This window comes from Capricornis sumatraensis, chromosome 9 (genome assembly GCF_032405125.1).
Source record: "Capricornis sumatraensis isolate serow.1 chromosome 9, serow.2, whole genome shotgun sequence".
Taxonomy (NCBI): domain Eukaryota; kingdom Metazoa; phylum Chordata; class Mammalia; order Artiodactyla; family Bovidae; genus Capricornis; species Capricornis sumatraensis.
The window spans coordinates 105,104,025-105,176,113 of record NC_091077.1 but is presented as its reverse complement, the minus strand read 5'-3'; positions in this window follow the sequence as shown (position 1 = coordinate 105,176,113).

Here is a 72,089-nt window from a genome sequence, read left to right as displayed (position 1 = left end):
GTGAACGGTAGCCCACCAGGCTCCTCTGTCCATGGGGATTCACCAGGCAAGCATACTGGAGTGAGTTGTCATGCTCTCCTCCAGAATAAATCAAGAATACTTCAATTAAAAAAAAATACTGCATTTACGCATCTGTTGAAAATTTACTACAAAATTGTATTTGTACACCCCAAGAGAGAAGGAATATGAAATAGCAATTTATGGGAGACCAAACCAAACAGCTTGAAATTAAAAGAAAAAATGGTAAACTCACTAGTATCCAGGGAAATTTGATAATGTGATAAGGCTAATATTCATTACTTGAAGAAAAATAAAAGACCAATAACTGCCTTTGATGTAATGATATGAGTAGAGAGTTACTGACGGAAATGTGAAATGTTTTATCATTTTGCGCAGCAGTTAAAACACTACTCAAATCTACTTCTGTCCTTCCTATCTATCTGATTTTGACAATCCTGCTCCTGGGGTTCCATGCCATTGAGGTGGGAAAAATATGTGTTTGGATGCATCCAGAAGGAAGTGAACTATCTATGAATTAATCTTCACAAAACACTGGATACATGCTAAGTCATGGTGGAGCACGCCATAGAATGAAACAGGGCCACATGAGCTGATCTGAAATGATCTCATGATGTGTTTTCCCAAAGAGAAAGCAAGATGGAGAAAATTATGTAAACCATATCCCTTTTCTGAAGGAAACCATGATCAACCTCATCTATGTTTGTTACACGTATATGGGGCTTCCCAGGCGGTGCTAGCGGTAAGGAGCCAGCAGGAGAAAGTTTGCCATTGCAGGGGACGCACGGCATGCGGGCTCGATCTCCGAGTCAGGAAGAACCGCTGGAAGAGGGCATGACAACCCACTCCAGTATTCTCGCCTGGAGAATCCCTGGTCAGAGGAGGCTGGTGGGCTACAGTCCATGGGGTTGCAAAGAGCTGGACACGACAGAAGCAACTTAGCATGAATGAATATGCACATGTATATTCCTACATGATTGTATGATATGAAAACAGCATGAAAGTGTGCATAAGAAGTAGTTAATATCCTACAACTTATAGGGAAGGAAAACAAGGAGGAAATAAGCGGGGGGGAGAAAAGGAGAAAAACACAATAAGAAAAGCATAACACATATAATTCTACTTCTGTGTTGATGTGAAGCCATATATATCGACATTTATGGAATCTTAAAGAAAATTAATAAAAACAAAGAGGAGAAACTGGGAAAGATGTCTGTACTGTGAGTGCCATAAAAAAGGGTGAAATGTTTTGAGCATTTTATTTTTATCTTAAAGGCTCTGTGTCACATATAGGCTGTTATTTACTTTTGGTCACAATGTTGGCAGAAATACCTTTAAAATATTACATCTACTTCTATAAAGGAAATTAGCATGTTCTGGGGCTTTGTTAAAACTCCATGTTTGGAATTCATACTGTAGGAATAGACTTGAAGAATGCTTGCCATCCAGACCCATTAAAAATGGGAAATGGTAGGTTGAAGGATATTTCTCAAAAATTCAAAAACTGGTGGATACAACAAAAAAGAATCTAACCCACAGGCAAAGAGAAAACACTAGTGGTTACCAGCAGGCACGGGAGAAGGGCTGAGAGAGGTAAAATAGGGTTGGGCGAGCAAAAGGCACAAACTATTGGATGGAAGAGATTCAAGGGTGTATTGGAAAACATGAGGAAACAGCCAGTGTTTATAATTGCAAATGTAGAGTAATCTTTAAAAATTGTATTTTATAAAAACAGTATTTAAAAAAATATCTTGGCCCAAAGTATTTATTTATTTTTACTTGTTTGGCATGTGGGATCTTAAATTGAAAAAAATGAAAAAAAAACAAAAACATTTTCTTGGATTCTTTTATTCGAGAAATGGTCAAGAACACAATGTTGCTGTTCTTAGTTACCTTCATTCGGCAAGCAAGCAGGCACATAGAATGCTTCTTTACAAGAGTTGAAAGGAGTCAGAAGGTTATTAAGCCTCTTAAGAATGGAAGGAAATAAGCTTTTCAGAAGAACCAGATGGAATTTTAATCTGAAACCACATTGGCAGCTGGGCTCCCAAGGGCATGGAAGTTTGTCTCTCCAATTTGAAATATGTTCCTGTTTCTCTTAGCTCTGATTATTTGTCTGTTAAAAAAATGTAGTATTATTTCCTTACCAACATCAGTAGGACTTGAATCCCTTGTCTGTGTCTGTTGGTGTCTTACCTTTGTGTCATCATTGCATAGGCTATTTTAGTAAACTGCCTTCGTTTGTCTATTCAGCAAGTGTCTTTTGAATGCCCACCACGGGCCAGCCACTGTGCTAGGTACACTGCATGTGTAAAGCTGCACTAGGGAAGCTTTACTGTTACTTCAGCATATCTCCTCTCTGGAAAAACTTCAAGACGTCCTTGCCTACCTTTGTGATATTAACGGCTTCCTATAAAGAGTTCCTACAATAGCTGTGCTAGAGAAACTGCTGCTCATTGAACGGTGCTGGAGTGCCTTATACTGCACACTGTACAACAATAAATACTATAGAAAGGTTCTAGTGCATTTGATGATATCTGGCCAGCTTACCCATAATAACTCTGACTTCATTGTGGAAGAAGGGCCTTCTATGCAAGGCATAAAATCCAATTGATTTTTATGAAATAAGATGCTATGAAGAAGAAATGCATTAAGTGTACCGTATCACAATAATTCCACTTTGTAAGCTAAATGGCTTTGGGAACATTGTTGAAAATGCTGTCACTATTCTGAGCATACATAAAAGAGCAAGATAAGGCCAATAATTTAAAAGTCAATGCTATTCCTATTCAAAGATTTCTTTCCTCAATTAATAAAGCATTTTCTTCTCTGTGTCAGTTAAAAATAAAATCCAAAATAGCTTTATATGATATGATCAGACAAAGAGCAATATGTAAGTTATGTTGATTCTACAAAGTTTCTTTATTGAATTCTGGGCTTGCTGCTATCAAACTTCAATTTAAGACACCTTATAGAATCTATTATGTGTATTTTAAATGATACATTTATGCTTGGGCGGCATTTATCAAATTGTTTTAAAGTTAGTTTCTCTCAAGAAGCCTGGTTAGTGAAATTTTGTAAACATTTCTAAGATAATGGGATATGAATGGGATATGAATGCAGAAAAGCAAGCCTTCTGATTTCTGGGACAGAAATGTAGCTCTTCTATCAGACAGTAAACTGCAGTGAGTTTGGTTGAGTAGATAAGTGCCTGCAGCACTGATTCTTAATCTTATTTCCGCCCTATACACTTGAAGAATATAGCAAGCTCCAGTAAATAATAGAGACACGGTGAGAGCGATACTGTGGATGGAGAAGTAGACAGAAAATGAGAAACCACCCACCAGCCCACATGAAAGAGACGATGCGTAAATGCTCTTCTGGCAGACATATCTGAGTGTAGCTAAAACTATGGGGACAATTCTTGAACCCAGCAGACCGACCGGCGCACTAAGCGCAGGCGGCTGCGACTGACCGGTGCACTGAAGCGCGGCGGAGAGGAGCTACTCCATGTCCGAGGCAGGGGCAGAAGCTGGGAGGACCCCATGTCTGAAGGGCAGCTGCCAAGAGGAGTTACCCCACGTCTGAAGACAGGGGCAGCGGCCGAGAGTGCCAGGCTGCGACGGTGCAGGAATGGCCGAGAGGAGCTACCCCGCATCCGAGGTTCGGGGGGACGGCCGAGAGGAGCCATCTTGCATTCGAGGCCAGGGGCAGTGGCCAAGAGGAGCAACTCCGCGCCTGGGAGGCGGCCAAGAGGAGCCACACCACGACCAAGTAGCAGTGGCTGTGCAGGCATAGGAGAGCCTAGAGGAGCTATCCCACATTGAAGGTCAGGAAGGGAGGCAGTGAGGAGATGCCCCTCATCCAAGGTAAGGAGCAGCGGCTGCGCTTTGCTGGAGCAGCTGTGAAGAGATTCCCCATGCCCAAGGTAAGAGAAACCCAAGTAAGATGGTAGGTGTTGCAAGAGGGCATCAGAGGGCAGCCACACTGAAACCATACTCACAGAAAACTAGTCAATCTAATCACGCTAGGACCACAGCCTTGTCTAACTCAATGAAACCAAGCCATGCCCACAGGGCAACCCAAGATGGGCGGGTCATGGTGGAGAGGTCAGACAGAATGTGGTCCACTGGAGAAGGGAATGGCAAACCACTTCAGTATCCTTGCCTTGAGAACCCCATGAACAGTATGAAAAGGCAAAATGATGGGATATTGAAAGAGGAACTCCCCAGGTCAGTAGGTGCCCAACACGCTACTGGAGATCAGTGGAGAAATAACTCCAGAAAGAGTGAAGAGATGGACCCAAAGCAAAAACAATACCCAGCTGTGGATGTGACTGGTGATAGAAGCAAGGTCCAATGCTGTAAAGAGCAATGTTGCATAGGAACCTGGCATGTCAGGTCCATGAATCAAGGCAAATTGGAAGTGGTCAAACAAGAGACGGCAAGGGTGAACATCGACATTCTAGGAATCAGCAAACTAAAATGGACTGGAATGGGTGGATTTAACTCAGATGACCATTATATCTACTACTGCGGGCAGGAATCCCTCAGAAGAAATGGAGTAGCCATCATGGTCAACAAAAGAGTTTGAAATGCAGTACTTGGATGCAATCTCAAAAATGACAGAATGATCTCTGTTCGTCTCCAAATCAAACCATTCAATATCATGGTAATCCAAGTCTATGCCCCAACCAGCAATGCTGAAGAAGCTGAAGTAGAACAGTTCTATGAAGACCTACAGGACCGTTTAGAACTAACACCCAAAAAAGATATCCTTTTCAGTACAGGGGACTGGAATGCAAAAGTAGGAAGTCAAGAAACACCTGGAGTAACAGGCAAATTTGGCCTTGGAATGCAGAATGAAGCAGGGCAATGACTAATAGAGTTTTGCCAAGCAAATGCACTGGTCATAGCAAACACCCTCTTCCAACAACACAAGAGAAGACTCTACACATGGACATCACCAGATGGTCAACACCGAAATCAGATTGATTATATTCTTTGCCGCCAAAGATGTAGAAGCTCTATACAGTCAGCAAAAACAAGACCAAGAGCTGACTGTGGCTCAGATCATGAACTCCTTATTACCAAATTCAGACTCAAACTGAAGAAAGTAGGGAAAACCACTAGGCCATTCAGGTATGACTTAAATCAAATTCCTTACGATTATACACTGGAAGTGAGATATAGACTTAAGGGCCTAGATCTGATAGACAGAGTGCCTGATGAACTATGGAATGAGGTTCATGACATTGTACAGGAGACAGGGATCAAGACCATCCCCAAGGAAAAGAAATGCAAAAAAGCAAAATGGCTGTCTGGGAAGGACTTACAAATAGCTATGAAAAGAAGAGAAGCAAAAAGCAAAGGAGAAAAGGAAAGATATAAGCATCTGAATGCAGAGTTCCAAAGAATAGCAAGAAGAGATAAGAAAGCCTTCTTCAGTGATCAATACAAAGAAATAGAGGAAAACAACAGAATGGGAAAGACTAGAGATCTCTTCAAGAAAATTAGAGATACCAAGGGAACCTTTCATGCAAAGATGGGCTCAATAAAGGACAGAAATGGTCTGGACCTAACAGAAGCAGAAGATATTAAGAGGTGGCAAGAATACATGGAAGAACTGTACAAAAAAGATCTTCATGACCCGGATAATCACAATGGTGTGATCAATCACATAAAGGCAGACATCCTGGAATGTGAAGTCAAGTGGGCCTTAGAAAGCATCACTACGAACAAAGCTAGTGGAGGTGATTGAATTCCAGTTGAGCTGTTTCAAATCCTGAAAGATGATGCTGTGAAAGTGCTGCACTCAATATGCCAGCACATTTGGAAAACTCAGCAGTGGCCACAGGACTGGAAAAGGTCAGTTTTCATTCCAGTCCCAAAGAACGGCAATGCCAGAGAATGCTCAAACTACCACACAATTGCACTCATCTCACATGCTAGTAAAGTCATGCTCAAAATTCTCCAAGCCAGACTTCAGTAATAGATGAATCGTGAACTTCCTGATGTTCCAGCTGGTTTTAGAAAAGGCAGAGGAACCAGAGATCAAATTGCCAACATCCGTTGGATCATGGAAAAAGCAAGAGGGTTCCAGAAAAACATCTATTTCTGCCTTATTGACTATGCCAAAGCCTTTGACTGTGTGGATCACAATAAACTGTGGAAAATCCTGAAAGACATGGGAATACCAGACCACGTAACCTGCCTCTTGAGAAATCTGTATGCAGGTCAGGAAGCAACAGTTAGAACCGGACATGGAACAACAGAATGGTTCCAAAAGGAAAAGGAGTATGTCAAGGCTGTATATTGTCACCCTGCTTATTTAACTTCTATGCAGAGTACATCATAGGAAACGCTGGACTGGAAGAAGCACAAGCTGGAATCAAGATTGCCGGGAGAAATATCAATAACCTCAGATATGCAGATGACACCACCCTTATGGCAGAAAGTGAAGAGGAACTCAAAAGCCTCTTGATGAAAGTGAAAGAGGAGAGTGAAAAAGTTGGCTTAAAGCTCTACATTCAGAAAACGAAGATCATGGCATCTGGTCCCATCACTTCATGTGAAATAGATGGGGAAACAGTGGAAACAGCGTCAGACTTTATTTTTGGGGGCTCCAAAATCACTGCAGATGGTGACTGCAGCCATGAAATTAAAAGACGCTTACTCCTTGCAAGGTAAGTTATGACCCACCTAGATAGCATATTGAAAAGCAGAGACATTACTTTGCTGATGGACTAAGGTCCGTCTAGTCAAGGCTATGGTTTTTCCTGTGGTCATGTATGGATGTGAGAGTTGGACTGTGAAGAAGGCTGAGCACCGAAGAATTGATGCTTTTGAACTGTGGTGTTGAAGAAGACTCTTAAGCGTCCCTTGGACTACAAGGAGATCCAACCAGTCCATTCTGAAGGAGATCAGCCCTGGGATTTCTTTGGAAGGAATGATGCTAAAGCTGAAGCTCCAGTACTTTGGCCACCTCATGGGAAGAGTTGACTCATTGGAAAAGACCTTGATACTGGGAGGGATTGGGGGCAGGAGGAGAAGGGGACGACCGAGGATGAGATGGCTGGATGGCATCACCGACTCGATGGACAGGAGTTTGGGTGAACTCCAGGAGTTGGTGCTGGACAGGGAGGCCTGGCGTGCTGCGATTCATGGGGTCGCAAAACGTTGGACACGACTGAGCGACTGAACTGAACTGAACTGAATACGAATTACTGATGGCTAGCATTGAGGGGCAGTCATGTGGCTGGCTATAGGTTAGAGGTTAAAAAAGAGTAACAATTAATGATAATTAAAAAGGAAACCTCTATGTGCTTTCTTCTACTTATGCAAAATTCTTTGTTTCCTCTCCTACCTACCTACCTATTACCTAACATGTACAAAGTCCTACAAGAAAGCTGAGTCACCAGAATGTTAGTGATGGTTATCACAGAATGACCCAAATACCGTATATATTTCACTTGTTTTCACTTTTATGTATTGTTTGACCTCTTTACGTTGTTTGCATTATCTGGACTTTTTTTAAGCACTTCAGTTTTTACATTTACTTGATTTATTTATTTCTTTTTAAATTTCTTTTTTAATTGGAGGAAAATTGCTTTATAGAAATGAAAATTTTATAAAAACTTTTTAATTATAAAAATAAAAATGGCTTTATAATGCTGTGTTGGTTTCTGCCACACAACAGTGCAAACCAGCCATTCATACATGGAGTGCCTCCCTCACAGGCTGCCTCCCTTCCAGGTCGGCACGGAGGGCCAGGCTGGTTTCCCTGCATTAAACGGCAGCTTCTCCGCAGCTCTCTGTTTTATACACGATAGCTCACATACGTCGCCGATCCTTTCTCCGTTTGTCCCGTTCTCTCCTTCCTCCACTGTGCCCACAAGTCCATTCTAGATGACTGCATTTCCATTCCTTCCCTGCAAATAGGTTCACCAAAACCATTTTTCTCGATTCCATATATATGCATGAATATACGGTATTTGTTTTTCTCCTTTCTGAATTACTTCACTCTACATAACAGGGTCTAGGTTCATCCACTTTACTAGGACTGAACCAAGGGAAAGTATTGTAAGTATTCATTCTGAAAATTAAACGCTTAGCTTCTTGGCTTTTAGAGATAATAAAAATGTCCAAACTGCTGGCAAATCAAACACCAGTCAAAGAACTAAATCAATCAATTAACTAGCTAATTTAAAAGAAACAAGCATGCTCATCTGTAAGAAATATTTGTTTTGAAAACGTGTTTTTCCCATCTTATGTTGGTCTATTTTTTTCTTTGAGGGTCAATTTTTTTTTTTTTTTTAATGTTAAAGAGGCAGAAGTAACTGAAAAGAATAGCTTAAGCTATTTCTTAAAAACTGTTCTCAACACAGTAGGAAGGGTCAGGTCAACTATTTTTATAATTCTCCTTCCCTAGATTTGAAGCTGAGGGAAGAAATTTGCCCTCTCCCCTTAAAAATCTCTTGAGGAAACCCCTGTAAGCCATCTTGTAACATATGCATGCCTGCTAAGTCACTGCCACTGTGTCCGACTCTTTGTAACCTATGGACTGTGGCCCACCAGGCTCCTCTGTCCAGGGAATTCTCTGGGCAAGAATATTGCAGTGGGTTGCCATTTCCTTCTCCTGAATGAATAGTAATAAATGAGTTAATACACACTGAACACTTCCATCAGTACCCCATGCATATCCTGGTTGCTTAGTCGTGTCTGACTCTTTGTGACCCCATGGACTGTAGCCCGTCAGGCTCCTCTGTCCATGGGATTTTCCAGGCAAGAGTACTTGAGTGGGGTGCCATTTCCTTCTTACTGTAGCGTATAGTCCCATTTTATTCAATCTTTCTTCACTGATGAACATTCAGTTTTCTTCTAGTAAGGGACAGTTTTCTCTTTAGCTTTGCTGGACTGAATTTCATGGATGGAGGAGGCTGGCAGGGTAAAGTCCATGGGTTCACAGAGTCAGACATGACTGAGCGCACACACACAGGCACACACACATAGAAGAAATGAGTATCTTAGTTAAGATGATGAGATTGTTTGAAGGCTCTGACTCAGACCCACCACCCAATTCAGGCCCCTTCAAGCAATATGAAGACAGCACCACAGCAGGTACACAGAATTCCCTGGATACTGAAATCAAACAGGATGCATTGCAAATCCCTGTGCAACCTCTCATGAGCTGTGAAGCTTGGCAAGTCTAAGTAAGTAAACCAAAATGAAGTCTTGGTAAACAAACTCTTTCTAGAGATTTTGCTTCTTCAGCTATCAAGTGGGCACAGCAACTCTTACTTTCAGAGATGTAGAAAGCCTCAAGGACCTATATCTACAAGCATGCAGCCCAGTGCCTGGATGGTACTTCATAATCACTCGATAAATAATAACCACTACTGTGGTTACTGTTATATATATCTGTATATTTTCAGAATGTGTTCATGTCACAAAAAATGATTGCTTCTTTGTGTACGTGTATAAGCATTATTTGTATCAAAGGGAGAAGTATCCTTATTTTTATTTTTTAGCTACTTAAGTTCCAGCCATCATAATATATAAATACAATAATGTATTTTCCATGAACTGGGGAAAGTGGAAAAAGCAGAACGGATTCAGGAATATGAAATAATTTTATTTAAATGTCTTTTCTATCTTTATGCTGTGGAATCTTAGCTGAATCTTGCTTTCCCTTTTAACAAGAATCCATCATGATGCTCTTGAACACTAAATCCTTAATCATCACTTGCATAGCCAAGAAAATGCTTGTTCTTGCCAAATGCACTGTTTACTGAAAAAATGCCAACATTTACCACTGAAAAGACAACATACTTGAAGAAGTAAAATGAAACACTGAATTAATCTTGTGTATGTTAAATAAGTTTCTGGAAGCCATTTAATTTGTGTGGGAGACCTGGGTTCGATTCCTGGGTTGGGAAGATCCCCCCTAGAGAAGGGAAAGGCTGCCCACTATGGTATCAGACACAACTGAGTGACTTTCGTTTCACTTTTGAACCTTAGAATTCTTAAATTCAGACACTGCCTAAGAGGAATTGTCTTCACCACTAAGCTACATTTGTTTAACACTTCCATTATTTTTTTCCTGTAGAAATAATCACTAAAACAAACAACAGTTTAAGGTGGTTCTCAAATTTCTTGAAAAGTATCAGCAAAAACAAATTCTTACGTAAGAAGAAATGTCTCAATTAAAGTACTTAAGATAACATAATTTTTCTTTAAATGAATTCCCATTTATTTAGATGAAAATAAAGCACAAGAAAAGAACTAAGAGAGACAAATATCACTGACAGTCTCATTAAGCAAACACGTTTTCTCCTGTTCTCGTTTTTCCCAAGGTTAATTTTTTTGTCTTCATAGTTGTAATCCTACTGCCTGTTGTTTGTAACCTGTGTGAAAAAATTTTATGAAGTAGTTAATTAAAACAGACATAGCATTAACTCAGAGACTTCATATTTCCTCTACCCTTTGTGAGCCAATATCCTGTTTTCTGTTAGGGTTCAGAAAACAGTGAGTTTAAAAAATCATATAGTCAGATGGGAAAATAATTTACCCATAGTATATAATCTAATTTGACCCTTTCTCTGTAAATTTGGCAACCTCTCATGAAATTGTGAATAGGATGTTGAATTTGATTAATAACCATATTCAGGATCACATATTTTATGTAGGAAATTTCCCATCATCAAGCTTTTAGAGAAGATTAAAGAACTACTGTGTTAAATCTGTTTATTCTGTGGCAAGGAGAAAGGTTACAAGTGGGAAAAATGTCCAGGTTAGTTCTCTCTGGTTGTGGCTGCCTTTCATTAACCGTCCTGTAATGAAACATTTGGCTATTGTCACGGTAGGCATTAATTGCCAGGAAATACATATTTAAATAGCTCATTTTTTAGAGCACTTTAGTGATCACAGGATTTTAAACAGTATCTACTTTAGATTAAGATGTCAGAAGTATCAAAACTTGTGAAGTGTGATATGAAATAGTCCATCTGCTAGACGGGAATAATCTCAATAGAAGGCCATTACATAATCATCACTGTTTTCCTCACACTTGAGTGATAGTTCTTAATATTCAATTAAGAAGCCTGGTCACAAGGCTCAGATGCTGATCCAAATCTCAAAGAAAGCTTAATTTGTTTGACCCTTATTACCTGCTTTTATTTTATTTGAATTTTTGACTAACCCAGTTCCTGCTACAACCACGGAATTTAATCTACATTTATTATTATTATTATATCATCATCAACTATTGAGAGATGGACAGGTATCATAAAAGTTAAGTTTGTTTAGGACATTGATTTTTTTTAAAGGGAAATAAGTTCAGAGAACCTTTGACCTACATTACATCTTTTTTATTTGCTAACATAAACAGGAACTATCCATAAATGCAAGGGATTAAGAGACACAGGAGACTAGATTATATATTTTAAACTGTGGAGACCTGATCGAATGCTTCAGTGTAAAACTGCATTAGCTTTTTGACATTGTCCTTAAAAGACATCTGAGTTATATGGCTTTGTTTTTCAACTCTTTAGGCACTTAGCAGTGCAGGTTTTGAGGTTCTGAGTGAAGCACTCTTAAATTTTACCAAGAAGAGGATATTTACACTATTTTCCTCATTTTCACTCTGTAGTTCCCTTCATAAAGCTCTTCCCAAAAAAAAGAGTGTCTGCTGAGAGCACTGCTCAGCTATTCTGCATCAATCCTTACATTGGAGCATTTCCTGAGACATTTACCAACCGTGGTTTTCACTGGATCAGTGTGGTCCTACATAGTGAATTCTACACAGAGTTTTTTTCCCAAATCTATTTATACACTGCCAGTAGTTTGAGGTGCACTACATTTGCCAAGCTTAGATAAAGAGATAGCATATCCATTACTGCTCAAGTACTTTTCTTTGCCTCATCTGCTATCCACCTCGTCTTTTAACATGGAAAAGAATATTCCTCACATTAGTACTGATTTACATTTATTCACTTAGCGGATACACGTAAAGAAAATATGATGATCGGTTATGAGAATTTTGGATCAAACAAAAGAAGAAAGTGTACTCTTTCAAATTATTTTACTCAGAGTATTATATGGAGCTAATTTCTTTTTCTCTTTCTTGCCTTGTTTCATCTCCCTCTCTTATTTCTCTTTTAATATTAGATATTTTATATAAATCAAAGTGCCATTTTAAAGTGTTGGTACATGGTTGCAAAATTTTCAGTTTCATTTAAACATATCATTTTGAAGTTTCAACACCACCTTCTAAACACTGAAATATATTTTTCCTCAAGTGAAAGAAATTTTCTCTAGGCACAATAAAAGGTCTATTTTTATAATATTTTCCATTTTACTTTTGATTTTTCAGTTACTTTTTGCTATTAAAATCATCCCTTGGTGAGGTTCTTTATGCCAAAATTTTCATGCAGGCTTTACACTTGTGATCACATCATGGAATGCTTCTCTAGATCCTCCTCAGCCTTTTTCCCTGTGTCTAAAGTCCTCGTGGGGGTTGAAATAGCTGGAAGCAGAAAAGTGTTTGGGCACCTTCTGTTTGCCAAGCACTAAGCACCAGGAAGAATAAAGAAAAGGCACGGCTACATGACTTCTAAATTTAATCCACAGATACGAACTGCCAAAAGTAGCACCATTGGACTACTGAAAGTACTAATCCTCTTTTGATGGGCAAATTTATTGATAATATTTAATATAAACCCTGGGAAGACCAAAAGAACCCTTTCAGTAATTGGGTAGACTAAAGTTTTATGTGATCAGAGACCATGCTTCTGTTAAACAGACCAAAGCCACAAGGTCCAGTGAGTTCTCCAGCCTCTTATGCATCGTCCTAAGGTGAGATGGGGGCTCTCGGCCTCTCCTTTAATACAGTGCGATTCTACTACATGCCGAGCTCCACAACTGCGTCTTCTCTTAGGCGAGGTATGGTGTTCACATTTAAAGCTTTGTGTATGCTGTTCCTCCAACTTTTTCCCATTATTTCCACATGCCCTTTCAGTGGTTTCTATCCTACATTGGAACATATCAGTCAACACTTGATGATTTTTATAGTAGCTGCTTTGTGGATCTAGTTTTCTCTTTCTGAAATGATTCAGTTTCAAAGAGAAAGTAAAAGATTCAATTTTGTTAATTGAGGTTTGAGATATAGTGAAGTGGACAGACATACAAGGAGCTAAATTAATACAGTATACACATCTTTCTCAATATCTCCCAGGATTTCTCTCTTCACTTTTGTATTGTTGTTAAGAGAAAACCTGTAAGACTCTTCATTTTTACCATTATATTGACATTTTTTATTCTTCCTAGATATCTATTTCAGGTAAAATATTCAGCTTTGTAGTATATTCCGTGGAAATGAAGCTGTTAGCTTGGCTCTGACAATGCTGTCAAAAATATAGCACAGTGTTCAGAATCATCTGTTTTTCTCATCTTTCAAAAGGGAATGACAATATAAACATGATCCCTAAAAAAAAAAAAAAGGACCTCATAAAATTAAAAAAAAAAAGTCTAAGTAATGACATCATCACAATTTGCATTTAATTTTGACACCTACCTCCTAACTGTGATGGCTGATTTCAAAATGATTTTAAAAACATTCTGGGGTGATTATTTAGAATATCAATATGGCTATGTTTGCAGGTGGTCTCAGGTATCAGACGGTTTACAGATGTTTTAGTAGAGTATTCAAAATTCTAAGTACAATTTAGAAATCCCGAGGAGAATATTTAGGTGCTATTTGACAATTTACCAAAGAAAGAGCAAATCTTACTTAAAATAGCTGCCCACCATCATGTTTCAATATTGTGAACAAAAGAGCTAAACACAAGTTATTTTGCAAAATGTTCTCTGTATATGTTTTATAAATTATTCTTTGTATTTCAGTAGAACTATCAAACAAGGAAAATTTATCAGAAACTATGTATCTCTGTGTATACATATGGATATTATGTATTTCTTTACAGAAAAAGAAATATTTTTTTGATTTTTTCCCATGTGATATAGTGAGATGAGCATCTCTTTGCACATAGTTTTGCCATATAAGAAATCCAGAAGATAGTATAACCTTGGTATGCTAACACTGATTAAAAGAAAAAGAGTGATAGAGGAAAGAAAAAGGATATATACACCTCATTAATCATTAACGCAGACTAGATAAATGGTATTTAACTGTTATCTCCTTTAATGCTGAAAAAAAAATATTGAATTTCTGTTTAGTGATATCTGGCCTGTTTTAGAGACATCAGCATGGCTAACAAATTCCCTTTTAGTCAGTGCTTAAAGAAGATGGCTGTGTTTAGTCAAGGGAAAAGAAGGAATGCCCCTAATTTGACACTTTCTATATAGGTTATTCTTAAAAATGTTGCAGCTGTTCTTAGTTTTCCATAGAACAATGGAGATACTCCTACAGTTACTTCCCACAGGAAATTATTCCCCAGAGATCGCACTTGAGGAGAATAAGTGAAACTCCTCAGCTAAAGTTCATGTAGCTGCTTTCAAGTAAGACATGAGCTGTGTGAACCAGGGAAACAGATTAACATTCAATCTTAAAATCTATATTTAAAATGCAAATAGTGTAATAAAGTGCTTATTCAAAATTGAATGCTTTTGGAGAGAAATAATATATACTCAATATATAGGAGTTAAGTTTCCGATTTTCTTTTAAAAAGTCACAGAGCCAACTTTTACAGGCAATTGCCAATTTAAAAGCTGTGCTTTCTGGCGTGATTAGATTTATCTTCTGAAATGCAAATTCTAAGAAAAGACTCTTCTGCTTAAAAGGAGCTAACCTTAAAACTTTGTGAATTTTAGAATGACATATGTTTAAAATGTCATGAGATTGATGGATGTTTTGTATTGCTGGAGAATAGCTGTACACCTTTTGTGATTAAAAATAGTTGGCAGCTTCAGTCTGAGCTTTGGTGACTCTGCCGTTGAGTAGGATTGGGATGAGGTGCTAACAGGTGAGATGAGAGGCTCAAGGGGGTGTTGGTGGACCAGATGGGAAATGCCCCACATGGCCGACATGGGAAGTATGGGAAGTGACCCGACACACAGGAAACACAGTGAAGTTTGCCTTTGTCTTCCTGATCCTGCTTGAGTGAATACAGATACCTGTTCAGAAAACTGAGGTTGCTTCTCGAGCCATGAGCTCCCAAGGCATACCAGAGTCTTGGTGGCAGAAACGGTACGTTATCGGCTTCTACAAGAGAAAAAGTAGTGGATTTAATCAGAATACTAACAAAATGGAAATGGGTGTTGGTTTCATTAGGGGTAACACTTGTTACTGTAGAAGTATTTAATGACTGATTATCAGTTATGGAATGAGATAACGAAAAAGGGCATATACCTTTAACTGTCCAGTCATTTTGCTGAGAAGCTGAAATAATCCTCAGGTGAATATATCTGTTGTAAGTCACTCTGTTAAATCAGCTGCTTTCACCAACTGTGACACTATTCTGGAGTTTAGAGGAAAAGGCCTTGCTTTGCCTCAGGCCACGCTTCTTTTCTTTTTGCTTAATGCGGAGATGAGAGAAAAGATGGAAATCTCAGGTGAAACCTCCAGGAGAAAATGCCCTTGTGCATTACAACTTATTTTTCTGGTCTCAGAGAATCTAAAATAGATTAGTCTTGGTGTCTTCCTGATTTTGGCTTGGTTGGCCAGCTCCTTGTGAGCAAGGGGGCTGCATTAGACTCTGAATTGAAGCATTTATGCTGCAATACACAGTTCTCTCTATGAACAATTTGCTAAGCTGTTTAAAATCACAAAAGAAGAAAAGGACATAAAATGTACCATTAAGTCATTCCATGAGATTTACAAAGGCTTTAATGAGATAGGGATGGATGAAAAAGCCTTTTTTGATTCATTAAAGATATCCATCTGATTAAAAGAGATTTTCATCACCTTATCAGCTAATCCAATAAATTGACTATCCATTTCAAAATGACTCCAATTGGATTCATGTCCATCAGAAGGATTTTCTGAAAAGCCCAGCATATTGTATGAAATTCAAAATTATTATCAAATTGCCACTGGAAAAAAAAATGTACTAGATCCTGATAAATCTAGAGGCTTAGGGGAAAAAATGCCCAGAGCTGAAATGTTACCACAAATCAAAGTTCAGGCTGCACAATTCTCTTTACGATTATTATTTATCAGTTGAAAACAAAAATTCCTAAATCAATTTTTTATTTTTTTGGTAGCCAAAGTAGAAGTGTTTTATAAAGAGGTTATTTGGTATGTTTCTTGCTAACCCCCTAAAGACCTTCAAAAAACTAACACGGCTTTGTATATCTGGAAAATATTTTAAAATGCCATAGCAATGAGATAGCTAATGCATGGGACCAGCTAATCAAATTTCCAGTTTTTGGCTGGTGTATGCCCTAGTCTAACAAAGTAAGATTAATGGGGTGTTAAAAGTCTGTATGAACTTGTCAGCTTCATGCTGCAAATAGGGTTAATATCATCCAAATGTAGAAATTTTGAAAATTAATGTGAATGAACTAAAGCTTTATGTTTGTCTTTGCTATTAAGAAACCTATGTTCGGGGGGCCATTCCTATCCTTACTTGCCAGGCTATGGGAAAAGCTAAGGGAAGAAAGAAACGTCTCTTAGGGAATAGAGTGCCATGAGGTCAGCTACAATGGAGAAATGCCAGACACTAAAATTTAGAAGCAGATAATTTTACCTATTGGACTAGCCCAAAGCGTTTATTTTGGGCCAGTATCTGATACTATGCAGGAAGACAGGCCCCCCTTTATTTTTTAATTTTTTTCTCAAAATCACTTTTTGCACAGTCTTCACAGGAAAACTGGGGTGAAGATATTTTGCCCTTGGTGGAATACTTTAGGTAAGGAGGAGGGGTTTTCATAAACCACCTCCAGCATTTTAACAAACTGGCCGCCATCCATATATTTGTCTATATAATGCCAAACACTTGGATCTCTGGAATCATCCAGATGTCTGACTGCATTTTGAACTTGTCATTCAAATGGTCTAGACCTAGCCTGTGTCTTCTGTGCAGTCTGAAGTATATGGTAGTTGAACAGGCAAGGGGTGAACAGAATTTCAACAACACCTTTTTTTATTGCTCTATATGTTTTGATTCCCCTGGGACAGCTTCAAATTAAATAATGGAAGTGCACATTTTTAGGATCCCCAAAAGAAGGAAAACACACGAAACCGAAACCTACGCTGCATTAATTCATTCAGGATGATGCAGGGGGCTGGCGTAAGACACTTAGGTGCCTCCGCTATTTGGCACTTATTTTTGGCACCCCGAAGAAACAGGGCAATAGACCAAGGGCTGGCGCTGGAAGAACACAGTTTATGGTAGAGCAATTTGAAGAGTACCAAGAATTCCCTCTCTCGCCAACGATTTCCCACATCTGGACTACGTAACTTCCTTTTGCTTTATTATCTATACAATATCATAGAGAACCACTGTTCATGGTATTCGCGGTAATAAACACCATCTTTCAAAGTATAAATCCCTTTCCTCTAATGGAACGATTCTGAATTACAGGAACGATTCTGAATTACAGATTTGTTATGAAAGCGATGAGTAAGACACCATGTGCTCTTATTCGAGTCCGACTCTTTGCGACCCATGGACTGTAGCCCACCAAGCTCCTCCATCCATGGGATTCTCCAGGCAAGAATACAGGAGTGGATTGCCATTTCCTTCTCCAGGGGATCTTCCCGACTCAGGGATTGAACCCAGGTCTCCCACATTGCAGGCAGACGCTTTAACCTCTGCACCACCAGGGAAGCCCCTTTCACTTTCACTTTCACTATGAAAGCGTTGAGTAAGACTCCATGTGGTCTTATTCGAGTCCTTTATAACAGGAAAGGGGAAGTGGAAAGAGAGGGTGGTTGGGGTAAGCATTCTGCAAAACGGACCAGATCCGCGTGGGAGACTCAGATGAGAAGGAAGCGAAGGCTGAGTTAGCGGGTTACAGCGCAGACTGTTGAAAACAGAATGCAGACGGCGCGCGTGCGGTCCCCATTTCACTTCCGCCCCGCCCTCAGGACAGTCTCTGCACGAGCCTCTGCAGGCCGGGCGTAGTCTTGCCACGTCATGTTCATCACCGCTCCTCTCAGAGCTCTGCACAGAACCGAAGGCGATGGCACCCCACTCCAGGACCCTTGCCTGGAAAATCCCATGGACGAAGAAGCCTGGTAGGCTGTCCATGGGGTCGCTAAGAGTCGGGCACGACTGAGCGACTTTATTTCACTTTCACGCATTGGAGAAGGAAATGGCAACCCACTCCAGTGTTCTTGCCTGGAGAATCCCAGGGACGGGGGAGCCTGGTGGGCTGCTGTCTATGGGGTCGCACAGAGTCGGACACGACGGAGGCGACTTAGCAGCAGGAGCAGCAGCAAGCATGTAGTAGACACTCAGCAAACGTTTAAGCTGTGAATCGATAAATGAAGAAAACAACTGTGGGGCCTGAAGGTGTGGGTTAAATTTCAAAGCCTCTAGGCTCACAGGAATTTCAGGAAGTCATGTAGCTCAACTTGTCTGCAGCTAGCACTTAAACCACACCAAGAAAGAGCTTTCGATAATTTTCTTTTTAAAATTCCCACATCCTTTCTTCAAAGCATATTTCAGCATCATTTAAAAAATCTATCTTGAAATGTTTCTTCTATAATTCAAGACCGTTTTCCTTCGTAATAGACAGGAACCTTTGCATAGAACACATCTTTTAGCTTTTCCGTGAGCTTCTGGGCATACTTCCCCCTTCTTTCCAGAACAAGCTGCTCAGGAAAAAGGCAGGGCTTGCTGTCATCGTTTTAGCTTAATTTGTTCAAAATGTCTTCATATTAGTTTCTCATTTTTAAAGGGAGAATAATTTGAGGAATCTTCCAGCAAAGTCTGGGCAGAGAGTGGTCTCCCAGTTCTTCATTCTTAAAGTTGAGGAGAAACTAAGATACTTTAGAAATTTGGGGATTTTCATAGTAGTCTGCGATGAGTGAAGTCGCTCAGTCGTGTCCAACTCTTTGCGACCCCATGGACTGTAGCCTATCAGGCTCCTCTGTCCATGGGATTTTCCAAGCAAGAGTGCTGGAGTGGATTGCCATTTCCTTCTCCAGGGGATCTTCCCGACCCAGGAATCGAACCAGGGTCTCCTGCATTGCAGGCAGATGCTTTACCTAAAACCAGAATTCCACTTACTTCACTGTGATAACATTTTACATACTCCATATAGTTCCCATTATTCATATATGTTCCTTTAGCATCAGCTTTGTCAAGGGACACCCACCTCTTTCAAATATGACAGAGGCTTTCGATGTTGACATGGTTTTTTCATTCACCACCATGATCCTTATAAACTTCTATTCTAGTTTCCTAAAATGGCTTGGTTGTAGGATAAACACTGATAACAAAAATAGGAGTATCCAGTGGCTTTGTTAGATCATTCTCAGTGTTTATATAATTGTTAACTCTTTATGAAAAGGATGAGTTTCAGGGAAGTTGTGAAGTAAATATGGGTAAAGTAATTCTGATATTCCTATTGTCTTACTCTTTATTTTACCATGGGGAATTTTACTTAAAAGATTAATGTGAAAACATTCGGTTTGGAAATAATAACAGTATCTACCTTTTAGATAGTGTATTTCCAAAAAGCTATGGTCAACCTAAACAGCATATTAGAAAGCAGAGACATTACTTGGCCAACAACGGTCCCTCTAGTCAAAGCTATGGTTTTTCCAGTAGTCATGTATGGATGTGAGAGTTGGACCATAAAGAAAGCTGAATGCCAAAGACTTGATGCTTTTGAACTGTGGTGTTAGAGAAGACTCTTGAGAGTCCCTTGGACTGCAAGATCAAACCAGTCAGTCCTAAAATAGATCAGTCCTGGGTGTTCATTGGAAGGACTGATGTTGAAGCTGAAACTCCAATACTTTGGCCACCTGATGCGAAGAACAGACTCATTGGGAAAGACCTTGATTCTGGGAAAGATTGAGGGCAGGAGGAGAAGGGGACGACAGAGGATGAGATGGTTGGATGGCATCACTGACTCAATGGACAAGAGTTTGAGTAAACACCAGGAGTTGGTGATGGACAGGGAGGCCTGGTGTGCTGCAGTCCATGGGGTCGCAAAGAGTGGGACATGACTGAGCAACTGAACTGACTGACTTATCTACCTTTTAGATGATTCAAACAAAGATAATTCTCTGAGTTTCGGAAAGATATAGTTTTACGCAAAACAGATGTACTCCATGCACATTAAGTTTATCTTTTTTAGAAAATTAAAGTATCAAAATGAGACGAGTAGTCCAGTGATAGATTGGTTGATCGAAAGGTCTGCAACTCTGCCTAGGGCGTCCCTCAAAACTTGGCTCTGAGAGAAAACAGCCACAGCCACGTGAAGAAGCCAGTTAATATGTAGGCAGCACAAGCCGACAGATCCAACTGCCAACTTTTCCCAGCCTAAAAGAAGAAGACCAGCTTGTTCACATTTGCCAGCAGAGGAGTCCCATTTTAGGCTCAAACCGTCTCTCCATTTCTTTGTGAGTGAGCTCCAACAGAGGACAGCTTAGACAGTGTGGGGAACCAAGGTCAAGCTTACCTCAGCCTTTGGCATTCAGCCTTAGCAAGAGCTGCAGCTTTCGAAAGAACAGTAGAGGTTCCAGTTTATCACTCGCCTTTGTTGCAACCACTGCTGAGGAACTTTCCATACAGGTACCTAATCATGACAACCCTGAAAGGCCGTGCTAGCTTTCCATATGTTTTGATGAGAATGCTTAAGCTCAGAGAGGTTAGATAATGTACTCCCAGATACACAGTCTGGAGAAGGCAATGGCACCCCACTCCAGTACTCTTGCCTGGAAAATTCCATGAATGGGGGAGCCTTGTAGGCTGCAGTCTATGGGGTCGCTAAGAGTCGGACATGACTGACACGGCTTAGCAGCAGCAGCAGCAGATACACAGTCTGAAAGTGGCAGAACCAGATATCCTGTGCTGTTGGATTGGAAGAATTAGTATTGTTAACATGGCCATAATACCCAAAGCAATCCCCTGATTTAATGCAATCTTTACTAAAATACCCGTGACATTTTTTCACAGAACTAGAAAAAATAATTCAAATCCATAAGGAACCTTGAATAACAGACCTTGAATTAACAAAGCAATCTTGAGAAAAAAGAACAAAGCTGGAGGTATAAACCTCCTAGACTCTAGTCAATACTGCAAAACTACTGTAATCAAAACAGCATGTTACTGACACAAAAACAGACACATAGATCAATGGACTGGAACACAGAGCCCAGAAATAAATCGATAGACCTATGGTCAATTAATCTATGATTAAAGTATCAAGAATAGACAATGGAGAAAAGACAGTTATTTCAATAAGCAACGCTGGGAAAACCAGACAGATATTTGTAAAAGAATGAAGTTAGAACATTTTCTCACAGCATTTACAAAAATTAATTCAAAATGGATTAAAGATCTAAATGTAAGATCCCAAATCATAAAATTTCTAGAAGAAAACACAGGGGAAGCACTCTAACATAAATTGTAGCAATTTTTTTTGGCAGGAGTTCTGTCTACTCAGTCAAAAAATAAAAAAAAATAAAAGCAAAAATAAACAAATGGGACCTAATTAAGCTTGAAAGAAACCACTGACACAAAATGAAAAAGCCTATGAAATGAGAACATATTGACAAATGATGTGCCCAATGAGGGGTTAATATTTAAATATATAAACAGCTCACACAACTCTCTCTCTATATATATTTTTAAAAAGGAACAACCCAATTAAAAAATGGGCATAAGACCTGAATAGACACTTTTTCAAAGTAGACAAACAGATAGCCAACAAGCATATGAAAAGATGCTCAACATCACTAATTATTAGGGAAAGGCAGTCAAAATCACAATGAGATACTGCTTCACATCTGTTAGAATGGCTATCATTGAAGAGCCTACAGATAACAAATGCTGGCAGAAATGTAAATTAGTGTAGCCTCTATAGAAAATGGTATAGAGGTTCCTTAATACAAACTAAAATAGAGCTGCCACGTGGTCCAGTGACTCCATTCCTGGGTATATAGCCAGGAAAAATGAAAGTGTTAATTTAATACGAAACACGCATCCCAGTGTTCACAGTAGCCAAGACAGGGAAGCAGCCTCAGTGTCCATCCACAAACGAATGCCTACAGAAGGTGCGCTCTGTGTGTACAGTAATAACACAGACTATCACTCAGCCACTAGAAAGAATGAAATTCTGCTATTTGCAGCAAGATGGATGGACCTAGAAATATGGTGCTTAGTGAAATAAATCACAGAAAAGACAAATACTGTGAGATATTACTTATATGTGGAATGTAAAGAATAATACAAATGTAGGTTCATGCAACACAGAATCAGACTTACAAAAATAGAAAACAAGCTTGCAGTTACCCAAGGAGAGAGGGAAGAGGGGAAGGACACATTAGGGGTAAGGGATTCAGAGAGAAAAATCACTCTGTATAAAACAGTAAGGTAACAAGGATATATTGTATACACAGGGAATTACAACCATCATCTTATAATAATTTATAATGGAGTATAGTCTGCAAATATACTGAATCGTTATGCTGTACACCTGAAACTAATATAGTATTTTAAATTAACTATATGTCAATACAAACGGAGAAGGCAATGGCACCCTACTCCAGTACTCTTGCCTGGAAAATCCCATGGATGGAGAAGCCTGGTAGGCTGCAGTCCATGGGGTCGCAAAGAGTTGGACAGGACTGAGCGACTTCACTTTCACTTTTCACTTTCATGCATTGGAAAAGGAAATGGCAACCCATTCCAGTGTTCTTGCTTGGAGAATCCCAGGGATGGGGGAGCCTGGTGGGCTGCCGTCTATGGGGTCGCACAGAGTCAGACATGACTGAAGTGACTTAGCAGCAATACAAATAAATGAATAAAGATAAAATAAAATCATGTTCTTAAAGGACCCAGAATTTATACCCCTCAGTGGGGTATCTTCCCTACCCCAGGAGACAGCAGGGTCCAGGCATGGCGACACTGTTCCCCTTTGCTGCGTTGGGGCTGGAAGCACCAGGGAAACAGGTCAGCTAAGTGGAATCAGCAGGTACAACGGTACGTGCTCATCTTATAGGGAGCCTGCCCTCTGTTTGTTCAAAATGATTAAACTTACAGTCAGAAGAAACAAATACTTCAGTTTCCCACTTTTCAAGTCTTCATAATCTAAGTACATTAAACTCTGATGGTAATCCTATCGATACATGCCTACAGCCTAAGAGAAAGAGCCCAGGTTTTGAATTCAGGCAGGTCTGGACTTGGACTTCCGCCTTGATTAAGTGACATCAGGCCAGTTACTCTATCTACATTTTCTCATTTGTAGAAACACAGCAACACCTTCTGCACAAGGTAGTTATGAGCAATAAAACAGTGCAGGAAAAGGTCCAATGCATGCTATAGAATAGAAACCAAATAAGTGATGTGCTTTATTTTTTACCATTATAGATTTAATATTAATTTTTATTAATAATAGGAATAATAAGTCCTGCCCACTATAAGTGGTTGTTGTTGTTTTTCGCCTACAGGATAAGACTTCCTAACAAGCTTATTCATTGTTTGCAAAAAAAAAAAAAAAAATAATAAATAAATAATAATGTTTGCCTGTGTGCTGTGCTTAGTTGCTCAGTCATGTCCTACTCTTGCGACCCCATAGACTGCAGCCTGCCAGGCTCCTCTGTCTGTGGGATTCTCCTATAGGGCCAGGTATATAACCTTTCTGCCACGCCCTGTAATGGCTTTTGTGTACCTATTGAAATCTTATTAGTTGGAATGTCAATTCTGTAAAGCATAGTAGACTGAAGTTAATTGTTAAACATAACTCTTATTCTTTTCATAAAGAAATACCAGGTTCACTTGCAAAATAGTGATAGTGCAACTTGGTGGATGTAAATCATTAGCCACATTGGATTAAAGATTTTAGTAATATTTCATAATATTTGGAGAATGATTCTCAATGACTGCCTCTTACTGCTATATATCAAGTTCGACTAATAATGCCAACAGTTAAATATCAACCTTGTCAAGAAATACAAATGAAATGACTTCGAGACAACAGGGAACTGTCAGGACATTAAAGTGCTGTTTCTGCAACTAAAATGGGTAGATTGATGTCACACCAGCTCCTTTGTTTCCCCTCTTTGCGAATGGGCCCTTTCTTCCCTGTCACATTCACCAGTGCCTAGTGTTCCCTTGACTTTCAGCTACAGCCCTCTTGATGGGAAACGTCAAAGCTAGGAGGCATGCAAGGCAATCTTTATTTTCTCTTAAAATCTCAGTGCTGAAAAAGGATTCTTCTAGTGTTTGCTTGTTAGAGTGCTCGTAAAAAGATGTGCTGTCTCAGCAACTTGTAGGCTAGTCAGAAGGTGGTATAAAACCATCAGTTATCACATGGTAACATCCTTTTATTAACCACTGAAATATATCAAGATGTTTCATGACAACCGACAATGCCAGGTACTATTATTGGTCTAATGGTTTATACATTTGCACTTTCTTCCACTGAGCTCTTTCTTCATGCTTACTTTTCCTTTTGTTTAAAACATTTTTAAAGTGTGTGGGAGCATCCTAACTTTTCAACATCTATTTTAATCTCATATATTTATGTTTTATGATATATGTTTTATCATGCATTTACTGTCAGCTTTTCCGGTTTCCTGCATGCTATTCCATAAAGTGCAGGCATTTCCCAAGTCATGAGCACCTGATGTGCAAACCTCCCGTCCTTGCACTGTTGGCTCTGGAGCTTTTCTCCCTTGCCTTTCAAATAGTGACCCTCTCATCTCCAGCCTGCTTCTGGAAGTAACTTTCTTTAGAGGATGCTCTTTTCTCATAGCTGGTACATGGAATAATCATGCTAAGTTCACAGTTATTTTGGCTTATTTTTTCTTTCAGGACGTTTCAGATCAGTCAACACCACTTTGGGCTTTTTATCCCCCTTCTTTTGCAGCCATATATTCATTTTAATACATCTTTTCTCTTGTCCTGTAATTCTTGCCCAGGTCCTTCTTGTAAAGTCTCTTTCTTCTGGCTTCTTTCCTCTCAATTGTGAGGCCTCAAACTAATCAAAACTAAAGGTGAGTGAGCACACCACCTTAAGGAAATACATAGATTTCATTTGAAAAAAAAAAAATCAGAATTTATGTACAAAACCTTGAAAGTCCTAGAAACTATCTTTAAATTTCTTCTAGAATTAAAAAAAAGCTCCCCATCTATTCTCTCTAAATAAACCCAATTTCCCCCAAGATCAAGGATATAATTATTTTTGTTTCATCCAATTCTGTGTTAATTGCTTGCCCTATTTTGCTCTAATTGTCATCAAAGGTATAGTCTTTAGGTAAACACGGGCTTCTCAGGCTTGTGTGGAGACCAAAGCATAACTTAAAATGAAAGATAAAGAATAACAAAAAAAGAATAATGGCAGTTTATAAGAGACAATTTACAGTTTACCATTAAGTTTTATACACCTAATCTCATGCCATTTCCCTCAAAACTCTATGAGACAGAAAGGACAGGAATATCTTATTCATCTCAGAAGTAAAGAAACAGAGTCCAGGAAGTTGAACTGTTTCCTGTAGTTTACATGGCTAGTGAGGATCAACAGAGATTGAAACTCAGGGGGTTTGCAGGTTAGCAACATGGAGACAAGAGTGGAAAATCTATCTTAAATATTTATCATTGTTTTGACTTTAGTCAAAATTAATTGAGCTTTGCCAAGGACTATGAAAATCCGTATTCCTGATAATTAATTTAGAAGAGCTTCACAAAAGCTCTTCAATACATACTTAAATTGCTTCTGATAATATTTGAAGTTCCATAGGTTGAACAGACCTCCAAGGTTTAAGACTTATCTTAAATGTAGAACCTGAAAGATCTGAGATAAATTTAGAACCCTAGAGACTGGGACATCCCCACAAAGCACTACTTTCATGCCTGGAAAAGAAAAGCTATTTTTGGAATATAAATGGTTTGAAATCAAACATGATGGAGAACCCTCTTTACTAAATGTTAAATATTCAGGTCCTCTTGATGACCCAGTGTAATTCACAGTTAGACTTAAATGGCTAATATCTTTTTAGTAAGACCAATAATAAACTACAAGCATGGTTCCAGGTGAATTAAAAAATACACTTTTTGTAAAGTACTAAGGTCTTTTGATAATCAGGAAAAAATTTCAGACAGAGGGGAAAAATGACATCCTTTGTGAATCTCTCCTAGTGTCTGTTCAGTCTCCTTGATGAATTCCATTATCACAAAAATGACCTTTCCAGTTCATATCTCTTTTGAAGCTAATGCAATTCTTCTCCATTCTGTTATAATGAAAGTATTACATGGATAACTATCCAGCATTATCTTCCAGAAGGAGAACTAATTTGGGAAAGAAATGAAGTACTTGAATATAATATCAGATCTCTCTCATTTTTTCCCCCATCCTTGTAGAGACCTGGTGGGTAGAGCTAAGCAAGTTCACATACAAGGTAAATACCCTGAGCTCCCTAGCTAATGCAGAAGTAATTTTTATTACCAGATTTGTGAACAGTGGTATGAATGCTTAGAGAACAGAGCCTCAGATAAATTCAGAGGCATAAGTTGGTGAACATGCTGCAGACACCTTTCTGTTGAATTTCCTTTTTGGAGCTGTATAAATGAAAAATATGAAGATTCACGCACACTACCTGGATATGTTGCAGGTTTCAAATGTATACTGCCTGTCTCTCCCTGTGAGAAGCATCAACATGGGCTGGAGAGAGCATAAACACTAATTATGTACTCTTGTTAACTGTGTATTTCTTTGAAGTGGTAGCAAAATGCAAGCCAGCGTATGGTGAAACGAGCTGGGAAAAAGGACAGGAACCTTCCTCAATAGGCTCATACATGTAGAAAGGTCAAGTTTGTGGTGCTTTCCCTCGAGAAACTGATCCTGATTTCCAGTTCTTTCTGAAGACCTCATGTCTCTAAGAAATATAACTTATGGTGGTATACTGACAAGTTAGGATATAGCGCACAGATCTGAACCAGGTGGCATATGCCTAGCCAGGTCACACGGTTTGAGGTCAGGCCTGTCAAACCCTTTGCAGGGAGCCAATGAAAGGAATATATAAATCCCTGCCTGTTTCCTATGATAATAAACATCTTAGTGTAATTCCTCATAAGAGGTAAAACACTGTGTAAAAATGCCTTTACTATTACACTCCCTATGAGACAATTAGCTGGCAGAGATTTTTAATTGCCATGTTGTGGATGTGGAAACTGAGGCTCAGAAATGCTAAGTAGTTTACCTAGGACATATGTGTGGGCTACCACACTCTGAATTAAAAAATTGGAAGGTAGAAGGCAACAGGTTAGAACAAGGAGACAATTTCTCTATTGAAACCTGTGTTCATTCTGCCATTAATGACTCTGAAGGTTAATACCCCAATTTGCTGAATTTAGCTATTAATTAACTTCATAACATTAAAAATGAGTTCTTCAATATTTTCGAACACTAGCTTAACATAAGTAAATAGAAAGTGAAAGCCTCATTTTTGTTTTATATAACTGTCAAAATAGCATGGGTGTCTCAGAGATTTCTTTCCCAATCTGTTATCGTCGTGTTAACGTTCTGGGGTTATGCTGCTTTATTACGACCCAGTGAAGAAGAGCATTAGTGGAATGGTAAATATTTATTTCTCAATTTGCTATTTCCTTTTTAATGCAATTCTGAATATAATTTTATTTTCTTTCTGCAAGTCCTTCCACACTTTCCATTATGCTGGAGGTGCAATATGGCGATATTAGACTCTATGAGTACATTTCACATCCCTTTCAAAGTGGCTTATTTCCTTCACTGGGATGCCACAGGCTTGGGATTTGTAGATCAGAGCCTGACTTTTAACTCAGTCCTCCGGTTCCTAATAATACACTTTTCATCTATACCGTCCTTGACACCACACAGACATCCCATGTTGAAACCTTTTTCAGAGTCTTGACCTGTCTGCTAGACTAAACAGAGACAAGGAAACAGGTAGTGACAGGAGTGAAACATAGTTTGGGGATCTTGGGAGGAAAAAAGAAAGTAAGAAAATAAATTTTTTTTGATGTACAACATAGTCACCCAAGCTGGTGGTGTCTCATCAGAACCTCTCAATGTCTGGAAGTTTTCCCAAGACTTGCCCTAGTGAGACAGCAAAGACTTATTAGATCACTGTGTCTGTTTCCCCACCTGGGCAGGAAAGAGTCATCCATACGGGGAACATATGGTGTGGTCTTAGATTAGCAACAAAGAATGTCAGTTGGCAGACAGATGGAGGAGAAGCAGAGGGCTGTGTGTGCTTTGCTAGCCTGGATCTCAAAATGAATTTAAAAAATCATATCCACTTAGTTCAAACATTGACCAGCCTATGCAGAGGAAGCGGAGCTAACCTTTACTGGATGTACATTCCGACCTAAGAGAAGTACTTTGCAGGTCTTTTCTAATCCTCACCTCAGTTGTTCTATTGTCCCCATTTAACAGATGATGAAAGTGAGGTTTACAAGTGTGGGGTCACTTTGCACAAAGTCATGTATCTAGGCAAGTGGCAAAGTCCAAGAGTCCCACCCAGGAGTCTGACTGGAAAGTTTCGGCTTTCCAGAGGTGGTAAATCAAAGAACGTAAAACTGACTTTATAGACTAAAACTTTCTAATCACTTCTGCAGCTTTTAAAACAGGGGTAAAGGGCATGCACCTTTTCCTTTCAGCTGTAAAAATCAGTGCATTTGCTTGCTATACTGCGTAGTTTAATGGTATTGGGGATACAGAAGTGGACTCTCGGAAATAGAAAGAAGAAAGCGGATATGCAAATAGGATGGGTATAAATACTGAATGATAAGTATTTGCAGCCCTCCCCGTTTCAGCACACTCCCCAAAGGAAGGGAGAGACCTACTCGTTGCTTCAGATTGAAAATGCTCCTTTGTTGACAGAATCTGAGCTCTTGTACCAGGGCTGGTGACCTTCCCTAAAGTGAAGGAAATGAAAGTGGAATATTTAGCTGTATCGTAGAGGAAGTGGGGATTAGGGGGAGCTCAGTTGTGAATGCTTTGTTTCTCTTTTTTGTCTTCTGCACTTTTACGAACATGGTGCTTTTGATTTTATTATATCTGCTCATATATTATTTAACTTCTGTTCATGATTCACAGCTTTAGCCGTGAAGTTGTTAGAGAGAGAGTTTAGGAGTTAAGGGAGAGCAGGAAGAATCTGGGCTCCGTGGTGGGATGTGTAGGAGAGGGCGAGTTCAGTGCAAAAAGGAGGCAATAAAAACTTTACTGGGGGTCATGAACTGGAAACCATTTGAAGAGAGTCAAGGAAAAACCTGAGTTTAAATCTACCACTTAAATATCTATGTCATCTGTTTTTGTTCCATTTCCTTTCATTCCTTGCCTTTTCTTACTATAATCGAGTGTTTTTTCCCCTCCTTATTTCATTTTCTGCTTCTATTAGGATTCTTTTATTCATTCTATTACTTTAGTGATTACCTCTGACCTCACCACAGGCATCCTTAAGCTACTAGAATCCACCTTAAATAATATATTTAATTTAACTTTCCAATGCTCAGTCACTAAGTCGTGTCCAACTCTGTGTGACCCCGTGGACTGTAGTCCACCAGGCTCCTCTGTCCATGGAATTCCCAGGCAAGAACAAAGGATTGGGTTGCCATTTCCTCCTCCAGGGGATCTTCCCGACCCAGGGATCAAAGCTGCCTCTCCTGCATTGGCAGGTGGGTTCTTTACCACCTGGGAAGCCTTCTAGACATGTAGAGGACCTAGAAGGTTTTAACTGTTTCTCAGTCTTCCCACAACTGCATTTGGATACTATTGTTGAATATTTTAATTGTCTCTGTATTTTAAACTTCACATGATAATGTTATTGCTTTAAACAGTCAAGATTTCGTTTAGATTTGCTCATACATTTACCCTTTTTGATGACCTTCTTTCCTGGCTGCATTTCCTGAGCTTTAATCAAGACTGTATACCCTGCTTCTTTAACTTCTATGCAGTGTACATCATGAGAAATGCTGGACTGGAAGAAACACAAGCTGGAATCAAGATTGCTGGGACAAATATCAATAACCTCAGATATGCAGATGACACCACCCTTATGGCAGAAAGTGAAGAGGAACTCAAAAGCCTCTTGACGAAAGTGGAAGAGGAGAGTGAAAAAGTTGGCTTAAAGCTCAACATTCAGAAAACGAAGATCATGGCATCTGGTCCCATCACTTCATGGGAAATAGATGGGGAAACAGTGGAAACAATGTCAGACTTTATTTTGGGGGGCTCCAAAATCACTGCAGATGGTGACTGCAGCCATGAAATTAAAAGACGCTTACTCCTTGGAAGAAAAGTTATGACCAACCTAGATAGCATATTCAAAAGCAGAGACATTACTTTGCCAACTAAGGTCTGACTAGTCATGGAGATGGTTTTTCCAGTAGTCATGTATGGATGTGAGAGTTGGACTGTGAAGAAGGCTGAGCACCAAAGAATTGATGCTTTTGAACTGTGGTGTTGGAGAATACTCTTGAGAGTCCCTTGGACTGCAAGGAGATCTAACCAGTCCATTCTGAAGGAGATCAACCCTGGGATTTCTTTGGAAGGAATGATGCTAAAGCTGAAGCTCCAGTACTTTGGCCACCTCATGCGAAGAGTTGACTCATTGGAAAAGACTCTGATGCTGGGAGAGATTGGGGGCAGGAGGAGAAGGGGACGACCGAGGATGAGATGGCTGGATGGCATCATGGACTCGATGGATGTGAATCTGAGTGAACTCGGGGAGTTGGTGATGAACAGGGAGGCCTGGCGTGCTGAGATTCATGGGGTCGCAAAGAGTCGGACACGACTGAGCGACTGAACTGAACTGGACTGAATCTGGTATCACTTGTTTTTGTCCTAAAGAACTTCCTTTTGTATCTCTCTCAGACAATGTTTCCCAGAGTGCATTCTGTTAACTTTGGTTTGAGAGAGAATTACTTAAGTTCACCTCTCTTTCTTTAAAATAATTTTTGAAAAACAAACCACTTAATTGATGTATAATTGGCATGTAAAAAGCTGTTCATATTTAATGTATACAATTCAATGAGTTTGGGATAAGTTTTATACTCATGAACCCATTACCATCATCAAAGCTATAAACTTACCTATTATCTCCCGAAGTTTCCTCCCACTTCCGTTATTAAAATTCTTGGTAAAAATGCTTAATGCTTAAGATCTCCACTCTTAGCAAATTTCTGTTATGTAATACAATACTATTTTAGCTATAGGTACTATGCTATAGTCCCATGGACTGAGGAACGTGGTGGGCTGCAGTCCATAGGTTCCCAGAGAGTCAGACACGACTGAAGCGACTTAGCATGCACTGTGCTCTGTAGTAGGTTTCCAGAACTTGTTTATCTTGTGTAACTAAACGTTATACATTTTGACCTTCATCTTCCCTTTTCCTCCTTCCTCAGCTCCTGGCAAACCACCATTCTACTGTTTTCTCTATGAATTTGACTATTTTAGATTCCACATGTAAGTGAGACCATACAATATGTGTATTTCTAGGTCTGGCTTATTTCACTTAATATAGTGTTCTCCAGCTTCGGCCATATCATTGAAAATGACAGGGTTTCCTTTTTTAAGACTGAACAATGTCCCATTGTGGGGCTTCCTTGGTGGATCAGACAGTAGAGAGTCTGGCTGCAATGCAGGAGATCTGGGTTCAATATGTCATATCTTAATTTCCTTTCGTCAACCAATGAACATTTAAGCTGTTTCCATATCTTAGCTATTGTGAAAAATGTTAAAAATGGGAGTGTAAGTATCTCTTTGAGATTGTGACTCAATTCTTAGGATAAATCCCAAAAGTGGGACGAGGAAATCCCGGAATTTTAGAGCTCTTGTGGGCCTCCCCGTCAATCCTCTGAGGGCACTGTAAATCATAAATATCTGCAATGTACAGCTGCAACGATTTCTTTGAAAAATGGACTTGGAGGTTAAAGGTAAAAGAGCAATTCTTGCTCTGTATTTACTGATTGATTTTTAGAAAGTAATTCAACTCTTCCAGGTACAGTTTTCTCACCCATAGTATGAATTAGATTGGATCAAAACCATGTTGAGGCCCCTTTTGGTAGAAAGGACTTGAGCTATGCCTTAAATCTGTTCATAGGTAAACATTTGCTTCATCTATGTGTTTCAGCCAAGGTGCTATTTCTACTGCCATCTGTACTCAGGTTTTTGGTAGACGTCCCCTGCATCAGGATGTCCCCAACATCAAAAAAGTTTATTTCAGTTTATTATGTAGAGGTTTTCTGATTCTGTAAGAAAAAACCTTGAATTTCCATTTTCTACCTCTAAAACGTCTTCATTTTTTCTCCTACTTGCTCTTTCAATTCTCCTTAGGGAAAAATGTTTCTTTCTTTTTTTTTTTTTTTTTCCTCTTTTAGGAGAATTTCTCATTTCTGTTGTTTCCCATACATTTTCTAGAAAGTTTTTAAAGTACTTAACTGTTGAGTTCATTTAAGGTATTTCTAAACGTTTATGTGTTTAAGGACTATCTCCTTTGCCATTAAAATGAACAAGGAGAAAGGCACTCTGGAAAAGAATCCGTGCTCCCTTGTGTTTAGACACCTACAAGGGTACTAGGTGTGTTACCGAAAGTTCATCTTTTCTTGATGCTGCTTGTCTTCGAGTGAAACTAATAGAAGTAACTGTGATGAAGAGACACTGACATTTGATGGCATCTTTTAAGGTTTAGGATGCAGACAAGCTACACTCACCTTTCCAATTATGTAAATGAACATATGTGGCAGACTGCTTTTCAACCAGCCTTTAATAATTGAATTTTAGCAATCCGACTTCAGAAAGCTGTAAAATCCGACTGCCTGCTATCCATGACTGTGCCATCCCTTTCTCTCGAGGTTAGGTAACGACTTGCTTCTAATAAATAAAATAAGGCACAGGGGTGGGATGTCAATTGCATGGTGAGATTACTGAAGACTGTGACTTCTGCCTTGGGAAGAAGGCACACTCGATTGCCTTACCGTTTGAATACTTAGAAGAAGCACACTGCCACATGTGTGAGGTCAAATGGTAATGAAGGTGAAAGAGGAGAGTGAAAAAGCTGGCTTCAAACTCAACATTCAGAAAACTGAGATCATGACATCCAGTCCCATCACTTCATGGCAAATTGATGGGGAAACAATGGAGGCAGTGACAGACTTTATTTTCTTGGGCTCCAAAGTCGCTGCAGATGGTGACTGCAGCCATAAGATTAAAAGATGCTTGCTCCTTGGAAGAAAATATGACAAACCTAGACAGCACATTAAAAACAGAAACATTACTTTACCGACAAAGGTCCATCTAGTCAAAGCTGTTTTTCCAGTCGTGATATACAGATGTGCGAGTTAGACCATAAATAAGGCTGAGAGCCAAAGAGTTGATGCTTTTGAACTGTGGTGTTGGAGAAGACTCTTGAGAGTCCCTTGGACTGCAAGGAATCAAGCCAGTCAATCCTAAAGGAATCAACCCTGAATATTCATTGGAAGGACTGATGCTGAAGCTGAAGCTCCAGTATTTTGGCCACCTGATGCAAAGAGTGAACTCACTGGAAAAGACCCTGATTCTGTTCACCTGAAACTATCACAACATTATATGTTAATTGGCTATACCCATATACCTGGATTCCCAAGTAACACAGTGGTAAAGAATCTGCCTGCCAATACAGGAGATACAAGAGACATGGGTTTGATCCCTGGGCTGGGAAGAGTTCCTGGAATAGGAAATAGCAGCCTACTCCAAGTATTCTTGCTTAAATTCCATGGACAGAGGAGCTTGGGGGCCACAGTCTATTGGACTGCAAAGAGTTGGACACGACTGAGCGACTGAGCTGGTACACATACCCAATACAAAATTAAAAGTTAAGGAAGAAGAAAACAAGAAATAGAATGACCATATGACCCAGCAACTCCACTACTGCGCATGTGCCCAGAGAAAACCAGAATTCCAAAAGACACAGGCGCCCCAGCGTTCACTGCAGCACTGTTCGCAACAGGCAGGACATGGAAGCAGCCTAAATGCCCATCAGTAGATACCTGGATAAAGAAGATGTGGTACAGACACAGGGTGCAATATTACTCAGCCATAAAAAGGAAAGAAATCGGCTCATTTGTGGAGACGTGGATGGACCTAGCGACTGTCATACAGTGCGAAGTAAGTCAGAAAGAGAGAATCAAATACCGTGTATTAACACATATATGTGGAATCTAGAAAAATTACATGGATGATCTTATTTGCAAAACAATGATAGAGACAGATGGAGAGAATGAACCTATGGATACCAAGGGGGGAAAGTGAGGTGGTGGTACGAACTGGGAGACGGGTTGACATATGCATGTTATTGATACTAAGTATAAATACATAACTAATGAGAACCTACCCAGTGCTCCGCAGTGACCTAAATGGGAAGGAAATTTAAAATGAAAAATATTTCCATATATATGTATGTATATATGGAAATAGTTACATTGTATTGTTATTTGGTCATCTCTTTGGTGGCACAGTGGTAAAAAATCCACCCACCGATGCCAGAGACACGGGTTCTATCCCTGGGTCGGGAAGATCCTAGGAAGCAGGAAATGGTGAACCACTCCAGTGTTCTTGCCTGGAGAATCCCAGGGACAGGGGAGCCTGGTGGGCTGCCGTCTCTGGGGTGGCACAGAGTTGAACACGACTGAAGCGCCTCAGCAGCAGCAGCAGCAGCAGCAGCAGCAGCACACAGTGGTAACTGAAGTATTGTTACTCATTTCTTACAGATTGCTAAGTTTACCTGTGCTGCTGAATGGTAATTGTCTGAAGACTTTGCAGAATTTCTTGACACTCTAAGTGGAAATTTGTTAATATTTTGTCTACTTGAGGGAATTCTGCATCTTCTAGATCTTGAAGGGATGCAGAGCCAGTCTCCCGTATGAAAGATGAAGGCACCACCTATCTGCTTTGCGGTCTTTCTATCCAGCTGGAGCAAAGGCGTGTGGGAATATTAAGCTGAACGTGAAGGCAGAGAAGCAGCTGTCCCTGGGGAAATCTCAGGAAAGCGCGTTGCAGGAAGTGGGAAGAGCCTCTCCAAAGGCCCCCTGCTGGAGGTTCTTGGAGTTTTTGAGGAGCAACAAGGAGGGTCAGCATGTTTGGGGCACTGTAAACAAGGAGCCAAGTAGCAGATTTGCAGACATATGTTATACACACAATTCCAAGAGTCATTTAAAAGACGAAGAAATTGAAATCAAGAGGTGGTGACTTGTCCAAGATTGCACTGCTGCTGCTAAGTCACTTCAGTCGTGTCCGACTCTATGTGACCCCATAGTCGGCAGCCCACCAGGCTCCCCTGTCCCTGGGATTCTCCAGGCAAGAACACGAGTGGGTTGTCATTTCCTTCTCCAGTGCACGGAACTGAGAAATGAAAGTGAAGCCGCTCCGTCGTGTCCGACTCAAGATTGCGCAGTAAGTAGCAAAACCAGAGCTCGGAAGCTCCTCTTCCGGTCCAAAGTCTTGTGTTTCAAATCAAGATGCCTTTTTGTGTTCACCTCTAGATTGCCTTAATATCTGTTTATGCCTTTGTGGTCTTTCTTTTGTTAAAGTTATCACATGTCAGGAATCACGTCTTCCCGGGTTGCATTGAATGAATGCAGCACAAAGTTCAGATAAATGCTTTCTAAGAACATTTGATGAACCTCTTCAACAATAGACTGTTCTTTCGGCTTCAGTTTATTGTGGTAGACTTGGCTGAATTTCTTAATTTAGTGGAAATAATTCAGAGTAGATTTATCTGATTAGCAGTTTAGCAATAACATTCTGTACCTATACCATATTATTTATCTTAAACCCATTTACACATTTTGTATGGATTAAAATTACTTGTATATTCAAACATTCAACTAAGGAGACAAAACTTAAAATCATATTCAATACAACTGAGATTATTCAGAGCATACTGTCATATATAATACATACATACACATATCCATAACTAAATGAGTGCTCAAACCAAAAATATTTTTTCAATCCCTAATGAAGAATTAAATACATCTTTACTCATGGTGTAACATTGTAATAGGCAGGTGATTTAATTTGTGTTATTTAAAAAATGTAATTATTAAATATTCATGACATATTATGCTTTATAAGACTGAAATACTCATACCAAAATCATATGGTGAAGATAAAATGCAGACAAAGAGTCTGGGTTCCCATAGCCACTGACCCCTAAATGACCTGCTAATAAATGCCAGATTCTCATCTTGTAAAACTCCTATGGGAGAGTAATAAAGGATGAACATTTGGTCCAACATTTATATAAAACAAGTACCTTTAGTTTTCTTTCAAAAGAATAATTTTCTAGCTCTATAAATGTCTGTAGTCCTTTATGAAAATGTGTACCTCATGTCACACAGCTAGGACCATAAATGTGGGCAGTTACACACGGAAGTTCAGACATCCGGCCTAGCCAGTCTAGATGATTTAAATTAAAGTTGATATTTACATTTTCCTAGTTCCTAGTACATTTACCAGCTAATTATGTAATCCTTCTTTTTCTTGGACCATAACTTTGGTTGTGAAATTTGGGGGAATAAATTTATGTAGATTCACAACAGAAATAAAGTGAACATAATCAGTCTAGCAATTAGTCATTGCTACAAGCCAGAATTCCCAACCTTTTTTGTCCAAGGGGACTACAGAACAGATGAGTACACTTACAGCAGTGAAGAAAATAATGAGGTTGTGACTAATACAAATATAAACTAAAATAAATATATCAAAGATACTTAGAAGTGAGTCTAAATTAGGAGAGTGGGAAAAACTATGCCAAGAAGTATACACAAAACTCTATGTTGGCCATAGTCATAGCTTTTCCTCGAGAAAAGCAACCCTTGGAATCCCTGTGGTTAATAGGTGCAGCGGCTTATGCCATATAAGTCTGCTTCAACTTTAGTTGTTTTAAGAGCAAAAGTTTGTCCTGGAGACAAAGGCTTAGCCATTGCTGTTGTTCAGTGGCTAAGTCGTGTCTGACTCTTTGAGACCCCTTGTACTGCAGTGTATCAGGCTTCCTTGTCCTTCACTATCTCCCGGAGTTTGCTCAGACTCATATCCATTGCGTTGGTGTTGCTCTCTGATCATCCTCTGTCAACCCCTTCTCCTCCTGCCTTCAATCCTTCCCAGCATCAGGGTCTTTTCCAATGAGTCAGCTTTTTGCATCAGGTGGCCAAAGTATTGGAGCTTCAGCTTCAGCATCAGTCCTTCCAATGAAAGTTCAGGACTGATTTCCTTTAGGATGGACTGCTTTGATCTCCTTTCTTATGGTCCAAGGGACTCTCAAGAGTCTTCTCCAGCACCACAGTTCAAAAGCATCAATTCTTTGGCACTCAGACTTCTTTATGGTCCAACACATCAGTTGTAAGAAAAATTTGCCCCATAGATTAGATGTTCCATATCAGATAATAGCAAATCTACTCAGTCACATTCGTCTAGGGGGAAAGGAGTGGTAATTGCATTCTAAAGTCTAATAATTAGCATTCCCAGATTTCGCTAGTTTTCAGGTTCTCTATATGCTTTGCTGTGAATCAGCTTTTGAAGCTCTAGGGCAGAGACAGATATGGACAATGAGAGGTTCCCAAGCTATGACAGTTTGTTACTAATATACTCCTATAATGGAGTCACCATAGTTACTCAGTGAGGGTCTCTTAGTTATCAGAACAAGGTGCAGTTCTTGATGCCAGAATGTCCTAGATAGATTAGGGGTTGGAAAGGGAGAGAAAGAGGGGGAGGGAGCAAGATAGAAAGAGAGGAGGAAGAGAAAAGGAGGGGAATGGAGGGATAGGGGAGGGGAGGGAAGGGGAGGGGAGAGTAGAAAAAAAGAAAGAGAGACAGCAGTTACAAAGGAGGAGGTACTTCCCAGTTCAATGTACCTAAAAAAACACCCACACCCTAAAATCCATGAAGAAAATAAATTTATAGAACCAAAAATATCAAAATGAACAATATCAGAATATCAAAAGCAATGGGAGAATACATTAAAATCAGAGAAAAAAATTACAGAGCTACAAAATGTCAAAATTCGTCTGGACTCTGAAGAAATAAAAGAAGGAAAAATACCACATAGGCAGAGATGATGAAAGCAAAAGTAATAAGTAAAATCAAAGAAGAAAGCTTAAATTTTAAAACATTACATATAGACTGATCCTAGAGTGGGGTTGGTGGTATATTCCTGGTTGTAGAAGGCTTAATGGCAGACGAGCGGATGAGGACACAGATGGATGAGACCAGGTTTGAATATGAGCTCATCATTTTTAGCTGTCAAGCTTTTTGCAAATGACATAGTTTTATCTATAGCATGGAAACATAAATATCTCTTATCTCAAAACGTTATTACAAACACTATTGTTAATTATTTTCAAGTACTTAGAATAATGCTTGGTACACTGTAAGTGTTCAGTCAATGTTAGATATTAGTATTTCTTTTCTGTATGCTTAAAATAATTCATCATATAGTAAGTTTAAAAAAAAAGAATGGAAGTGGAATAAAAAAAAATGTTAAACGTGTAATTGGCTGAGAATATGTCTATAAAATAAATACAAATTTAAAAGTTGTTCACAGAAGACACACAATGTTAAATGTTAATTTTTACAGAAAACTAAATCTCAAATGGAGAAGGCAAGTACTCTTGCCTGGAAACTCCCATGGACGGAGGAGCCTGGTAGGCTGCAGTCCGTGGGGTCGCTAAGAGTCGGACACAACTGAAGCAACTTAACTTTCACTTTTCACTTTCATGCATTGGAGAAGGAAATGGCAACCCACTCCGGTGTTCTTGCCTGGAGAATCCCAGGGACCGGGTAGCCTGGATGGGCTGCCGTCTATGGGGTTGCACAGAGTTGGACATGACTGACGCGACTTAGCAGCAGTAGCAGCAAAGCTCAAATATCATATTTTATCAATTAATGCTATGAATGAGACAGAGAAGAATTAAACGTATTTCTCTGTTTATGTTAGAGGAAATCAAGAGACATTATTTTAATTAATTTAGGCAGTATTTAGAGAAATGTAAAATGCAAAAAAAAAAAAAAAAGGAAAACATAAAGTAGTGCATCCATCACAGAATAGAAAACAACAGAACGGGTAAGGAATCCTAGGAACAGAGAAACCAAAGTACAGATGTCAGGTATAGAAAATAGACATATCAATGATTTTTAAAATATATAAACTGATAAAGTGATATTATGGAAAGTTAAAATCTCAAGTGTTCAATTGAAAAGTGACATGCGACTATATGATACTTAAACTAGAAAGCTAAAGCTGAAATACAACCTGGGTAAACACAAAATAATTTTTAAGATTTATTAGAAAAATGAAAAAAAGAGAAACTTGGTTGGTAACCAAAAAGTAAATATAACAAACAGGATAATTTCCTGTTGATAAAATACACGATCTACAATTAGGATAGAAACATGGATTTTGTGACCCACAGGGAAATAGATGGGGAAACAGTGGAAGCAGTGTCAGACTTTATTTTGGGGGGCTCCACAATCACTGCAGATGGTGATTGCAGCCATGAAATTAAAAGGCACTTACTCCTTGGAAGGAAAGTTATGACCAACCTAGATAGTATATTCAAAAGCAGAGACGTTACTTTGCCAACAAAGGTCCGTCTAGTCAAGGCTATGGTTTTTCCAGTGGTCATGTATGGATTTGAGAGTTGGACAGTGAAGAAAGCTGAGCGCCGAAGAATTGATGCTTTTGAACTGTGGTGTTGGAGAAGACTCTTGAGAGTCCTTTGGACTGCAAGGAGATCCAACCAGTCCATCTTAAAGGAAACCAGTCCTGGGTATTCATTGGTAGGAATGATGCTAAAGCTGAAACTCCAGTACTTTGGCCACATCATGCGAAGAGTTGACTCATTGGAAAAGACTGATACTGGGAGGGATTAGGGGCAGGAGGAGAAGGGGACGACAGAGGATGAGATGGCTGGATGGCATCATCGACTCGATGGACGTGAGTTTGAGTGAATTCCAGGAGTTGGTGCTGGACAGGGAGGCCTGGCGTGCTGCGATTCATGGGGTCGCAAAGAGTCGGACAGGACTGAGCAACTGAACTGAACCAAACTGAACTGAATATCAAATTATATAAAATAAAAAAGAGAGAAAACACATTATTTTATAAAGTTGTTACAATAGATAGGAACAGTCTATTATTAGGTGGGACTTGTCCTTATGGGGCTTCCCTGATAGCTCAGTTGGTAAAGAATCCGCCTGCAATGCAGGAGAAGACCCTGGTTTGATTGCTGGGTCAGGAAGATCCGCTGGAGAAGGGATAGGCTATCCCTCCAGTGTTCCTGGGCTTCCCTTGTGGTTCAGCTGGTAAAGAATCTGCCTCCTATGAGTGAGACCTGGGTTCAATCCATGGGTTGGGATAGTCCATAGGGTTGCAAAGAGTCGGACACAACTGAGCGACTTAAAAAAAAAAACAAAAAAAAAACAAGAATTCTTAGGTGATGGGATAAAAATATAGTAATTGAAAGCTTATATAACTAAACAAGTTTTGATATTTCATATAAGCACATATATCAAACACAAATACTTAACACTATTTACATATATGAGCAAATTATGTAGCTTTTCTATAAGCAGATAGATTTTTTGGCATGTGTTTGATAGACAGAGGTTTAAAAAAAATCTTCAATTTATCCAGAGACTAGTATTTATTTAGTCAATATTTTCTGCTCATAATGTGATATAAATGACCTTTATTAACAAAAGCTTAAACAACAAAGTAAATGACTTTTTGTTCAGTTAAGCTCTTGTTAATTGATTTCTATTTAAAACCACTATGAAATCTAAAGTCACTTTTCTAAATAACTTGTGGATCAAACAGAAGATCAAAACAGCATTTGTAGGGTATTAAGGAAATATTAGCTGTATCAGAAGACAGAAAAAGGGTGGAAATCTAGCTGATAATATTGTGAATCTAGTATTACCAAAACCAGGAAAAAGAAACCACAAAAAATTAAAGAATAATTTTGCATGATGATATAGACACAAAAATCCTTAGTGGAATACATGGAAACACTAGCAGGATTACTTGTCAAACCAAGCTGACTTTACCCCCAGAATGCAATTAATTTTAGTTCTCTTATGTGTGATAATTGCATCGACACTATAAGCAAAATAAACCGTATGAGAATTTTAATAGGTGTGCGGCTTCTCTAAACTCAGCTTCCTCATTTGTAAAATGTAAATAACAGCAGTGTGCACCTCAGAGGTTTGTTGTGGGGATTAAATAAATTAATCTAGGTAATATGTGACCAGTGCTTGAAAATGGAATATAAATATTAGCTACTATTTGTAAGAACTATTTCCCTTAAAATTTAGATAATTAAGCCTATATTCATTCTGTAATAAAGACTCTCTTTTATGTCCAGAGCTAACATGATAATTCATTATAAAACAAAGGAATTATAGCCACTGAGACAAATGAAAGCACAGCATGCATAGTTATTAATTTTTGAAATTTTATAATAATTTTGATCTTTAAAACAAAAATAAGAGATACAATGATTGGCTGAAGAAGACAAAATATAACTTTTTTATTTGCTGAAAACTCTTACAGAATTTTATAACATAGAATTCTGTAAAATTGTAAGATACAAAGTGAATACACAGCCTTACTTTACACCAAAAATAGAAGATAATGTCTCATGGAAGATTTCTGTCTCATTAATATAAGCAACATGAGAAAACACAGAAATAAATTTTACACTAAGGAAGTAGAGATATGTAAAATTTATTGTGCAATCATACAGTAGAATATTCTGTATACATCAAGATAGTGGTTCTAAAGGATTTTAGATTATGTGGGGATGCTTTCTACAATGGTTATGTGATAAAAGCAGGTGATAGGCTTTGAACTTGTAGTCTCCATCAAGTGTGTGGTACATGCGTGCTAAGTCGCTTCAGATACATCCAACTCTTTGTGACCCCATGGACTGTAGCCCACCAGGCTCCTCTGTCCGTGGGATTCTCTAGCCAAGAACACTGAAGTGGGTTGCATGCCCTCCTCCAGGTTTCTCCATCTAGTACTTATTACTATATGTAGATGTTAAAAGAAAAATCATTGAAGGATTACAAAATGTTGTCAAAATGTATGGCAAAAATCACTACAATATTGTAAAGTAATTAGCATCCAATTAAAATGAATAAATTAATGTAAAAACAACAAGAAGGAATGCTCATCTCCATTTGCTGGAATTCAGTTTGATTCTTATTTTTTTTCCTCTTCTATTTTCTAAATTTTCTGCATGATCATTATATGTCTTCTATAATTTGAAGAAATATATAACTAACATGTAGGTGCATGCAATTTTTAAAAATTTCTTTGGTTTTATCATAAACCTCAAATATTTTATATTTAAGCAACCAATTTATATGTAATCTATATTTGTATCTTCTGAAAATTTGAGAATATGTATTGAAATAAGAAATTTCCCGGATGGATTTGTATAATTTACATTTGAGAAGTCATTCAAAATTACTTCACAATCTTCCTTTTTGAGTAATGATTAGAAACTGGAGCAAGCAAATACAAGCACCTTGAATGTTAATCCACGGGCGAGGATGAACAAGAAGACTTTGACATACTCTAAAATTGAGGGGGCATAACAGACTATCCTCTGATCTACGGTAAGCACGTGAGAAATTGACAGTGGTCAGCAGATAACAGCCAGGTGACCGGATCCTAGGCTTGTGGGTTCCCAGCACGTATAAGATTTCCCAGCCCCAAAACTCTTGAGCCATCAATTGTTAAAAAACAAAAACAAAGCAAAATCCTAGATTAGAATATTTATCCATGGTAAGTAGTATGAATAGGCCCCGAAGGAGTTTTGGGGTCTCCTTGATGCTCTGTCTGGTGTAAGAGCTCGTGAAGTTTGCACATTTGACATACTGGGAAGGAGCTCTGATAAGAACTGAATCTTAATTCCCTGCTTCTTCAAGTTGAGATGCTCAGCGTATCCCTCTACTGAGCTCTTCTGTGTTCTTAAAGACTTTAGGAAGCGCCGTTCAGGCAAGATGCCGAAACACAAGCAGGAGACATATATGCCTGCTTCTCTGACTTGATGCTGTAATTTCTTTCTGCCTTACACACTACGCTCCAGCAGCTACAATTGTCTTTCTGTTCCTTGAACACATGTTCGCCGTGTGTAAGAGCCTTACATTTGCTGTCTCTGCTGTGTGCAAGTACTGTGCTCCCTACTGCCTCACCACGACTTTATCGTCCTCCGTGATTCAGCTCAAATACGGCATGTCCCCTGTTCATCTAATGGCGACGTTACAATCATTCTGTCTCATTTCCCAGCTTTAATTCTTTAGAACTATTACACTATCTGAATCATCTTATTTGTCTGTTGATTATTTTATGTAATATACTATCATAAGAGCAGAACCATTACCCACAGAACCCACTGCACCATCACAAAAGGGGTGCTCCATAACTCTGTTGAATACAAGAATGAATGAGAATCCATGAATTACAGTAAACTTCAAATCTGAGGTTGTGTCAGAGGTTTTGGATACTGTGAAAGGAATCTCCCTCCTCTCCTATCACATCTAATAATCACTTTCTGTTAATATATGTAAATGTCATATAAAATGGTTTATTTTTAAATCTCCTGAGTTGAGGATGATTGCAGAGAAAATAAAAGCTGGAGATAGGCTGGGTTTCAGATCACTATCAGCTTTGACCATTGGTGTTGGTGTTGAAGAAACCAGTACTACAAAGAGGGATGAAAAAAATTTGGGGTGGAATATTTTTTTAGATTTGGCATGTTATCCATGTGTATATATTAGTCATTACTCTTTATATTGTGAGTTTCCTTTTAACATGTTCAAATTCCATGATACAAATCACGATTGGGTGTTTGAAAAAATAATTCTGTCACTTTTTTAGCCATTATCTTGTATTATAGTTTGGTAATCAATTATGCAAGAAGTTGAACTTGGCATAGTAAGTGTTCTCAGATCAAGTCAGCCAGATGTCTACTACTTTATAAAGCAGGCAGTTTGAGATATCTTTTTTGGCCATATTATGCCATCTATATATGCTGTTGAATATTTAAAGGGATATAGATAAATTTTTAAAAATCTGGATAGGTTATTTATGTCACATATTCAATTATTTCTAACATATGATCCATAAAATATTTGGATTTCTTGTCTTACAGTTCATGATATAAATGATTAAACATGATTAAAGCAAGTAATTAAACTTGACTATTAACACTAATATTTTTTGATCTTTGGGGATTTTTAGATCCAAAAGCAGAAAGTAGTTTAATTTTTAGTTTTGTATTTGCATAATCTGTCCTGTACACAGTTTTAATATTAAGAAAAGTACTCATTTGAGACTAAGAATTTTTTCTACTTTAATTCTAGAAGTTACTTCTTTTAGTTATTGAGCAACAAAGACAAGAAATTATGTATTCTTTTGTGTTAAATTTATTAAATTAATGAATTTGTGTTAGGAGTTTATAGTATGCAATATTTTATACTCCTCTTCCAAAAAATAAAAGGATTATTTTTCCTTGTGATCAAAAAATATTTTTGCACTTGTATTCATCTGTTCAACTTGTATTACAATTTTTAGGTATATATTACAAAAATAGGTAAATGTAAGCAAATTAGACATTCAGAATATTTTGAAGAGTCCACATGCTAATCTAAAACATAGACATCCTTTTGGAAGGAGAGAAAGTGTGATATTTGTTGCAAGAGAGAAAGAATGCTTAACAACATTACTGATTCTTAAAGCCTGTTGGAAAGTGAAGCTAACCAAGGGAAAAGCCCTGTGGGGGTTATGAAGCCAGTTAAGCTCCATACATATGTTTGCTGACAGTTGGAAGGAAGATTTCTCGTCCCCCTTTGACGGCATTAAAAACCATTGGAAAAGCTTGCGGATTCAGGTTTCATGCTCTTTGCAACTGAATTCTTTTCCTTTTCATATTTTAAATTTGTAGCATGTTTTACACAGTCCTTAAGTGAACATCCTGTTTTCAGGACTTCTAAAACTCCATTGCTTTGAACAGCGAGCCACATGGCAATACTACAAACATAAATCGTCCAGCTGTTAAGATGGAAAATACCATATAAATCACTGTGAAAGCATCTTGTCTTACTGTTTTGGAGAGCCCACTGAAGTATTTTCAAGGAAAGGGATGCTAACTTTTTAAAAGTCTACAAAAAGCACTGTCATGATTCTTTGGACTTTACATTATAATTTTAGAGTGTTTCATGAAGAGAAACTTTCTATAGCTTGTTCTTCAAGTAAAGAAAAAAAATTCCCACTAATTTCTCTCTTGTCCCTGGTCTCCTCCAAGTGGTTTGTGAAATATTATGTATCATAATTTAAATCTATTTAAATGACTATATTTAAGTTCTTTGAAATAAAATTCTAGTTATTCCCACCTCAACCTTAGAAATAAAAACGAAGTCTTTGGCCAGTCTTCTGGACTGCAAATGTTTCTGTGAAGAGGCATACCCTCCACCAGGACTATCTGAGAAGTTGAGCATTCTGGAAACATCCAGAGGCAGGGTGGACACTCCGGCCATGGGTAGTTTTTGTTCTTTATGTCATATATTTCTAAATTGAACAGATATTTTATATGCTGGCAGAGGGAATTATAGTGAGAGAAGGAGAAAAAGTCTAAATGCTTTAAGAAAGGAGGCTTGGGTTTTGAGACAGGCAAGTTATTGAACAATATTAAATGTTGAATATATGTTACTTGCCTCTCCTGTTTTAGTCCAAAATCCTAATGTGGGGAGCCCATTAAAGTGGCCTTTTTGCTTTCACTTCAGTCACCTCTTCACTTTCATGGAACTGAGGGGTCACTGCTCCCAGCAATCCCCAGGTTGCAAAAATCCCTGCAACTAAAAAAGCAAACAAACAAGAAAACCAATTCGCAATTAAAGTCTTAATTCATGTAAGTCTCTCAGGGAATGTTTAATTTTAAGGAATCCTATATGCTGTTTTCTGTTTCTCAAGGGCCCTCTGTTCCTTATCGGTTCCTGGAAAACAGGAATGAGCAGAGCTGCACACAGTTCTCAGGACTGAGGTCATGAGACAGAACGCATACCTGGATTCCTTTCAGTAACCTTTTACTTTTCTGTAAAACTACTTAAGTCATGTTCCTATTTCCAATACATGGATTGTCTTCTGGCCCTGTGACGATTGTTATTCCCTTAGTTACTGTTATTATGCATTTGGTTTCAGTGTTTTTGCTCAACTTTATTTTTCTGCCTAAAGCTTCCTTGTATAACAATATGTAAGCCCACACCGCCATGATTAAAGCACCCTTGTTCCACTAGAGACTTGGGTCCCCGCGTTCTTCTTTTCTTTGCCTTCTTTTTCATTGACTCCTGTCCCCAGGTCCCAGTCTGTCAAGAAGACCATAACATAAGTTTATCAGGATTTTATGGAATCAATCTTGCTTTCTTGACTTTCAAATAAGGCTCTTAATGACTTCATTTTCTAACTGAGCTATTTCAAAGAGATTGGCTAAACTCTTTTTTTCTTGGAAAAATTGCTTATTTTCTCTGATTGGGAGGCAGTAAAGAATGGAGTTATTATGGATTATTATACAGGATTCAATATACAGTTTGTGGCAAACTATTTCACTTCTCTAAGTGTCTTCATCTGTAAAATAGTGGAGAAAATGATAATACCTTGCTCATAGAGTTGTTATGAAGATTCAATAAACAAATAATTTTGTTAAGAGTTTGCCATGGCACCTTGACACAAGTGCTCAAGGTGCCATGTGGGGAAGGATGGAAAACACTCGAATTTACAATCATCAGTTCAGTTAAGTTCAATCGCTCAGTCGTGTCCGACTCTTTGCGACCCCATGAATCGCAGCACACCAGGCCTCCTTGTCCATCACTATTTCCCGGAGTTCACTGAGACTCATGTCCATCGAGTCCGTGATGCCATCCAGCCATCTCATCCTCTGTCGTCCCCTTTTCCTCCTGCCCCCAATCCCTCCCAGCATCAGAGTCTTTTCCAATGAGTCAGCTCTTCTCATGAGGTGGCCAAAGTACTGGAGCTTCAGCTTTAGCATCATTCCTTCCAAAGAAATCCCAAGGTTGATCTCCTTCAGAATGGACCGGTTGGATCTCCTTGCAGTCCAAGGGACTCTCAAGAGTCTTCTCCAACACCACTCAAAAGCATCAATTCTTCGGCTCTCAGCCTTCTTCACTGTCCAACTCTCACATCCATACATGACCACAGGAAAAACCATAGCCTTGACTAGACGGACCTTAGTCGGCAAAGTAATGTCTCTGCTTTTGAATATGCTATCTAGGTTGGTCATAACTTTTCTTCCAAGGAGTAAGCGTCTTTTAATTTCATGGCTGCAATCACCATCTGCAGTGATTTTGGAGCCCCAAACAATAAAGTCTGACACTGTTTCCACTGTTTCCCCATCTATTTCCCATGAAGTGATGGGACCAGATGCCATGATCTTCGTTTCCTGAATGTTGAGCTTTAAGCCAACTTTTTCACTCTCCACTTTCACTTTCATCAAGAAGCTTTTGAGTTCCTCTTCACTTTCTGCCATAAGGGTGATGTCATCTGCATATCTGAGGTTATTGATATTTCTCCCAGCAATCTTGATTCCAGCTTGTGTTTCTTCCAGTCCAGCGTTTCTCATGATGTACTCGGCATATAAGTTAAATAAGCAGGGTTACAATATACAGCATTGACGTACTCCTTTTCCTATTTGGTACCAGTCTGTTGTTCCATGTCCAGTTCTAACTGTTGCTTCCTGACCTGCATATAGGTTTCTCAAGAGGCAGGTCAGGTAGTCTGGTATTACCATCTCTTTCAGAATTTTCCAGTTTATTGTGATTCACACAGTCAAAGGCTTTGGCATAGTCAATAAAGCAGAAATAGATGTTTTTCTGGAACTCTCGCTTTTTCCATGATCCAGCAGATGTTGGCGATTGGATCTCTGGTTCTTCTGCCTTTTCTAAAACCAGCTTGAACCTCAGGGAGTTCATGGTTTATGTATTGCTGAAGCCTGGCTTGGAGAATTTTGAGCATTTCTTTACTAGCATGTGAGATGAGTGCAATTGTGTGGTAGTTTGAGCATTCTTTTGCATTGCCTTTCTTTGGAATTGGAATGAAAACTGACCATTTCCAGTCCTGTGGCCACTGCCGAGTTTTCCAAATTTGCTGGCATATTGAGTGCAGCTCTTTCACAGCATCATCTTTCAGGATTTGAAACAGCTCAACTGGAATTTCATCACCTCCACTAGCTTTGCTTTCTAAGGCCCACTTGACTTCACATTCCAGAGTGTCTTGCTCTAGATTAGTGATCACATCATCATGATTATCTGGGTCATGAAGATGTTTTTTGTACAGTTCTTCCGTGTATTCTTGCCACCTCATCTTAATATCTTCTGCTTCTGTTAGGTCCATACCATTTCTGTCCTTTATCAAGCCCATCTTTGCATGAAATGTTCCCTTGGTAACTCTAATTTTCTTGAAGAGATCTCTAGTCTTTCCCATTCTGTTGTTTTCCTCTATTTCTTTGCAGTGATTTACAATCATAGTTGATTATTTTTCTGCTTAATATTCATTTGGAATAATTAGAGCTATACAGTGTTAGAGATGGGAGGGCCTCAGAGGTTATTTAGTGAACAATTTCATTTTATACATGAAGAGCTGAAATCTGTAGTAAGAACATGACTTTCCCAAGGCCACATAGTGAAAAGTGTGGAACAAGACCATCCACGTTCATTTTCTAAGTCCTGTGTCTTCTTTTCATACCATATTCTTATTATACATCTCTGTTTTTGTTTTTGGCAGCTTCTCACTGGGAGTGAAACACATGCTTGGCAACATATCTGCTGTAAAGATACGATGTTTTCTCATTGAACCATTTAGGCATGTCACTTTGAGTAAAAAGATGCAGAACAAAGAATGGGGGAGATTTTTTTCTGATGTTTCCATTATGTAGGCATGGTCATGATATATTTCAATAACGATCTTTAAAAGAATGAACTCACTGAACTTACTATTCATACAAGAAAGCCATCTATTTATTTAACTCATAAGAATGAAACACAGAAGCAAGATCTGGATGTACATGTTTGTAAAGTCATTTTGCAATGAAATGCAAAGACAGACAATATAATGCCTTTTATGGGAAAAGGTTAATGCTTACTGTGCCTGGAGCTTCCCCATTCGACAAAGAAGACCTTAGATTTATCAAATGTTAAACACATGGCTTTAACGGTTCATATTAGGAGCATTCCTGAGGGATTTGCACTAGTTGTGAGGTTGTATTCAGTTCACTTTATTTCTTTCCTGTTGCTCTTCTATTTCCCTTTGGGATGTGTTTCATATGTCTGTTATTGCTTTGAAGATTTTTCATTTCTATCTCATGCTTAACACCTGCCATTGACTCCTTGTATAACTTACGAGAAATGAATGGCGTTCTTCGCCCCCTGCCCCACCCCAGGTACCAGTGTTTATAAGGTAAATGTTCTTGTGTTGATTTAGAAAAATAATGTGTATTTCTCCCCATTTTGTACCAAATTAAGATTTTACTTTTTGGTGTTGATAAATTTTTGGAAATATTATATATTTTATTTTTTTCTTCTTAATTATTTGTTACCTTGTGGAAGAAAGCAAAAATGACACATCCCATGATTTCATTTTCAGACAACAATAGATACATGAGAATATTGAGTATAGGGATAACTTGGGACCCCAGAAAATTCCTTCTATTGAGGGGATCATTTTATTCCCAGTTATCTTTAGGTTGTTGAACTGGGTTGTATGGTTAAAAAAGTATCTTGTAGCAATTTGAACTTGAAGAGAGATTTAAGCATTGCTAAGTCAGAACAAGTTTTATCCAGGGCTGTGTTCAGGCCCAGTTCATAAATGCTCCACTGGAAGTCGTACAGAGATCGTTTGCACCTTGTGGTTTGTTTCTGTCCATGTGCAGGTGGCAAGAGAAGAGCATTTCGAAAATAAATTGATCGTCATTGTATGTAAATAACAGAAAAATAGACTTGTGAATGTGCTTATAGATGAATCACTGGAAAATGTTCAACTTGTGTTTCTGTGCCGTATCTATTCTTCTTCTGCTTTCATGAGACTTGAGTGATTAAATAGAAATCAGGTTAAGAGAAAAAACATATTGTGGTTTGAAAAAACTTCATGCTCAAAGAGACATTTTTTGCTTTCTTAAATGGAATTTTTACATTGGTCCTTCAGGCAGAGCTATTTTTTCTCAAAATTTTGTAACCCTTGCTCAGTTGGTACCCACTACCATATACCTTTTTTGGGTATTGCTTGTTGTTTAGTGGCTAAATCAAGGTCCAACTCTTTTGTGACTCCGTGGACGGCTGTGACCCGCCAGGCTCCTCCGTCCACGGGATGTCCCAGGCAAGAATGCTGGGATGTGTTGCTATTTCCTTCTCCAGGGGATCTTCCCCACCCAGGGATCGAATGCATATTTCTTCCTGCATTGGCAGGCAGATTCTTTACCACTGCGCCATCTGGGAAGACTTAAATGTATATTACCGTTACCTTTATAATTTCACCTTTCATAATTTAAGCCTTTTTAGATTAGAAAGAAAGAACATGAGTTTCTTAATCTCATCCGAATTATGTTTTAATTATTAATGGACCATGTAATAATGTTCTAAAAAGGCTTAAGTGGAGATTTTGGGAAGTAGCAAGCATGTAGGTTAAAAGAGTGAGGATTATTTTCCAAAACCAATCTGAATCCAGTTTCCTGATATCCTACTTCTAATTCTCCTCCAGAGCTTATAAAATGAATTTAGAGTTACATACAGTCATATTTGGAATATACTTAGGCTTCATTCTTTGGAAGAGTAAAATCTATGACTGATTCTTTTCAGTATAGAATGACCATGGTTAGACCTACTAGGACAGAGAAAAAAGTCGCACCTTTGCTACTTTGATGCACTGTAAGTATCATTTCCTAGCCAACCAATTGACTGAAAATGCCCCAGCTCTCACTTATCTGCATGATGTGAAGGAAATTTTTATTTGTTTTTATTTTTTTCTCTTTTAGCTGAGACTTGTGACATGTGGGATTTCAGTTCTCCAAAGTGAAAGTGAAAGTCACTCAGTCGTGTCCGACTCTTTGTGACCCCATTGATACTGTCCATGGAATCCTTCAGGCCAGAATACTGGAATGGGTAGTCTTTCGCTTCTCCAGGGGATCTTCCTGACCCAGGGATTGAACCCAGGTCTCCTGCATTGCAGGTGGATTCTTTACCAGCTGACCCACAAGGGAAGCCCCCTGGTTCCCCAAGTAGGCATCAAGCCCATGTCCCTTGCATTGGGATCGTGGGGTCTTAAGTACTGGACCACCAGGGAAGTCCTGGGAAATTTTATGTTATTGATCTTAAGGTTTATATCACTGTGATCACATTTTCATCTTTCCATGATTTGTTTTGTCCATTTCGAAATGGCACTATTTTTGCCATTTGCCAACGAACCCTGGATAAATGGTAGGAATGTGGAATTAAGAATCGACCAACATTTCTATAGCTTTCTTCAACAAACCATTATATAAATATTTTATTGTATAAACTTGACTTAGTGATGGCCCACTCTGTCCTTTAACGTAACTTTTGCTTACATCAATCATAACATAAACCAAGTTATTGATTGCTTCTCTTCTTTGCCCTGACCTGCTTCCATTTTCTTTTCTTTGCTGTTCTCTTTGAGTCTTGATCTTAACTATTCTACATATAGCATATAATTATATATAAATATTATAATATGGTAAATAGTGTATACAGCTTATAGCATGTGTGTATACATGTATATGTTAAGCTTCTATTTTGTCCTGACTTTCTGTCCTTCACTGTAGATTTAGATAACTAACTGCTTACTTAATATTGTCGTTTGATTATCTATTCTGAATTTCAAATTTTGCATGTCTGAAATCAAATGCCTCATCTCCCCCATATCCTCGTCTATACCCAAGTCTTCTAGCAGGCTGCTCCATCTTAGTTAAGAGCAACGGCATTCTTCTAGGGTATGAAGACCAAGCCCTTCCAATCAGCCTTGACTCGTCCCTTTCTCCTCTACTCCATGTCTCATTTATCATCAAGTTCTATTGACTTCTGTATGTAATCAGATTCTAAGTGTTCTTACCATCTTCTCTGCTAATCTCCTGGACCACACCCCTGCCATCTTTCCCCAGGGTTACTGCAGGAGACTTCTAATGTCGATTTCTCTGCTTTTGCCCTTGCCTCCTGGTCCCTTCCCTCCACTCCAATCAGTTCAGCATTGAGAGTTATCCTGCTGTAATCCTTTTGAAACATAGATCATGCCACTCTTCTGCATGGAATTCTCCACTTGGTTTCTAGCTCACTTGGAATATAATCAAAGGGTTTAAAATGACCTGCAAGGCTGTGAAGATGGTGACTGCAACCATGAAATTAAGAGATGCTTACTCCTTGGAAGAAAAATTATGACCAACTTAGATAGCATATTCCAAAGCAGAGACATTACTTTGCCGACTAAGGTCCGTCTAGTCAAGGCTATGGTTTTTCCTGTGGTCATGTATGGATGTGAGAGTTGGACAGTGAAGAAGGCTGAGAGCCGAAGAACTGATGCTTTTGAACTGTGGTGTTGGAGAAGACTCTTGAGAGTCCCCTGGACTGCAAGGAGATCCAACCAGTCCATTCTGAAGGAGATCAGCCCTGGGATTTCTTTGGAAGGAATGATGCTAAAGTTGAAGCTCCAGTACTTTGGCCACCTCATGAGAAGAGCTGACTCATTGGAAAAGACTCTGATGCTGGGAGGGATTGGGGGCAGGAGGAGAAGGGGACGACCCAGGATGAGATGGCTGGATGGCATCATGGACTTGATGGACGTGAGTCTGAGTGAACTCCGGGAGTTGGTGATGGACTGGGAGGCCTGGCGTGCTGCGATTCATGGGATCGCAAAGAGTCGGACACGACTGAGTGACTGAACTGAACTGAACTGGACTGCAAGGCTGTGAATCATCTTACTTCCCATTTTCTCTGTCTCTTGCTCTACTCCCGCCAGCTTCAGGCCATTTGTGTCCTTGAAAATGTCCCTCTCCTATGAGGGTTTACCCTTCCCTGGAAAGAACTTCCTCAGGATACCCACAGTAGCTCACAAGGCTCATTTCAAATCTACAGCCTTTCTGTGGAGACTTTCACTAAACACTGCTAACCATATTAGGAAAGCACTTTATTAGACGTGCAACTTCCGCACTTCCCTGGCACGCCTTCTACCTTACTTGACTCTCTGCAGTACTGGCCATCAGCTGAAACCTCCACATTTTACTTATTTAGTGTCTCTCTCTCACTCTAGACTGTGTAGGTTGTAAGCTCTACACTTTGAGTCCTTTTAAAAAAACTTTTCCACTTCTCATATACATCTGCATAGGATGATAACGTATAAATAGTGATAGGAGGCTTTCTGTTTTCTAGTCATACAGGAAATCGTGGTCTTGACTTTTCTTCTTTCTAGGGTTTATTGTCAAATATTTTTTCCTAGCTACAGTCCATAGGGTCCCAAGGAGTTGGATGTGACTGAAGTGACTTAGTACGCATGCATTTTTTCCTAGTTAAGGGTGCTAACTTCCACTAACAATGTAAGATCATCACTTTAAAAATAATTGGAAGAGTTCCTTAGTCAGTTCTCATTGTTCCATCATGGTTATTTGATCCCATACTTGGGTAAATGTTTCCTGGAGGAATATTCTGAAAATAAAAGTTAATATAAATTCATTGGTCATTGTATACAGCTGTTCATAGTGCAAATAGGGTCTGAGAATTTACTCTGTGCCAAAAGTCAGGTAAGACGGGAAAACCTCCATTCCTAAATATCTAGTTCAGGAGGGACTAGGAGGGAGGAGAATGTTGGACAATGAATTTTCGGTTGGTGGTCAGTCTTGGAAGAAAACCAAGGATGGAGATAGATCAGTGATTAGTTGGCCTATGCTATTGGCCCTTTGCTATGCAAGATCTAATCCTGTTCAAGATCAGGAATGCTAGCATGATCTTCAGTTCAGTTCAGTTACTCAGTCGTGTCCAGCTCTTTGAAACCCCATGGACTGCAGCACGCCAGGCCTCCCTGTCCATCACCAACTCCCAGAGTTTACTCAAACTCATGTCCATTGAGTCGGTGATGCCATCCAACCATCTCATCCTTTGTCATGCCCTTCACCTCTCGCCTTCAATCTTTCCCAGCATTAGGGTCTTTTCTAATGAGTCAGTTCTTTGCATCAGGTGGTCAGAGTATTGGAGTTTCAGCTTCAGCATCAGTCCTGAAGCATGATCTTAGCACAGGCAAATGAAGGGGAAGGTGTTACAAGATGAATTCAGAATGCCAGACAGGAGCCAGATGTACAGCTCCTCATTGGCAGAAAAAAAAAAAAAAAAAGAAGTTGTATTTCTTTTCAGTGTGAGTTAAAGCCATCCTAGGATTTTAAGCCAGGGAATAACATGAAAAAATCTATTCTGGCCTCAGTGTGCAGAGTGGTAACTGGGGCATGGGGAAAGAACATGTGTCCTTCGTGGGCTCGTTGAGCTGACCTCTGGCAAGTACACCCAAGGGAGCTCCTTGACCTCTATCCATCCTTTCCTGTGAAGGAACAGAACATGTTTTTCCAGCAATCTTTGACACATACACCCTGCTCATTACATTTTCAAAGATTTAATCTAGGTAGAATAAACACTTTTTTTTGGTGCCACTTAGAGTTAGGGATATTTGAATTTTGACGATTATTTGTTAGATCCATGATGAGATGACAGATATTTCCAAGACACCTAGTATTGCATGATATAATAGCAGATTACTTCTAAGGGGGCATTTTGGTATGCTAAAGTCATTGAGCCTCTTTAATGTAGCATGCTTCTGGATTGTTACATTGTCCCTAATGCTAGTATACAGTGGCATTATGGGGCTGGGCAATTTCCTGCCTTCTTATGAATCATGTTCGTGGAACACGAGATCATGTCACGAAATCCAAGAGTGTGATTTATAAGACCCTTTGCTCAGTTTTGCCTGGTGTCACATAGTAGACTTGCCTGAAGGACAGTGTAGGAAGTGAGGTATGATTTTGCTAACTCCAATTTGTTTTCATTTATTTTAATTAAAATAAAAGAAAGTAAAAAGACATTTTTGTCTAATCTGAAAGTGACCCTACATTTCACTTGATCTTGTTTTCTTTTAAGAAATCTGTTTTCCTTTAGGAATATTATTACTGACATAACTCTTTAGTTTTACGAAAATGTTCTAGTAACTTTGTGGTTTCTTTATCCTTTATTCATAATAGCTACAATAAAGAAGAAAACAGCCATAGTTTTTAAGGTCCAGTAGGAATATATTTATTGATAGAAAAGAACTGCGAAGGACGGCATGCAGAAAATTTTATATAAAGTGGTCCCAAGTGACATTGATAGAAATTATTTTTGATGCTTATGTTTCAAATATGCTGTAGAAAAATACAAAAAAAATGATGCAATTGAATGCACGTTTTTACATGCATCACAGAATATCCCTTTGGCCTGTTCTGTTCATTTCAATGGAAAATAGAATATTTGGCACCACAGAAAGCCAGGCCTTATAATTAAGTGACATCTATTTGCTTTCTGGACCCACAGTCAAGGGGTATAAAGATTATTCTCTAAACTTAACTTTTGAAAAATGACAAAGAATATTATCTGTTTTCCTTAACTTGCATGTGTGGATTCAGTAACAAAAAAAAAAGGAGTATAACTGTTTTCCATATTTAAACTTTGTTCTATAGAAGACTAAGATTTGGTGCAATGATTAGGCGATTGTCTACGGAAGACACCAGACCCTCTGCGTCACATATTTGCAACCAGAACTTGGTGCGAGAATGCCTCATGCTGTCGTGGGTCCCGTATATGCAGATGAGCCCTGGACAAGGTCCTCTCCTCTCTCACTCTCCTACCTGCTGTCTAACAGGCCTCACTTGTGACTTTTAACACTGGTAAAATGATTCCACTACAAGTCTGTCTACCATCAGAGCAATGATCCCTTTTGGAAAAATGGCTCGTGACTGCCCTTGCAGTGTGGCTCTGTGACGGCGGCTTAAAATTTACTCAGTGTGTCTTTGCAGCATCTCTCATATTCTCCCTGGACCACGAGTAAGAAGAAACCAGAAGGTCTGGGCTTCAATGGTAAGTTCCTAAGTCATGAACGTGACAAGATAGCATGCATGAATGGAAAGGCTGCAGAGAATATTTAAAGCAAATCTTACTTACTACAGACATCACTTGAAAGGCAGATAAGTATTGTTTAAAAAGAACGGTCTTAAATTCTGACTGACCTATTAAGCCACTTGTTTGTGTCAGACAAATTCCAAATGGATAGAAATGATTCTGAAATTACATAAAGGTAATTATTACAGGTATGTGACAAAAAACTTAATTTTCACATGTTACATGTAACATTTAAATAACATTTGGAAAAAAACTCAGAAAAAATGAAAATCTTTCACAATACTAACATTTAGGAAAATAACTCAACTATTTGGAAAAATTTATGGCTAGTTGTTTCCATACTATATAATATGAATAATATATATACAGTTACTGTTATGCCCAGAGTCTGAGTCCCCAGAACTGAGAGAATACGACGTCCACAGCAATGCAAAAGCATGAAGGGGTTTTATTTCTAGCTCGAGCTAGGGCTCCCGCCACACCCAACACAGTGGAGTGGAGCGAGGAGCCCCGAGCCCAGATTTACAGCAGTATTTATAGGTTTTAGAACAGAGAGCTGGCAAGGGCTGACTGGCTGCAGGAGTTCCCTAGTATTTTCTAATTGGCTAATCTTTATTGGCTGCAGGGGTTTCCTGGTGTTTACTAATCGGCTATTGGCTGCAGGGGGATGTCTTTTACGTCCTGATAAACTCAAACCAGGTTACGGGGAGTATGCTGATTAGACAAGTCCTGGCATCCGCGGGGATTGACCTCACTGGGCAATGACTCAGCCTTTCCCGTCAGTCCTACCTTAGTCCCTGAAGCCTATCATGGCGTGTGTTAGGTCCCAACAATTTGGAAAAAACCTCAGAAAAAATGAAAATCTTTCACAATACTAACATTTAGGAAAATAACGCAACTATTTGGAAAAATTTATGGCTAGTCGTTTCCATACTATATAATATGAATAATATATATACAGTTACAAACAGAGAATCATATTTATGCAATTTGCAAAACACGGAAACAGACAATACCCTAGTTGTACAAATATTATTTAATACTCATAACAACTCTATAAGATAAGGACTAATATTTTAATCTCTCCATTAAAGAAATTAACCCAAATGTCCACCAACAGGTGAATGGGTAAACAAATTTTGGTATATCTATGCAATGGAATATTATTCAGTCATAGAAAGGAATGATGTATATGCTACAACATGGGTGAACCTGAGCACATCAGGCTAAGTGAAACAGGCAAAAAATTCACATGTGTATGATTCTTTTCATGTAAAATATTCAGTAAAGGTAAAAAGAAACAGAAGTCAGATTAGTAATTGCTAGGAGGGGAGGGGAGAGGGTAAATGGGGAATGATAACTTAATGGGTGTGCAGCGTTTTCTTAGAGTCATGAAGAAGTTTAGAAACTAGAAAGATGTGATATGATGGTTGCATAACACTGGGAATACATTGAATGCCATTGAATCACACACTTAGAAAGGTTAAATAATTTACCCAAGAAGAGCTGACTCATTGGAAAAGACTGATTCCAGGGCCGGGGGGGACGCGGGTTTGGGGGCAGGAGGAGAAGGGGACGACAGAGGATGAGATGGCTGGATGGCATCACCAACTCGATGGACGTGGATTTGGTTGAACTCCGGGAGTTGGTGATGGACAGGGAGGCCTGGCGTGCTGCAATTCATGGGGTCGCAGAGAGTCAGACAGGACTGAGCGACTGAACTGAACTGAACAAATCTACTAAGTTGTTGATTCAGGATTTAAACTCAATCTTTGCCCTTTTACTATGTGTTTAAGTATAATGAGTGACTAAGAATAGTATTTCTTCCTTTTAACTCTCTATTATTATAAATAACTTTCTTTAATAATAAGTAAATGGTCCTTAAAATTTCCTTCTGAAAATATAAAATAAGACAGAACCTCCGCACTTCTGCACTTAAAATCTGGGTTCTAACATGTAAAATTTTTTTTATTCAGTGTATCATTCCCCAAAGACCTGGCAAGACAACTGGAGGGCAGACGAGGTCCTGCCAGCTATTGTTAACTCCTTACTTAGAAGGAGGATAATCGAGATGGAAGGAAGGGCTCTGGGCTCCAAACGTAGCTCTTTCTTCAGGCAGAAGAGCCTTATTTGTTAAGAGTCCAGGGAGGCCTGAAATTCTCTCACATATCTAGTAGAAGAGTTTGGGATACATTCTAGAGATCTGGCTGATTCCAAATATCAGCCATGGCATTTCCTGACCAGGACAAATGGGTGTATGAAGAAACGAGGATTCTTTTTCCACCTTCCATTGGCAGACACCACAGTCTTGGCAGCAGAAGCAGGTCTGGTGGCAAAGTTTAGAAAGTGCTAGGACAAAGGGTTACTGAACTCATCCAAATTATTTGGAGTTAAAATAAGTGACCTGGAAATATTACTTAGTTCAAGAAAGCAATTTTTGCTTGTTTTCTTAGTAGATGTGTGCCATATTGGAAATATCTATGTTATGCTGTTGTGGGAAGTGGAAAGGACACATAATTGCATGTAGTTGATATTTTAAAAAAGGAAGCAAAAAAGGCAGAAAAAACATTTGACTAGAGACATTTTCATGGATGTGTATCAAATGCTAGTCTTAATTATTCTCTAGGAGGTGCCAGTAGTATTGATTTCACTTCTGCTTTTGTATACTTTTGAGGTGTCTATAAATGCTATACTGCTTGTTCAATAGACAGAACTATTGAAAATTAATTACAAGAGTGCTCCAGATTCTCCATTTCACTAGGTTTTGAAAATTTAGAACAAATCCATTGCTTCATTCATGAATATACCTTTATGAAGTGTCTCATGTGTCTAGGGCCCTCAGTGTTCCATGAAGGGGAAAATAGACATGGGCTGGTGTGCAGTACACTTACCATCTGAGAAACAAACAGGACACATATCTGTCCCCAAATATTGCTCTCCAACATTCCCTCTATGCTCTCGTACTTAATAATTCTCCTTAGCGGCCCCCTTAATCCCCTCCTTCCTCTTCCTTCTTTCTTCTGCTCTATTTTATATTTTTATTTTTTGAGAAACACGCCCTCCCACCCCCTGCCCCTCACCCCTGGCTTTCCAGGGAAGGATGCGATGCAACCAGGTGGAGGGAGAGGCATGGCCCGTACCACACACGCCACGTGCTTCCTGTGGCCCATGAAAGGGCATAGGGACAACGGTAAAGTAACGGCAGGACTTTAGCAGATTTCGTTTATATTTCAGACAGAGAATTGTGCTTGCAGGGGAATAATGGATTAGAGACAGAATGTTCTGGAAGCAAGGAGACAGAGAGTAGACTATTGCAGAGGTCCAGGAGAAGGCTGGTGAATGGAGAAGGAAGGAACAGGACGGTTTGTGAGAAGTTTTCATGGTTTGGGGCAAGATCAGGTGAGTCCTCCGTGATTCTTCCTCTGACCTTAGGATATAACAGACTGGCCCTTGGAAAAAAGAGCTTGGGCGAAGGTTTGCTTTGTTTTTCCTGATCCCATTCTTTCCGACTGGAGATACATGTTGTTGCTTAAAGTGAAAGTGAAAGTGAAAGTGAAAGTGTTAGTTGCTCAGTGGTGTCTGACTCTTTGGGACCCCATGGGCTGTTCCCTGCCAGGCTCCTCGGTCCATGGGATTCTCCAGGCAAGAATACCGGAGTGGGTTACCAGAGGATCTTCCCAACCCGGGGCTTAAACCTGGGCCTCCTGCATTGCAGGCGAATTTTTTACCATCTGAGCCACCAGGGAAGCCCCCTAAATGAGTTACTTAAACAGTTTTATAATAGAATGACAATGATGTTTTTCTTATAAATTAAAGTACTGTCCAATATCTTATTTCCCCTTGTTTTTTCTAATACTGCTAAGCCTACCAATCAACAGTTTACATACTTATAGATAATGCTATCCTGTTCTTTATGGTAATATTTCTAAAAATTTGAGAATTACAAAATTTTCTCTCCTGTTATTGAACTGAAGCTCCGATACCTTGGCCACCTCATGTGAAGAGCTGACTCATTGGAAAAGACCCTGATGCTGGGAAAGACTAAAGGCAGGAGGAGAAGGGGACGACAGAGGGTGAGATGGTTGGATGGCATCACCGACTCAGTGGACTTGAGTTTGAGCAAGCTCTGGGAGAGAAAAAGACAAGGAAGCCTGCTGCAGTCCATTGAGTCACAAAGACTCGGACACGACTGAGCGACCGAGCAATAATTGAACTCTGGATATATTTAGCATTTCCTACTCTTACACACCTAAAGAATTAAAACATCTAAATTTTTAAAAATTTGAGGTATTTAAATGATCTCCACCTATATATAAATATAACATCATTAACTATTACTGTGATCTTGAAATAGTGGGTTTAAGTGAGAAAAAAGCATTGCTTTAGATCAGTAATATTACATGTATCCAGGTATTATATTTAATTACAAACGTTTTGTCAAAGCCATATAATTGACAAGAAATTGTCTTCACACAGATTTTACCCAAGGCTTAGTTTTATTTATATTTGACCCTGCATAATATCCCACTTACAGAATCAGAGGTCAGCAACCCATTTTGGTTGAGTTCCATGAATTTACTTCAAAAGTTTTGAAGCAATAAGGAACTAAAGGAACATTTTCAGCTTTTTATATGTTTAAATGATGAAATGGATGAAATGATGAAATTGCCCGGAGCTCTCACTTTTTTCTCATTAGTTTCCTTTTTAGTGCCTCCCTCCCCACCACCAAAGTAGGACAGCCCTTGCCTGCCTTCTTTCCCCCACAACCTCTGGATTGCTTTGCAGGCAGCATTCTGGATACTTAACTCTTCATGCCAGCAGAGCAACAAAGGCAAATTCTGGAAGCCACTTGATGTGCTACCTGCAAAGAGTTGAGATTGGAAAAGTTAAAAGGAAACTTGTTTTTTTGCTCACTATATTTTGGAGTGCTGAAAGAATGAAATGGGCACATGTCAACCCAAGGGTGGAAAGCAGGGGAAAAGCCGCCTCAAGTGCAAAAGTGTGTCTAGGAGACCACTGCTGAGGAAAAGAGGGCATTGCGGAAAAAAAGCAGGAGGAAAAAGAAACTTCAAAGCAAAGGAAAAGGCACAGGGTTCTTCAAAACAAGAAAGGAAATTGGAAAAATGTTCACTTGGAAGGGAAAAAGGACATGGGAATTTTCTCAATAAAAGGTACAAAGCCAACTCTTAAAGATAAGAATAACAGCAAAGCAGGAGATGAGGTGAGGGGAAGACACCTAGGATGGCACATGAAGGCGTAAGAGAGAAAGACCATTCAGTGCAGTTCAGTCACTCAGTCACGTCTGACTCTGTGCGACCCCATGAATCGCAGCACGCCAGGCCTCCCTGTCCATCACCAACTCCCAGAGTTCCCTCAAACACACGTCCATCGAGTCAGTGATGCCATCCAGCCATCTCATCCTCTGTCATCCCCTTCTCCTCCTGCCCCCAATCCCTCCCAGCATCAGAGTCTTTCCAATGAGTCAACTCTTTGCATGAGGTGGCCAAAGTACTGGAGCTTCAGCTTTAGCATCATTCCTTCCAAGAACACCCAGGACTGGTCGCCTTCAAAATGGACTGGTTGGATCTCCTTTCAGGCCAAGGGACTCTCAAGAGTATTCTCCAACACCACAGTTCAAAAGCATCAGTTCTTCGGCACTCAGCCTTCTTCACAGTCCAACTCTCACATCCATACATGACCACAGAAAAAACCATAGCCTTGACTAGACAGACGTTAGTCGGCAAAGTAATGTCTCTGCTTTTCAATATGCTATCTAGGTTGGTCATAACTTTTCTTCCAAGGAGTAAGTGTCTTTTAATTTCATGGCTGCAATCACCAGCTGCAGTGATTTTGGAACCCCAAACAATAAAGTCTGACACTGTTTCCACTGTTTACCCTTCTATTTCCCATGAAGTGATGGGACTGGATGCCATGATCTTTGTTTTCTGAATGTTGAGCTTTAAGCTAACTTTTTCACTCTCCACTTTCACTTTCACCAAGAGGCTTTTGAGTTCCTCTTCACTTTCTGCCATAAGGGTGGTGTCATCTGCATATCTGAGGTTATTGATATTTCTCCCAGCAATCTTGATTCCAGCTTGTGTTTCTTCCAGTCCAGCGTTTCTCATGATGTATTCTGCATATAAGTTAAATAAGCAGGGTGACAATATACAGCCTTGACGTACTCCTTTTCCTATTTGGAACCAGTCTGTTGTTCCATGTCCAGTTCTAACTATTGCTTCCTGACCTGCATACAGATTTCTCAAGAGGCAGGTCAGGTGGTCTGGTATTCCCATGTCTTTCAGGTTTTTCCACAGTTTGTTGTGATCCACACACTCAAAGGCTTTGGCATAGTCAATAAAGAAGAAAAAGATATTTGTCTGGAACTCTCTTGCTTTTTCCATGATCCAGCAGATGTTGGCAATTTGATCTCTGGTTCCTCTGCCTTTTATAAAACCAGCTGGAACATCAGGAAGTTCACGTTTCACATATTGCTGAAGCCTGGCTTGGAGAATTTTGAGCATTACTTTAGTAGCATGTGAGATGAGTGCAATTGTGCAGTAGTGTGAGCATTCTTTGGGATTGTCTTTCTCTGGGATTGGAATGAAAACTGACCTATTCCAGTCCTGTGGCCACTGCTGAGTTTTCCATATGTGCTGGCATATTGAGTGCAGCACTTTCAGAGGATCATCTTTCAGGATTTGAAACAGCTCAACTGGAATTTCATCACCTCCACTAGCTTTGTTTGTAGTGATGCTTTCTAAGGCCCACTTGACTTCACATTCCAGGATGTCTGGCTCTAAATGAGTGATCGTATCATCATGATTATCTGGGTCGTGAAGATCTTTTTTGTACAGTTCTTCTGTGTATTCTTCCCACCTCTTCTTAATATCTTTTGCCTCTGTTAGGTCCAGACCATTTCTGTCCTTTATCGAGCCCATCTTTGTATGAAATGTCCCCTTGGTATCTCTAATTTTCTTGAAGAGATCTCTAGTCTTTCCCATTCTGTTGTTTTCCTCTATTTCTTTGCACTGATCTCTGAGGAAGGCTTTCTTATCTCTTCTTGCTATTCTTTGGAACTCTGCATTCAGATGCTTATATCTTTCCTTTTCTCCTTTGCTTTTCTCTTCTCTTCTTCTCACTACTATTTGTAAGGCCTCCCCAGACAGCCATTTTGCTTTTTTGCATTTCTTTTCCTTGGGGATGGTCTTGATCCCTGTCTCCTGTACAATGTCATGACCTCATTCCATAGTTCATCAGGCACTCTATCTATCAAATCTAGGCCCTTAAATCTATTTCTCACTTCCACTGTAGAATCATAAGGGATTTGATTGAGGTCATACCTGAATGGTCCAGCGGTTTTCCCTACTTTCTTCAATTTAAGTCTGAATTTGGTAATAAGGAGTTCATGATCTGAGCCACAGTCAGCTTCTGGTCTTGTTTTTGTTGACCATATAGAGCTTCTCCATCTTTGGCTGCAAAGAATATAATCAATCTGATTTTGGTGTTGACCATCTGGTGATGTCCATGTGTAGAGTCTTCTCTTGTGTTGTTAGAAGAGGGTGTTTGCTATGACCAGTGAATTTTCTTGGCAAAACTCTTAGTCTTTGCCCTGCTTCATTCCATATTCCATGGCCAAATTTGCCTGTTACTCCAGGTGTTTCTTGACTTCCTACTTTTGCATTTCAGTCCCCTATAATGAAAAGGATATCTTTTTTGGGTGTTAGTTCTAAAAGGTCTTGTAGGTCTTCATAGAACTGTTCAACTTCAGCTTCTTCAGTGTTGCTGGTTGGGGCATAGACCTGGATTCCTGTGATATTGAATGGTTTGCCTTGGAAACAAACAGAGACCATTCTGTCATTTTTGAGACTGCATCCAAGTATTGCATTTTGGACTCTTTTGTTGACCATGATGGCTACTCTCTTTCTTCTAAGGGATTCCTGCCCACAGTAGTAGAAATAATGGTCATCTGAGTTAAATTCATGCATTCCAGTCCATTTTAGTTCACTGATTCCTAGAATGTCAACGTTCACTCTTGCCATCTCCTGTTTGACCACTTCCAATTTGCCTTGATTCATGGACCTGACATTCCAGGTTCCTATGCAATATTGCTCTTTACAGCATCAGACCTTGCTTCTATCACCAGTCACATCCACAACTGGGTATTGTATTTGCTTTGGCTCCATCCCTTCATTCTTTCTGGAGTTATTTCTCCACTGATCTCCAGTAGGACCTGGGGAGTTCCTCTTTTAGTATCCTAGCATTTTGCCTTTTCATACTGTTCATGGGATTCTCAAGGCAAGAATACTGAAGTAGTTTGCCATTCCCTTCTCCAGTGGACCACATTCTGTCAGTAGGTTCCTGTGATTAAAGAAAGAGGCAGTGGCTAGAGAGGGGAAGGAGAGGAGATTGGTGTTAGATCATTTTCAGCAGAGTTTCTCAAAATATTTATAATAAAGGACTATTAATTTTCTTTAAAAAGTATTTCTAATCCATAACAGACCAACACAAGATTCTACTGTTTAAAACACATGTGCACGGTTGAGCCACATACAACTCACTACCTGATTTCTGGCAGCGTGAGCTGGTTTGCACGTTTGCAGCAAAACAAGTTGAGTGCTCACATATATATGTCACAGCACTATAACATGAGTATAAATACTTTAAATATTTCTAAATATTTGCTCTTAATTTTTGCACTTATGTCACAAACTGGCACCACATTTTAAGTGGCACCGATCTAATGAGTTTTGGTTTGATTCTAGGTCCAGTGGGAACTTGTGGGAGTGTTTTCGAAACCTGAGTAAGCTTAGATGATTGGCATTTTAAGTGACAAATAACAGCCTTTAAAGAACATGTTGGAGGCAGGGCAGTGGTAGAAATAGGGAGTGTGGGTGACTTTGAAATGATGACGTCAGAATGATAGGTCTTGACCATGAAGATGGATAAATGGATTCAAACTCTATTGGTGATGCTTCCAACAGTGTTACTAGTTGGGTGTGAAAACTGAGGGTGAAGGAAGAATCAGGAATGATTCAGGTAGTCTATCTGAGGCAACTGGGTGGATAGCACCCTTTGAAATTGGGAAGATAAGAGGAATGGTTTGGGATAGATGTGGAGATGGTGGAACTAGGAATTCTGCTTTGACTATGTAAACATAAACTTGTTACAAGAGAGATATGTGGATGAAGAATCTCATGTGTTTAAAAGGTGATCTCTCTCCTTAAAACAAGACATCTACATTCCTGGTCTCAGAATTTTGAACAATCATCCTAACACTGCTTTTGATGAACTAGTGAGCTGGTCTGACCATAATACTACTAAAGAATAGTTAGGCCTCTGTGCACAGTCAGTGGTTACCTGTGGAAAGATAAATTACTGGCTTATAATAACAAATGTCCCCAGTATGTACACACCATCTTAAAAATGTGCTGTTCATCTTTTTATGGCTGAAATCAGGTTCACTTCAGTATGGGATTAGAAAAAATGGATTGGTATTCAGAGTTGAATTACATGTATAGATTATAATTGAATTTAAATGGTGGAAATGAAAAAAAAAAAAAGTCCTTTAAAATGCCTTAGCTTACAGGAAAGAGTGCCAGAAAGGAGAAATAAGGACCAGTCAGCAACTTCCTTAGAGTTCCAGAGAATAACCTTTGAATTCATACTAATTAGCTTCAAAGGTCCTGGAAAATTTGACCCCAGTAACTGCCCTGTTGAACTTTGCTAAGCACGAATAGCAGTTTAATTCTCTGGTTGGCTGGTAAGGACACGGCAAGCTATGTGAAGAATTTCTCATTTACTAAGAAATTTCCTTATGATACACATGACAGCCTTAACTCAATGCCTCTAACATACTCCTGGTTGTATTTTTTTTCTAATCTTTTAAAATATTATGCTTGATGTTGTCAAAACAAGACACACTGTGTCATGTCTTTTTTTTTTTTTTTTTTGGTGCATGTTAGGGTTGATTCTTACTTCTTTTGCATTCTGGTGACATGCAAAGTTCATCATATAAATCTCTCTAGAATTACCTTTTCTCTCAGACCACAGGTTTAACATATTCCTCCAACCAGAAGCTTCTGTGGAAATGAACACACAGTGCAAATGATGTATCTAATGTCAAAGACAGAAGAAACAATGTCAGCCCATGGCCACCAGTCGCTTTTGTCGTTGCTGTTCATATTATTTCCAGGGAAGGAATTTACCTACCTCGTTGTCTCTAGTTTCTAGTTTCCACAGAGTTTCTAAACCGAACGTTAGTTGTTTCATTGGAAAAAGAAAATTAAAAATTATCATTTACTCTGCTGGCCCACAGATTTTTTTTTTTCCAGAAAATTCAGTGGCAGCAACACATATCCTTGAGGATTACATTTAGTCATGGTTGAAAAATTTAAATATGACACATTTTTCATTTTGAAGACTAAGGGTTGACAGAAGGCCAACTATTTCAACTTCAAAGCTGATGAAAACAGCCAGTATTAATTGTGACTAAATACATGAGATGTATCTCTCATCCCAAGTGAGTCATATTTGCCTGGTAGGGGCTTTCTCTGGAATGTTATTAGAGAACAATATATTGAATTCTTTATACTGATTTATCCTGGGGACACAGTTAAACTGATGAGATTTTGATCAGGGCATCAGCCAGCAGCCTCACTAGCTACTAGGTTCTAATGCCCAAGGGTAATCCACTTATCAATTGAGATAGTATTTTTTACTTTTATCCGTGAACAAATTCCCTGCAAGTGTATATTGTGGACTCTTTTTGCCTTTGAAAAAACTTATATACTAAATATAAATATTTTTCTCCAGGCAAGATTAGATTTTGCTGAGCTGGTATCTATAACTAAACAGGGTCTGCAGAGTTATTATCCCTAATGCACCAAGTGGTAATAACTCAGTCAGCTCTGTGCTTTCTAAACCAATCCTCTAACCCACTCCATCAATTTTTGTGTGTGACTGTTGTTAGTTTCTCTTTCTTGCTAAAATCACGTGCCTTTCACTGCCTCTAGGTCCCAAAGCAGTAGGTACTGCTTGTTAAATCTGCAGAGAGATTTAACCTATTGGTTATCAATACTCCACAGTTGTTATTGCTAAGGAAGGAGTTTTTTTTTATTGTCAGGCTAGTTCTCCTCCAGACATCAACCAGCAAATTTCGAAGAAGTTACTATAGATTTCAGTGCTCTAAGGATGCTTTTTTCTCTCTCTAATCAACATAACACTATATAACTGAAAACACCTCAGGAAATTTACCTAATATTTACAGTGGGAAAGTGGGCTTCTTTTAAAAAAATAACATTGGTAGTTCTTTAGAGTTTATGATTAACCTAGTCAGGAAATATCATAGAAATCAGGATAAACTGTTACCCCTGAAACTTTACCCCTCTGTATATCTTCATTGTCTCAATATTAGTAGTTAAGTACATAAAGTAGACTAGGCAAGTAAATTATTAAATTTTCACTATGTTCTAGTAATTAAAAAGATAACAGAGACAGATGTCTGAACTTTCGTAGAGGAAATGGGCATGTAAACGAAACAATTCTGCATCTGTATTCCCTGCTGTGAGAGAGATATGTAAGAGACAAGGGTGAGTGGTTGTTGTTTTGCTTTTAACAGATAGACTAACCCATTTTACTTGGGGATAGGAGATAGGGAAATGGTCTTTGGAAGGCATTAGAAAAGATGTATGACACAGACCTTGAAGAATTTTGCCAGGTAGAGTAGATGGAGAAATACTGTAGTCAAAGTGAAATTATTGATAATCTGAAAAGGCGCAGAGTCAGGAGAAAGCATGTTGGTAAAACTTCTCTTTCAATGAGATTTAATCTTCAGGGTAAAAAAAAATTCATTTGGAATCCTCCATTAGGTATAACAGGCTTCCCAGGTGGCACAGTTGGTAAAGAGCCTCCCAGCCAATGCAGGAGAAAGACGAGCCATGGTTTTGAACCCTGGGTCGGGAAGATCCCCTGGAGAAGGAGAGGTCAACCCACTCCACTATTCCCTCCTGGAGACTCCTTCATGGACAAAGGGGCCTGGCAGGCTACAGTCCATGGGGTTGCAAAGAGCTGGACACGACTGAAGTGACTAAGCACACGTTAGGTGTATAAGACAAGCTAAAAAGATAAAGGGTACTGTTGCTGGTAAAAATAAACAAACAAAAGTTATGATGAGCTTGAATTTTACACCTGAATTGTGACATACTCTGAGGAGAAGTTTTATGCTAGGAAAATATTCATAGTTGATATTCCTGAAGTAGGGATAGATATTTTGGGGAGTAAGGGAAGTCACAATTTCTATTAATCGATAAATTTTAAAAAGTCAGAATAGTCCTGTTAGTCCAGAACAAACATTTATTCACTAAAAAAATCTGACAGATTTCGCTTTCTATAACTAACAAAGTAGATAATAGTAAATACTCATTCTCTGGAAAGAATATTAGATCCTATCACCATATTGATAACATATTGAGACATCCTTCTCCATCAGTATGGCAAGAATGGAAATAATGTAAAAATATTTCATCTTCTTTTGCTGTGAACTAGGTAGCTGAAGCCATTGACTGTGTGGATCACAACAAACTGTGGAAAATTCTGAAAGAGATGGAAATACCAGACCACCTGACCTGCCTCCTGAGAAATCTGTATGCAGGTCAAGAAGTAACAGTTAGAACTGGACATGGAACAACAGACTGGTTCCAAAAGGAAAAGGATTATGTCAAGGCTGTATATTGTCACCCTGCTTATTTAACTTATATGTAGAGTACATCATGAGAAACGCTGGGCTGGCTAAAGCACAAGCTGGAATCAAGATTGCCGGGAGAAACATCAATAACCTCAGATATGCAGATGACACCACCCTTATGGCAGAAAGTGAAGAGGAACTCAAAAGCCTCTTGATGAAAGTGAAAGAGGAGAGAGAAAAAGTTGGCTTAAAGCTCAACATTCAGAAAACGAAGATCATGGCATCCGGTCCCATCACTTCTTGGCAAATAGATGGGGAAATAATGGAAAACAGTGAGAGACTTTAATTTGGAGGGCCCCAAAATCACTGCAGATGGTGAGTGTAGTCATGAAATTAAAAGACAGTTGCTCCTTGGAAGAAAAGCTATGACCAAACTAGACAGCACATTAAAAAGCGGAGATATTATTTGCCAACAAAGTTCCATCTAGTCAAAGCTATGGTTTTTCCAGTGGTCATGTACAGATGTGAAAGTTGGACTGTAAAGAAAGTGGAGCACCAAAGAATTGATGTTTGAACTGTGGTGTTAGAGAAGACTCTTGAGAGTCCCTTGGACTGCAAGGAGATCCAACCAGTCCATCCTAAAGGAAATCAGTCCTGAGTGTTCATTAGAAGGACTGATGCTGAAGCTGAAACTGCAATAATTTGGCCACCTGATGCGAAGGACTGACTCACTGGAAAAGACCCTGATGCTGGGAAAGATTGAGGACAGGAGGAGAAGGGGATGACAGAGGATGAGATGGTTGGATGGCATCATCGACTCAGTGGACATGAGTTTGAGTAATCTCCAGGAGTTGGTGATGGACAGGGAGTCCTGGCGTGCTGCATTCCATGGGGTCTCAAAGAGTTGGATATGACTGAGAGACTGAACTGAACTGAGGTAGCTGAAGTGGCTGGTGTGTGAATAACAACATTACTATATCAAAAGAATTTTATTATTCGTCCTAATTGCTACACCAATAAGGGAATTGTCTCTGCTTTGTTGTTATAATTATAGCCTTTTTGAAGAGGATAAGTGTTGAAAAGAAACATAATATGAAGAATAAATGCCTGAAAAAAAGCCACAGCCTATGGGCATGTATGTTGGTGATTACTCTTGAGATCTATGTTTATGAAGAGGCATTGTACAATTGTAACATCAGTGTAATAGTTTCTGGTAGGCTCAAATTCTTGATGAGGTTAATTACTCAACGAAAAAATGTCGTTTTCCTGTTCATAAATGTGTATCTTCATTTCTGTCCACAAGTCCTTTCTTATTTCTTCCATGTTGTTAAAACAGATTTTCTTAAACATTGTCTGACACAGATCAACAAGGGAATCGGTTCCATTAGAGGAGATCTTTAGAATGACATCAACTGTGGAATGTTTTACAAATGTGGTTCAATAAACTCCATATAATTTCAAAAGAAAATGATGCATACAAGTGCATCTTGGGAATTAGCATAAAAAACACTGTTTCACTTAGACTCATGCAAGAAGGACCTTTGGGAGAATGGGACTACTTTTAAATAGCCTGATTGGGAAAAAAAAAAATCTCTTACTGGGGGTTCTAAAGAACAAAATTTGCATGTTAATAGAAGATTAAAGTGCCCATCAAGTATTCTGAAGCAGTCACTTTCTCTTGCCTGTTTTGTTCTTCACATAAACATCTTTCATAATGAAGAGAAACTCGTGTCTTTGCTGCTATTTCAATGAGTCTCCAAGGTTTCCTATTACAATAGGACAGATTTTTAAAATGTCTAAAACCCTCAAATAAAGCTCTTTGGATTTTTATTTATCAACACAATGAAAGGGTTACTTTTGGGGGAAAAAAATAGAGCACTTTAGAAGAAAGGACATGCATATCAGAAAAACGTTCTCTCAGGATGACTCCCTGCACCAAAAAAAAAAAAAAGAATACACATAACTAAAAAGCGAAAACTCAGAATAGGGAATAATATGTATTAATATTTCAAAAATGAATTTTAGGTGTAGTGACAGCCAAAAGGGAAAACTTGAAAAAAGAAACTTTTATGGGTGAAAAATTGTTTCGTGGCAATCCCAAGAGTCCATTGTGCCCAAAGTACAATTGTTGCTACGCATTTCCCACATTCATTCCCGATAATGTTATGAGGTGTTCTTGTCACGGAAGGTGAGTTTTGTTTCTTTCAATACTTCATAACATTTTAAATTTAGAAATATACTTGAAGCAGAAAATATAAATCCAAATCAATGTAAAAATTCATCATGTAAGATTGTTGTTGTGTGTGCCAAGTTTTAGGGAGGAAACAAGTGGAGTATTTATTTAACAAACCAAGGATGTGGGGCGTGAGAATAACTCCCCCCTCCGACTTCTGCTTCTTTTGGTTTCAGAGCTGCTTGCAAGTTGACAGAGAGCATGGCTTTCTGTGGCTTTATCTGGAGTCTGACAAGGAGCAGTCACAGTCATATGGAACACAGATTTTTTGTTCCATTGATTTTAATATAAACGACTGCTATTTTTCAGATATACTTTCTAAGCTGGACAGTTTATTTTTATATTTTTAAAGAACAGCATCTTTCTGTCTCTTCAATTAAGAACGTGTGGGATAAAAGTGAATCATAGATGGATTTGCTTTTCACACTCCCTCGGGGTCTTAATGTGAAATAACCATTTCCATTATGATTAGGGCTGGTACCCCTTCTCTGTGAATGTATTATCCGCACCCTCAGCTTGAAAATGGTACGTCTGACAATGGACTTCTGTGTGTCTTTTGGGTCTGGCTGTCCTGCTTTCGGTTCCTAGGCCTCTCCAACCTCAGTGACAAAGGGACATAGAAGAGTGTGGGGACTATCGCTACGAGAGCTTTGGAAATCTCATCTCACATGAAGTGTTCCTTTCTCACTTTGGAGATGCTCAGCTGTGCTTGAAGCTGGTGCCAGGCATTCCTCAGTCCACACCTTAGCAACTTGTCACCACTGTACGTGGGCTGGGGAGGCAGCTCCAAGTTGTGGCT